The sequence below is a fragment of the Oncorhynchus keta genome, chromosome 23 (assembly GCF_023373465.1).
Source record: "Oncorhynchus keta strain PuntledgeMale-10-30-2019 chromosome 23, Oket_V2, whole genome shotgun sequence".
In the NCBI taxonomy this organism is placed as follows: domain Eukaryota; kingdom Metazoa; phylum Chordata; class Actinopteri; order Salmoniformes; family Salmonidae; genus Oncorhynchus; species Oncorhynchus keta.
The window spans coordinates 41,272,192-41,344,280 of NC_068443.1; the positions used below are offsets into that span (position 1 = coordinate 41,272,192).

At 44.2% G+C, this 72,089-nt stretch overlaps 1 protein-coding gene across 1 annotated transcript; it reads left to right on the forward strand.

Moving 5' to 3' along the window:
• The first annotated feature begins 4,276 nt into the window (after nt 1-4,276).
• ephb3a (eph receptor B3a) lies at nt 4,277-45,758 on the forward strand. The gene is made up of 15 exons (XM_052477231.1): nt 4,277-5,009; nt 14,149-14,213; nt 18,340-19,012; nt 23,854-24,009; nt 25,496-25,831; nt 26,360-26,484; nt 27,099-27,255; nt 28,202-28,310; nt 28,569-28,621; nt 29,450-29,572; nt 32,389-32,636; nt 38,373-38,588; nt 38,982-39,131; nt 41,020-41,213; nt 43,739-45,758. The coding sequence occupies exons 1-15, from the start codon at nt 4,946-4,948 to the stop codon at nt 43,851-43,853; spliced, it is 2,784 nt and encodes a 927-aa protein (XP_052333191.1). The 5' UTR covers nt 4,277-4,945; the 3' UTR covers nt 43,854-45,758.
• The last annotated feature ends 26,331 nt before the right edge of the window (nt 45,759-72,089 follow it).

Here is a 72,089-nt window from a genome sequence, read left to right on the forward strand (position 1 = left end):
GAATACCAACATCACTGAGCAGCACTCTTCACATTTTCAAGCATGGTGGTGGCTGCAACATGTTATATGGGTATGCTTGTCACCTGCAAGGACTAGACAGTTTTTAGGATGAAAAGGATAGGTATAAAGCTAAGCACAGGCAAAGTCCTAGAGGAAAAACCTGGTTCAGTCTGATTTCCAACAGACAGTGGGAGACAAATTCACCTTTCAGCAGGATAATAACCTAACACACAAGGCCAAATATACACTGTGGTTACTTACCAAGACAACATTGAATGTTCCTGAGTGGCCTAGTTACAGTTTTGACATAAATCGTCTTGAAAATCTATGGCAAGACTTGAAAATGGCTGTTTAGGAATAGTCAACAGCCAACATGACGGGGCTTGAAGAATATATATATTTTTTTAAATGGCCAAATATTGTACAATCCAGGTGTGCAAAGCTCTTAGTGACTTACCCAGAAAGACTCACACAGCTCTTAGAGACTTACCCAGAAAGACTCACACAGCTCTTAGAGACTTACCCAGAAAGACTCACACAGCTCTTAGAGACTTACCCAGAAAGACTCACACAGCTCTTAGAGACTTACCCAGAAAGACTCACAGCTGTAATCGCTGCCAATTGGGATTCTAACATGTATTGATTGACTCAGAGGGTTGAACATTCATCTAATGAAAATTGTATTTGTGATTCATTTTCCATCCTCCCCCAAAAATAATTTTGACTTTGGCGTTAGAGAGTATTTTGTTTAGATCGTTGACAACAACAAAAAAGACAAACATCCGTTTTAATCCTGCTTTGTAACACAACAAAATGTGGAAAAAGTCCTGACCTCTAATGAATATACAGAACACTATAGAGCATTCTCTCAGGCCCCAACCTTCTGGAAATAGCAGACAGAATCATGGTGGTATTGATGATAATGTGTTGATGGCAACATGCTAATGATAGTGTGTAAATGATACTGTTGACCAACACGTTCCTAGGAAGAGGAAGTCACAGAATGAGTGAGAGGTTTAGATTTCACACCCGCATAGATGCTGGCAACACTCTTCAGATGACAGTCCTTCCTCTCTTCAGAAGCCCCTCTGTTGTTAAATTCCTGCTATAAGTGGTGGTCTAAAATGCAGTGTTTGCCCTATAACCCACCTAACGCCTTTCATACTTTCCCCCTTGAATTCGGGAAACACTGGTCCTTTGTTAAATGACAGAAATCGATCCTCTCTCTCTCTCACACACACACACACACACACACACACACACACACACACACACACACACACACACACACACACACACACACACACACACACACACACACACACACACACACACACACACACACACACACACACACACACACACACACACACACACACACACACACAGGTATCCAATACACACAGGAAGGGGTATCCAAAACACATAGGGAGGAGAGTGAGAGTGTTACCACCCCTACACACAAATTAAAGTATTTGAAAACCCTCCTCCACAGGCTACTTGATAGACTGGTTACTCTTTGCTTCTCGATAGCACTGACAGTTACAGTTCATTCGTTGTCTTGACATCTGCTAATGAGAAATACACCCTGTATAAAAAAACGGTACACTTTCCATATTCTCAAAATAAAAACACTGTTTTGAGTCTGTCAACTATTAAAGCACCCAATACATCGCTATGCATAAGTTACATCACAACCACACCAATTGATTACACCCCCCCCCCACACACACAAGTATATACAGTATGTATATATGGTGCATTCTTGGAATTTATGTAGAATACCCCCCCCCCCCCTCCTTCATTTTAGTATGATGTCATTGATTCTATGAAAATGCCAGGAAGCAGCGTCATATTTTTGGTTCAGTGTCAATGTAGTGATATGTGGTTTAAAGAGTCCTCCTGTCCATCACTGTTTCAATGGCGGGCCAGACCCAAGCCTGCTGGGAGCTGAACTGTAGATAATAAGACCACAAAGACTGGGGACAAAACAAAAATAGTCGGGAGCTGGGGAGTCTATGTGAGTGGGTGGGTACGGGGGGGGGGTCACATGGGGGGCTAGGGGGAGCTGGTCATGGGGGGGATCAAGCTGGTGAGGGGGCAAAAGGGAGGGGAGAAACAGAGGAGAGAGACAGATGAATTAGGCAGTGTTGAAGGGGAGCCTTGTTTGAACATGGGACTCATGAGGGCCATGCCCTGTAGCCTACACACACACCACTGGGGGCGAGAGACAAAGGAGAAGAGGTGTGGTGTAATGGAGTCTTGATCCTTATGAGTCTAAGTAACATCATTTAAAAAATCCCATCGAAGTCTGTCAATTTAAGGTAGAGATATCAGGTCTTTTTGCATGGGCAGCACTCCAATGCACCGCATCTGCTACAGCGGTGTTTGTCAGACCATGAAACATCCTGATGACCCGGTCTTCCACAATATGGAAAGGGGAGACTCAAATGAACATGATGCTGTTTTGCTCTCTATATATATATATGCCATTTAGCAGACACTTTTATCCAAAGCGACTCATGTGTGCATACATTCTACGTATGGGTGGTCCCGGGAATCGAACCCACTACCCTGGCGTTACAAGCGCCATGCTCTACCAACTGAGCTACAGAAGGACCACCACAAGTGACACGGGACTCATCTGAAGGTAACCCATAGAAACAAATGGAAGTCGTTTTGTGACATCACAAATAAGGGGTTTAATGTGTAAAAAAATATATATATATATTCCCTGAGCTTCCTGAAATCTCCTAGACATAAGACAGACATTTCAAAAACCTTATTCCTTATGATTCTGACTTGTCTTTTTGCCATTTATGAATGTGTTATTCAAGGTGTTTCTATGGGCTATAGTGTTAAAGGCTATAGTAGCCATCGAGTTTGCTGACGGAACGACGGTGGTAGGAACTGATCCCCGATGACGATGAGCCTCCTATGGGCAGTGTTGTGCCAGGACAACAACCTCTCCCTCAACGTCCGCAAGACAAAGGAGTTGATTATGGACTACAGGAAACAGAGGGGGTTGTAGTGGAGCGGTTCTAGAGCTTCAAGGTCATCGGTGTCCACATCACTAAGGAATTAACATGGTCCACACACACCCACACAGTTGTGAAGAGGGTACGACAGCACCTCTTCCACCTCAGGAGGCTGAAAGGATTTGGCATGGCCCCCCGAGATCCTCAAAAAGTTCTACAGTTGCACCATTGAGAGCATCTTGACTGGCTGCATCGTCGCCTGGTACGGCAACTGCAAGGCACCCGACCACAAGATGGTACAGAGGGTGGTGTGTATGGCCCTGCCATCTAGGACCTCTATACCAGGCGGTGTCAGAGGAAGGTCCGAGAAATTGTCAAGACTCCAGCCACCCAAGTCATAAACTATTCTTTCTGCTTCCACACGGCAAGCAGTACCACTGCATCAAGTATGGAACCAACAAGACCCTGAACAGCTTCTACCCCCAAGCCAAGAAAACTGCTAAATAGCTCATCAATGGCTACCCGGACAACTTGCACTGACCAATTTTTCCACTAACTCTCTTGCACTGACTCTATGTCCTCACACTGGACTCTACCCGCACACTCAAACATACTTACACTGACACCCCAAAACACAAATACACACACCACACAAACATAATATGCTCACACATGCATACTGATGCCACACACACTTTCACACTCACCACATACGCTGCTGCTACTGTCTACTATGTTGTTGCCTAGTCAGTTTACTCCTACCTATATGTACATATACACCTAATTAATTCATTACCTCATACCCCAGAACATGGACTCTGTACGGGTACTCCCTGTATATAGCCATGTTATTTTACTCATTATTATTCATTATTCACTGTATTCACTGTACTCATGTTTTTTCTTGGGTTCTCATGTTTTTTCATGGTTTCTCATGGGTTTCTCATGGTTTCTTCATGTTTTTTCATGGTTTCTCATGTCTTATTCAGTTTCTTGTTTTTCTTTGTGCCTTTTGTAAATGAGCAATGAGGTGTCACCATTAGATTGAGGTTATTTTTCTCGTCGTTTTTTTCTAGAATTTCGATTTATTTTTCATTTTTATCTTTAATCAACTCTGCATTGTTGGAAAAGGACCCGTAAGTAAGCATGCCACTGTTAGTCTACACCTGTTGTTTACAAAGCATGTGACAAATAAAATATGATTGGACACTCAATAACCCGCGGGAGGCGCTATCTATCCATTTCAAAACGAGGCGTAGATATCGACATTCGTCATCTATCCACAGTTCGTTTTGTATCGAAAATAGATTGATTCAGACAGGTTAGGATTTGAATGAACAGAACCCAGAGGCCTTTCTCTTGTCTCGGATGCTGGTCCCCAAAGTTCACGACATTCTCTCTGCGTCTCGGGAGGGGGTGTGACTCGCAGAGCAGGGCAGCTGCTCCGCAGCCGACAACCCCCCTCTTCTTACCCCTTCACCCGCACGCCCCAGCCCCCCTCTGTCTCGGCAGTCCCAATTGCCATTCCAACGAACACTCCTTGAGGAGCAACAGCTACATCGGAGTCAGCGAAGTGGATTACTGAGTTTTTCGAAGAAAAAAAAGAGGAAGATTTGCAGTATTTTTGGAGCAATGTGCGAGTGTATAGATGCGCTTTTGGACTACAATTTGGCATCGATAAAGCGCGAGAAAGGCGGAGAGAAAGCGCATTGTAATGCTCCATAGCGTTGCTGTTTCTCCGTGGATTTGGCCGATGATTTGACTGAATAACAAAAATGACTACTTTCGGCGATTGGATGTAGGCTAGTGGAATGGGATGGTTTTTATTTGTTGTATTAATTCAAGACATGAGAATAAAGAGATTTGTAAAAGGTTCTACGTCTCGGGTGGTTTAGGTACTGTGTATTGTGTGGCACCATCTGAAGGGTCCAGGCAAATCGTTTATTAATGTTGCAAGATCCTAGTTTATGACAATGGATTACTTGCTGTGGATATGCAGCTTTGTGCTTCCCGTGGTATTAGCTGTTGAAGGTATGTATGTCAAATCATTTTAATATACTACACTTTTGCTTGAACTTTTCTTATACATGTAGCCCCATTCCGATTAATCGGGTTCTAATACACCATTAATTGGTATATACAGCCTGAAACTAATGACTGCAACATCGTGTAAATATTCCTCACAAGACAGAATGTTGAGTAAATATAAAAATCTGTACTCGGAATTTGAGGCAAAATATCCACAGGATTTTTTTTTTTACCCGACTTTTTAGGGGTCCGGTAGGTACAGTGCCTTGCAAAAGTATTCAGACCCCTTGGATTTCTTCACATGTTATTGTGTTTCAATGTGCTATTCAAATTGATGCAATTGTCATTTTTTGTTAACAATCTACACAACATACTTTCATGTCAAAGTGGACATGGTTTCATATATGTTTTTTATATAGCATATATATATATAAATCTAACAAAAATAGCCGTTGCCGTACGTTTTCCACAAGCCTAATTTGGTGAAAGTGTCAAATTTAGCTTAAGAAATCACATAAGTTACATGGGCTCATTCTGTGAAATAATAGCATTTGACATAATTTTTAAACTTTCATTTTTCCTCTGTCCCTCACCCATCCATACATTACATCTGTAAGTTTGCCTCCCGAAGTGGCGCAGCAGTCTAAGGCACTGCATCTCAGTGCAAGAGGCGTCACTGGTTCAAATTCAGGCTGCATCACATATGGCCGTGATTGGCTGGAGTAGGCCGTCATTGTAAATAAGAATTTGTTCTGAACTGACTTGTCAAGTTAAATAAAAGGTTAACGTTCCCTTTGTCAAGTATTCCATTTCAAGCACAGATTCAACTACTAAGATGAGGGAAAGTTTCAAAAGCCTCATAAAGAAGGGCATTGATTGGTAGGTAGGTAACAATAACTATCTCTTTAAGCATGGTCAAGTTAAGAATTATGCTGTGGATGATGTATTAAACCACACAGACACATCAAAGACACAGTCATCCTGCTGAACTGAGCAGCAGGACAGGAAGAAAACTGCTCAGGGATGTCACCATGAGACCATCTGGGATTTTAAAACAGCCACAAAGTTTAAAAGCTTTGATGGGAGAAAACGGATCAAGAACATTGTACTGACTCAACAATAATGACCTAAATGACAGAGTGAAAAGAAGAACACAAGTATACTAAATCAAAAATATTCTTAAACATGCATCTTTGAGCACTAAAATATTACTGCAAAAAAGGAATACACTTTTTGGCCTAAATGCAAAGTCTTATGTTTGGGGGCAAATCCAACACAACACAACACTGAATAACTGCAGCCGTATTTTCAAGCATCGGCAAATACTGGGGATTTTTTCAGGATAAAAAGAAATGGGATGGAGCTAAACACAGGCAAAATCCTAGTCTGCTTTACACCTGAGACTAGGAGAGGAATTCACCTTTCAGCAGGACAATAACCTACAACAGAAGGCTAAATCTACATTGGAATTGCTTACCAAGAAGATGGTGAATGTACTTGAGTGGTAAAGTTATAGTTTTGACTTAAATCTGCTTGACAATCTATGACATGACTTGAAAATAGCATCTTGTGTAGATTGCTGACAAAAAAAAGACAATTAAATCAAATTTTATAGTACTTGGTATCACAATAAAATGTGAAGAAATTCAAGGGGCTTGAATACTTTTGCAAGGCACTGTATATGTTTGGCACCTAGGTAAAGTGAATTTTATATTGGATCTTCGTTTTTTCTCTCGTCAATGGCTATTGAACCAAGCCTACCATGACACTGAATATTGTATATTCTGAATCAAGGGAGGATGGCGAACAATCAAAACCTTTTTTATTGGGTGGTTTAAAATATATATATTTTATGTAAATCAGAATAAAAAAAACAAATAATGAAATTCACACAAAAAAGGAGTCCGAATATATCATTTTCAATGTCAGGCTCCCGAGTGGTGCAGCGCACTAAGACATTGCATCTCAGTGCTAGAGGTGTTACTATAGACCCTGGTTCAATTCCAGTCTGTATCACAACCGGCTGTAATTGGGAGTCCCATAGGGCAGTCACAATTGGCCCAGTGTCGTTAGGGTTACGCTGGGGTAGGTTGTCATTGTAAATAAGAATTTGTTCTGAATTGACTTACCTATTTAAATAAATAAAATGTCATGGCATGCTTGGTTCAATAGAAATTGACAAGAGAAAAACAAATATCCAATATAAAACACATTTTTACCTTGGTGCTGAACTCAATCAATCAATCCAATTCATTTAAAAAGCCATCAGCAGATGTCACTGAACCATATACCTACAGGCTCTACAGAAAGTCAGGTAAACAATACTTTCCCGTGGAAATGTCGTCTCAAATTTCGAACAGCTTTGAAGGATAAACCGCCCAGACAACCGGTAGAATAAGTTTAGATATAATTGTATTCTGGCTTGTAAGGAACATTTACATAATTTTGCAGGCATTAGTTTCAGGTTGTATTTACCAATGAATTGCGTATTACAGCCTGATTAATCAGACTAGCAGCCTTGATGCTTCCAAAGAATTGTGGGTGTCTGCAAGCCACGATGAACTGCCAAAAATGCGATTATGTTTGAATGTGAATATTACATTGTATAATAAGATGAAGCGCAGCTTTATTTTGCCAATGGCATGGCGTATACAAAAATCTGTTATTTTCATTGCAGGTTTTAAACTGTGATAGGCTTAAAAATAGTTTTTTTTTGTTGTTGTTGTTGCTAAATCGCCTCTGTTGCCACAATTGAAAATGGAGTAGATCGATTGTTTGGGTACAAAGTTACCATTTATGTTCATACTATTCGGGTACGGCCTGTTTTGTATCACACCACTGTATTGTGCAGTGGTTGAGTCACGCATTGGATTTATTCTAGGAAAACGGACTAATGAGAACATACACACAACACACACACACACAGAGACAGTTCCTTGGTATAGCTTTCCCCACAAAGGAAAGCAGGGACGCCCCATGCATTTTCGGTCCTCCACATGTCACCCATATGTGTCACACGTCATTGCAGCTGCATCCCCGTCGCTATTGTCAAGTACCTTTTGCTGCGTTGTCACACCCACTAGTTGAGTATTTCATTAGGTTGGGTTGCTTGACCAAGCCCATGACACAGCTCAATATGACATAAAGGATCCATCCTAAATAAAACACCCACATACTGTATTTTGCTTCTCACAAAGTACACAAGGTACACAAAGTACCACAGCTAGGAGCTAGTTATCAGTGTCTTTGACATTACACTGATGGGGAGGTTATATACTGACTGTTTTCATATATGTTCAAAATAGGTGCCAAACATTACAACATGCTCAGTGTAAAAAACGTTAGCGTCAGTCTATACATTTCCTTCCTGTAGGGAAGCTTTCTCTCTAGCCAGTCAATACCAGTCAATTGTGTGTGTCATTGGACACATACAAAATGACAGGCCAAAGATACATGTAGGCAAGTTGCCTTTAGCTTTGTCTGATCAAGAAGACTGTAATACACAATGTAATTGGTATATACAGCCTAAAATATTGGAGTGCAAAATCATGTGAAATGTCCTTACAAGCCAGACTGTTGAATAGAATTACATTTGAACTAGCTCTACCTGTTGTCTGGGCAGTTTTTCCTTCAGCTGCTTGAAATCTGAGACAAAATATCCACAGACAAGCATTCTCTCAACCAGCTTCACTTCAACCAAGAGTGTGCAAAGCTGTCATCAAGGCAAAGGGGGGCTTTTTTGATTTATCACTTTTTTTGGTTACTACATGATTCCATATTTGTTATTTCATCGTTTTGATGTCTGTTACAATAATAGTAAAAAATAAAGACAAACACTTGAATGAGTAGGTGTGTCCAAACTTTTGACTGGTACTGTACATCAGGAGGGTTGGCAAACCAGGTCCGCGGTTTGTGCTGAGTTCATGGGTTAGTCGACTTGCTAACTGGTTGTATTTCTACTCGTGCTTTGGCCAACTACTGTAGTTTAGCAGGTTGGAAATTTCACAATTTCCTAGTTCCGACTAGCACATGAACGGGGCGTTATCCCCTGTGTTGGGTTATACCAAACTGGTCAAATCCCAGGGAGAGATAAATGTCCCCGGAATTATTTCTGCTTTATGCAGGGTCCTACACTTTTAATTGAAGTCTGTGTATTTATGAATTGTCAATCTGATATATTGAATATGGTTTTTATGCCAATAATTTGTGATTGGTTGTAAATGGTATGGTCCATGTCGAAGTATCCCATGTACCATACTTAAAGAAAACCTAAACCAAGGTAACTTCATTTAGACTCTACCAGCTCCTTTATATATTTCTCTCCAAATTCCGTCACGTTCCCCGCCTGCCTTTCCTTCCCTGAGTAAAATGTGCCTCTCTTGGACGCCAGCCAGTGTTATCGCTCATCAATTATGGTGCCAGCGTCTAAATCAATGCAGCGGCAGCCTCCCGAGCTGGTCTCACAGAGATTTCCATAGGCTGATGATCAGCTACTTTTCCCCACCAACCAACAACTTCACTCACACGTCACTGGGTTGTTAACTAATGTCTGTCCTCTGAGGACGGGGGCAGGTTCGACTAGTTGAAGGGTATTATGGGTTTTAAGGTTGTCGGGGTCGATGCCTCGTTGTCAGTATGGTGGATTCCAAGAGATGTCATTGGAATTTGGTTCTTGAATTGGCAGTTGCCTGTTGGTTTCCGTTACTTTTGTTTTGTCTATTTATTGACTTTTTGTCCTTCAAATTAATCCAATTCATTTGAGTGAGGTACAGTGCCGTTTAGTTCACTCCAATAGATTCATTGGAAGTCTTGAAGTCTTGGTTTCCATTAGGATATGTATTTTTTCAACATCAGTGTATGTCAGTCAAAAAATTTTGTGGATTTGAGTGCAATGTCCAACTGTGTCCTTGGGTCTTGTCCATGAGTTTAGCTAGTGACATAAGCTCGGGCCTCCTAGTCACCCATGCAATGGACATGTGACTCACTGACCCTGTCATCTTCTTTATGACTAACCCCTATAACAGTGATGCTGTGCACTTGTGCTATTTTCAGAGTCGCATGGTATTGGAACGTAGCTGCAATTACGTAATAGCTCAGAAAACCTTAACATCCTACAGAATTAGCTCACTAGGTATGCATGGCTGCAGAAGAACACACTAATATCCAATCATTTCCACACGTATAACTACGGAAGAGCATCTCCATATCGGCGCACGCTTTATTTATCTCTTCTCTGTAGAGCATACAGTAAATACTCATAATTATGAATGGAACCATATGCGCAGATGCAAATAGCCTGAAGGAGAACGTTGAATTGGGGTCGGCTTGAGTTGATTAAAGCGGTTCAACAAGCGTCAAACATAACATCGCTCAATCTTGCAATTGTGTGTAGAGGAAAAGGAAGGCTCACTCACACGCAAACTAGACAGCGAGATAGTCATACAGTAGGCCGCTAAGCACTCTGAATTTGCCACTACGAATTTGCTGTTTACAGTCAAAATACCCATTTGTTGTATGTAGCCGACCATGCACAAAATCAGTGGAGAGATGTTACGCCTTTGAATATTTCATCTGTTTGTGGATGTGGAGTGTGAAATTAATACGGGGAGAGGCTTTCCTTCCATAGCAGCCCATCTCAACAAAGTGAATTAAATATTAGCATGTGTGCTCCCATAGCAGCAGTGAGCATGTTTGCTCCAGTGATCAAAAACAGTATACACCATGGGTGGTGAATGAGATGCTGTAAGGACAACAAGTTCCCGTTTGAGCAGTTTTTTTGGCCCTGGGGGAGTCATCATCACTGCCAGTTTTATGACGGGGGGGGGTGTACATTTGAGTTATAGCATCAAGGGGAGACGTTTAAATGGTACATGTACATGAAGGGCAAATGCGTAGGTAGAGAGCTGTACATTTGGGACGCTGTTCAATCAAAAGCTGTGTCCGGCTTTCAGGTTTCTGTCAAAAACGGTATATACTTAATTTGCGTCTAAAGCGTTTTTTTGGATTTAGTAATGGGCCTACAGTTAATTCTCAATCTGAATTTAACTCATGTGTTAAGCCTGTGGATACAGGATCTCTAATCTACACTGATGTTCTTTGTGTGTTAGTGCGTGGAACTCTTCCCAGGCAAACACATGTTAAGTAATAATGAGCCTCGCTAGGGTCTGTGGAGAGTTCAGTTGGAGTAGAGTTTATGTTGCCTCTTTGCACACAGAGCATTGGATCTAACATAAAAGAATCAACCTGGACCCTTAGATGGGCTTTTTGTCTTGGCTCTTGTTGAATGTGAAGACAGCTAGTCAGTGTTCTTGCTGCCTTAAGAAGCCCATCAAATTGCCAGATTTGAGTTATAGCAGCAAGGGGAGACTTAAACGGTACATGTACATGGAAAGCAAATGCGTAGGTAGAGAGTTGTACACTTGGGATGCTATCCAATCGAAAGCTGTGCCCGGCTTTTAGGTTTCTGTCAAAAACAATGCTTCTAAAGCATGTTTGATTTAGTATTGGGCCTACAGTAAATTCTTCTCAATCTGAATTGAACTAATGTGTTAAGCCTGTGGATACAGGACCTCTAATCTACAATGTTCTTTGTATGTTAGTTCCAAAATCACTAATAGATTTTATTTAACCTTTATTTTGACAGGGAGTCATGCTGAAACCAATGTCTCTTTTGGTCATTTCTATCAAGGCACAAGGCGAGACCCAAATGCAGACACAGGAGGCAGATGGTTGGAGTCTTACAATGTTTATTAATCAAAGGGATAGGCAAGAGAAATGTCGTGGACGGGCAAAAAGGTCAAAACCAGAGCAGAGTCCAGGAGGTACAGAGTGGTAGACAGGCTTGTGCTCAAGGCAGGCAGAATGGTCAGGCAGGCAAGTCCAGAAACAGGCAAGGGTCAAAACCGTGAGGACTAGAAAAAGACGAAGGCAAAGCAGGAGAACGGGAAAACTGCTGGCTGACTTGGAAACATACAAGACAAACTGGCACAGAGAGACAGGAAACACAGGGATAAATACACTGGGGGAAAAGTGACACCTGGAGGAGGTGGAGACAATCACAAGGACAGGTGAAACAGATCAGGGCATGACAATTTCCATGTAAAAGGACGCATGAGCACAAACATGAAGTTCATACAGATGTAGGATCTTAATTTGATCAGAATGATTGATTGAGAATGTTCCTGCTCAGCAGGAAACGTAGCCTGTTTTTTTTAAAGGCTTCTAAAGTTTTTAATTTCACTTTGAAATTATACTTGATTTGCCTTGACAAAAATGTATCAACCCCTACAAAAATGTCCATTAACTGTAATCCACGTAATAAGAGCATATAGAATTTGGTGTAAAATGAAAGCTAAGAGTGTATATTTTTGGGAAATGAAGGCATGGAATTACAACAATACTGAATGAACACTTATTTGAACTTAATATGATACATCAATAAAATCAATTTCGCCTCAAATCATGAAACATGTTCAATTTGGTTTAAATAATGCAAAAACTAAGTGTTGGAGAAGAAAGTAAAACTGCAATATGTGCCATGTCAGAAAGCTAACGTTTAAGTTCCTTGCTCAGAACATGAGAACATGTGAAAGCTGGTGGTTCCTTTTAACATCAGTCTTCAATATTCCCAGGTAAGAAGTTTTAGGTTGTAGTTATTATAGGAATTATAGGACTATTTCTCTCTATACCATTTGTATTTCATATACCTTTGACTATAGGATGTTCTTATAGGCACTTTAGTATTGCCAGTGTAACAGTATAGCTTCCGTACCTCTCCTCGCCCCTACCTGGGCTCGAACCAGGAACACTTCGACAACAGCCACCCTCGAAGCAACGTTAACCATGCAGAGCAAGGGGAACAACCACTCCAAGTCTCAGAGCAAGTGACGTTTGAAACGCTATTAGCGCGCACCCCGCTAACTAGCTAGCCATTTCACTTCGGTTACATTCCATTACAATGTTGGACAGGTAACTAGTAACTGTAATGGATTGCATTTAGAAAGTAACCTACCCAACCCTGATAGTTTTTACCCTTATTTAACTAGGCAAGTCAGTTAAGAATAAATTCTTATTTACAATGATGGCCTACACTGGCCAACGCTGGGCCAATTGTGCGCCACCCTATGGGATTCCCAATCACGGCTGGTTGTGATACAGCCTGGAATCAAACCAAGGTGTTTGTAGTGACACCTCAAGCACTGAGATGTAGTGCCTTCGACCGCTGCGCCACACGGGGGCCCAAGCTCCCATGCTTGAGCTTCTATTCAAAGTAATTGACACAACTGTAAACTGGAGGTGCATTCCAGTAAACAACAAGAAGATAACCTTTTGCAAGCCTTTGGTGTGTTTTGATGACTTCTCTCAACCATCATACAGATTGACAGGTGACAACGAGGTCTATTGATCCTCTTATTTCCTCTTTCTTCCCTGTATTTGTTTAACCTCCTCATCCTTCGATTTTCATACTCCTGACTCTCTCAAAGTGACCTGTATAATACGAGGTCACCACTCTGGAGAATCCACTATGGCTGGGCCGAGTAGTGATTTGTGATTGATTGTGATATCACTTAGTAATAAAGCTTTGAAATTCGATCGAGATGATTTCTCCCTCCTAGAGGAAGGGATGTTTTCTCAAATTTCTACATTTTCAGTGATATCAAAGGCAGACAGGTTTTTTCTTCCATCGTCATCTTTTTATTTAGAGCTTTATGAGGATTTAACAGTTTTCTCATGACAGACTTTCTGTGTACCCAGTTTTGTATGTATCCGTGTGGAATTGATGCCGATAGAATTACTGTCGTCTTATTAGAAGAATAGACAAAAATAATAAATAAGGTAAATAATAGACTTCTGCTTTTAGGACTATAATTTTTATTTCCAACCACCAATTAATAGTTATTGCAGCGTTTCCCAAACTCGGGTCCTCAGGACCCCGAGGGGGTTTTGGTTTTTGCCCTAGCCCTACACAGCTGATTCAAATGATGAAAACCTGATGATTAGTTGATTATTTGAATCAGCTGTGTAGTGCTACTGCTAAAACGAAAGCGCGCACCCCTTGGGGCCTCGGGTTTGGGAAACCCTGAGTTATTGTTTGTTACAATAGCTTCTTGGTTTAACTAACTCTCCTGTTCTTGATTTATAGAAACACTAATGGACAGCAAGTGGGCGACCACAGAACTGGCCTGGACCACATTTCCGGAGAGTGGGGTGAGTGTGTTGTTATTCCACAGCATTTGCTACATTTGCTACATAGTACAGCTCCCCCTGACTTAAACGACACACCTCCCACTGTTTTATACCTCTCTTTGAAAAGTTTATTTTCTTTTCTTCGTTGCTAAAAACAAATGAGAAACATACACCTTTAAGTTGAACTTTTAAGCAAAGTTTTTCTTAAATGAAGATCCCCAAACCGCCAAAATAGTCCAAAACACAAATCTCCAATATAGTAAAAAAAAATACTAAACTCTGCCACATACTCATATTTAGTACACATGGACCCAAAATGGCAACAAACACGGCTGCAGCAACACTAGCTGAAGAATTTGGAAATACAGTACCAGTCAAAAGTTTGGACACACCTACTCATTCCAGGGGTTTTCTTTGTTTACTATTTTCTACATTGTAGATTAATAGAGAATACATAACAACTATGAAATAACACATTGAATCATGTAGTAAGCAAAAAAGTGTTTAAACAAATCAAAATATTTTTTGGATTTGAAAAATCTCAAAGTAGCCACTAAATGCCTTGATGACAGCTTTGCACACTCTTGGCATTCTCTCAACCAGCTTCTTGAGGTAGTCACCTGGAATGCATTTCAATTAACAGGTGCGCCTTGTTCAGTTAATTTGTGGAATTTCTTTCCTTCTTAATACGTTTGAGCCAATCAGTTGGGTTTGTGACAAGGGAGGGGTGGTATACAGAACATTGCCCTATTTGGTAAAAGACCAAGTCCATATTATGGCAAGAACAACTCAAATAGGCAAGAGAAATGACAGTCCATCATTACTTGAAGACATGAAGGTCAGTCAATCCGGAAAATGTCTATATCTTTGAAAGTTTCTTTAAGTGCAGTCGCAAAAACCATCAAGCACTATGATGAAACTGGCTCTCATGAGGACTGCCACAGGAAAAGAAGACCCAGTTACCGCGGCTGCAGAGGATAAGTTCATTATAGTTAATTGAACCTCAGGTTGCAGCCCAAATAAATGCTTCACAGAGTTCAAATAACAGACACATCTCAACATCCACTGTTCAGAGGAGACTGTGTGAATCAGCCCTTCATGGTCGAAACCACTACTAAAGGACACCAATAAGAAGAAGATAATTTCTTGGGCCCAGAAACACGAGCAAAGGATATTAGACCAGTGGAAATCTGTCCTTTGGTCTGATGAGTCCAAATTTGAGATATTTGGTTCAAACCGCCGTGTCTTTGTGAGACGCAGAGTAGTTTAACGGATGATCTCCACATGTGTAGTTCCCACCGTGAAGCATGGAGGAGGAGGTGTGATAGTGTGGGGGTTCTTTGCTGGTGATACTGTTGGTGATTTATTTAGAATTCAAGGCACATTTGACCAGCATGGCTACCACAGCATTCTGCAGCAATATGCCATCCCATCTGGTTTGCTCTTAGTGGGGCTATCATTTTGTTTTTCAACAGAACAATGACCCAACATACCTCCAGGCTGTGTAAGGGTTATTTGACCAATAAGAAGATTGATAGAGTGCTGAATCAGATGACTTGGCCTCCACAATCTCCGACCTCAACCTATTTGAAATGGTTTGGGATGAGTCGGACCGCAAAGTGAAGGAAAAGCAGCCAACAAGTGCTCAGCGTATGTGTAAACTCCTTCAAGACGGTTGGAAAAGCATTCCAGGTGAAGTTGGTCGAGAGAATGCCAAGATTGTGCAAAGCTGTCATCAAGGCAAAGGGTGGCTACTTTCAATCATCTCAAATATAACATATTTAGATTTGTTTAACACTTTTGTGGTTACTGCATGATTCCATATGTGTTATGTCACAGTTTTGATGTCTTCACTATTATTCTACAATGTAGAAAATAGTAAAAAAATTATGAAAAACCCTTGAATGAGTACATCTGTCCAAACTTTTGACTTGTACTGTATTTCTCTTAAAGTGGAAGAAGCCAATAGGCAAATTCCAGCTGGGAATGAATATTTCAGCTGATGATATCCCCCATAGAAATGGTGAGAAAGTAAAACAACATATATTTGACCCCTAGGCTAACAGCTTGACAGACCTTCCCCACTCCCGGGCAGTGTAATTTGTCTTTTGTACGTGAGCGCAAAGTCAGTCGATGAAACCGATGGGTTACCATGGCAACAATCTTCGGCAGTCCATTCTTTTCAGGCCTTTCTGCAGACTCACACCGAATGTCTTTGCACCCCAAGAAGTCATATGTCATTAGGGCAAGGCGGCCCTCTCAAAATGCTTGACAAGCCCATACGTTCTGTCCGGGTGCAATTATCATATTTGTGAGGTATTGCTGCTGAGACGTGTTGCACTTGATTTATGGTGTAGGACGCTGACTCCTGGACTCATCGTTTTGGAATAAATTGCATGCGTGTGTGCTCTGCCAAATATGGAATTATGCATTCTGTTCCTCTTGTTGAATTGATCAATGTTTGGAGCCCTCATTAAGAATGGAAATGAATTATTCAGGTTGAGTTGTTAGAATCAAAAGATTAACTTCTTGGAAAAGGTGATTTATTCCTTGGGCAAAAATATGTTAATAACCCAGTTAATCATGGATCATGGTTAATCGTGGATTTAATCCTGTAATAGATAGCTCTTTGAATATTTCCTATAGGTACTCATGCCTATATTGTAGAATATATTTGGTGTAGAATATCTGGGGATATGAACTGGTGTAAATGGTTTATTTGCTGACTGTAGAGAACCATTTCATCGTTTGACCGTTGTTGAAGCTAAGTGCTGTGAAATAATTAATTGACTGCTTCACTCGATGAGGTATACTGACCACGTTTCATAGCATGCAAAAAATACTTCTCACGGCTTTGAAGAGTAGGCTTGGAAATGTTCCACTTGAAATATACCACTTGAATCGTAAAGTACCGTAAAACTTCAATTAAACGCCGAGTCTCAAATAGCCGCCTGTCCCTTTTAATAGCCGAGCAACGGCACACATTTCAACACACAAACACCTGTTTCAAATAAACACCGGGTCTAAATGAATTTTTTATGCGGTAATCATGAATTACCATGAATTGTTTACGAGTTGTATAACGTTTGATTTGTTGCATGAAATAATTCAGTAACGTCTCGAAAAAATTCTGTCAATCATCCGTTTTCATCACACGTAAGAAACTGCTAGCCATTGGTTGCGAACAGCTGAGAACTTCTAGCTAACGGGCAAGCATAAAAACAGTCAACAACTTTGGGGAGTACACACCCCCAGAAATCGTCCGATCGCCCTCTAATGGCAAAAGTAAGAACTGCCGAAAATGTATGGTCAAACACGAAAACAATTGCTCTGTGAAAGAAACATTTTGGGGGTTGAAATAGAGGCATACTAAGACATGACACAGTGTGTAAATGATAACACATTATTGAAGGAAATTAAGAAATGTATTAAAATGCTGGAAGTGAATGCTGGAACTAAACAATTAACTATTCAAATGAGCAAAAGCTGTGCGCATTAGGGAAATAGACGCCTGGCTCAAATAGAAGCCGGTCTCTAATAAGCTCCTGTTGTGTTCAGTGATTTGAGCAAATAAACAGCCAGTCTATTAATTCAAGTATTACACTATACACCATAACACCTCCATGATGCAACCAGAAAGAGGACATTGCAATTGAATTGCCCCTTTAGTAAATAATGCACTGTTTGCATTATACACGATTTGACATTACAAATGGCAGAACTCATTAAAAATAGGCCCTATAATATTTTTCAATAACAGCACCTACTAAATTACTGTAGCATTTGGAGAACCAACATTTCCTAGGAAGGACATTCTGATTGCTACATTTCCTGTGCAATTATACTATGATTATATGAAGACCTATGTTCAATTAGTATTTGTTTTCTTTCAAAGGCTTGCTTGAGCCAATGCAATAGTGCCAAAAATGCAAACCCTACTAATCTGGCACTCCAGACAGGCATGTTAGAGCCTGTCTGGAGTGCCAGATTAGTAGGGTTTGCATTTTTGGCACTATTGCATTGGCTCAAGCAAGCTCAACCAAACGCAGCTAAACTATTTGAAATAAAATAAATACTATTTGAACCCAGGTCTGATGATATCTACATTTCTCTTCACTAGTAACATTGTTTGTCTGTTTTCCTGCAGTGGGAGGAGGTGAGCGGCTACGACGATTCAATGAGCCCTATCAGGACATACCAGGTGTGCAATGTGCGCGAACCCAACCAGAACAATTGGCTGAGGACGGACTTCATCCCCCGTAAGGGCGTGCTGCGCGTCTACGTGGAGCTCAAGTTCTCCGTCCGTGACTGTGCCAGTATTCCCAACATCCCCGGCTCCTGCAAGGAGACCTTTAACCTCTTCTACTACGAGTCTGATGGCGATACCGCTACGGAAAGTAGTCCCTTGTGGAGGGAGACCCCTTATGTCAAAGTTGACACCATTGCCCCTGATGAGAGTTTTTCCTTGCTCGAGGCAGGCAGGATCAACACCAAAGTGAGAAGCTTTGGCCCTATTTCCAAGGCCGGATTCTACCTGGCCTTTCAGGACCTGGGGGCTTGTATGTCCTTGATATCCGTGCGGGTTTTCTTCAAGAAGTGCTCGACGACCATCGCAAACTTCGCCGTCTTCCCCGAGACGGCCACAGGGGCCGAGGCCACCTCCTTGGTCATCGCCCCGGGGGCGTGTGTGTCTAACGCGCAGGAGTTGTCCGTCCCTCTTAAGCTATACTGCAACGGGGATGGGGAGTGGATGGTTCCCGTGGGGTCTTGTACCTGCATGCCGGGGTTTGAGCCTGCTATGGCTGACACACAGTGCCAGGGTGAGTTTTTAGTTTATAGGTGCCTGTTTTTACTTTGAACTAAAGCCTGGTTTTTAATGTTTAACTAAAGCCTGTTTTTTAATGTTGATATCCCTTTAAATGGGCAATAGGGATGCATAACAACAGAGAGGTTTCAAAAACAGTGTCACTTCCTGATTGGATTTTCCTCAGGTTTTAGCCTGCAAAATCAGTTCTGTTTAACTCAGTTTTGGAAACTTTAGAGTGTTTTCTATCCTAATATGTCAATTATATGCTTATTCTAGCATCTGGTCCTGAGAAATAGGCCGTTTACTTTGCGAACGTTATTTTTCCAAACATAAAAATAGTGCCCCCTCGCTTCAAGAGCTTAACTAAAGCCTGGTTTTTAATGCTTAACTAAAGCCTGGTTTTTAATGGTTAACCAAAGCCTGGTTTTTAATGCTTAACTAAAGCCTGTTTTTTAATGGTTAACCAAAGCCTGGTTTTTAATGCTTAACTAAAGCCTGTTTTTTAATGCTTAACTAAAGCCTGGTTTTTAATGCTTAACTAAAGCCTGGTTTTTAATGATTAACTAAAATTAACTGATCACTCGACAAAACAATAAGTACACTTTGCATCAGGTAACTTGGTCACAAAAATCAGAAAAGCAATCCAATTAATCGTTTACCTTTGATGATCTTCGGATGTTTTCACTCACGAGACTCCCAGTTAGACAACAAATGTTCCTTTTGTTCCATAAAGATATTTTTTATATCCAAATACCTCTGTTAGTTTGGTGCGTTATGCCCCGGAATCCACCGGAAAGAGCGGTCACGACAACACAGACAAAAATTCCAAATGATATCCATAATGTCCACAGAAAAATGTCAAACGTTTTTTATAATCAATCCTCAGGGTTTTTTTCATATATATATATTCGATAATATATCAACCGGGACAGTTGGCTTTTCACTAGGACCGGGAGTAACAATGGCCGCCTTTCTCTTTTGCGCACAACTCACTCTGAGAGCCCCCACCTCTCCACTTATGCAATGTGGTCGTTCACACTCATTCTTCAAAATAAAAGCCTGAAACTATGTCTAAAGGCTGTTGACACCTTAGGGAAGCCATAGAAAAAGGAATCTGGTTGATATCCCTTTAAATGGGCAATGGGCATAACAACAGAGAGGTTTCAAAAACAGGGGCACTTCCTGATTAGATTTTCCTCGTGTTTTAGCCTGCAAAATCAGTTCTGTTTAACTCACAGACAACATTTTGACAGTTTTGGAAACTTCAGAGTGTTTTCTATCCTAATATATCAATTATATGCTTATTCTAGCGTCTGGTCCTGAGAAATAGGCTGTTTACTTTGGGAACATTATTTTTCCAAACATAAAAATAGTGCCCCCTTCAAGGGCTTAACTAAAGCATGGTTTTTAATGCTTAACTACAGCCTGGTTTTTAATGCTTATCCAAAGCCTGGTTTTTAATGCTTAACTAAAGCCTGTTTTTAATGCTTAACTAAATCCTGTTTTTTAATGCTTAGCCAAAGCCTGGTTTTTAATGCTGAAGCCTGGTTTTTAATGCTTAACTAAAGCCTGGTTTTTAATGCTTAGCCAAAGCCTGGGTTTTTAATGCTCAATTCAAGTCACACAGTCTACTCCACCCTCTGTATGTATTGTGTGGCGCATGAATGAAGGGTGAAGGAGGGTGGAGAGTTTGCATTAATGAGCTGTTGCGGAGAGCAGCAGCATACAAATATTGAGAGAGGGGGGGGGATCAGAGGGAGAGGGAGAATGAGATAGTGAAAGGGAAAAAGATAGTGGGAGAGAGAATATTGTGTGAGGGAGAGACAGAGATTGTAAAGGAGAAAGAGATATTGAGGTGGAGAGAGATATATTGTGAGACGGAGAAGGAGAGATAAAGCGAGAGACAGACAGAGGGAGAGAGAGAGAGAAGGACAATGAGATTGAGCTGTGAATTGCTGATTGCCCATGCCAAAATGAGGAACGGTCAGAGAAAGAAAGAGAAGCTTCCTCGTCTCTCTCCTCTCTTCACCTGGGCGTGAGAAACGGTGAATAACACGCGCCAGAGAGCTCATTTATGGCCATTTGGCGGCTCAAGGTTAAAAGCCTGTTGTCGACGCCTGATAAAAGGCTCTCCAGAGGCTTCAGGCGTGGCAGAGGCGGGCGGTGGCGAGGAGGAGGAAGTGTAATTTCCTGTATGGTCTCCCCACCGTTAGTTCATCTACAGGCGGCTGCACTCATTACCACCGCTCAGACCACCGTGAGCCAACACTGCCACCGCTCACCATTAATCACAGGGACGTTACCTCAGTCGAGAGAGAGAGGTGGAATGAAGAGAAGGGGGGGGTTGTAAGAGAGGGAGGGATGGAGAGGAAAGGGGTTAGAGAGAGAGGGGAGGAGAGAGGGAGTGGTGGTGGAGAGGGAGGGTGTGTGGGGGAAGAGGCAGGGTGGGTGGGGGGAAGAGGCAGGGTGGGTGGGAGGAGAGGGAGGGTGAGCGGGAGGTGGGGTAGAGAGGGAGAGGCCAGTGAGGGCACAGAACTTTCCGGTGTTGGAGAGAGAAAGACAAATGGGCATTCCCTCCAAGGTTAATGGATTAAAGCGGAGGATTCAAGTGATTGTCCTCGAGAAACAAAACAAACAAACAAAAGAAAACGATGGTGCAATATATAATAAGACAAACATAAATCAGATTACTGTTTCAAGAGTGTATCTGGGTCTGAGGTCTTAGTCGAGTTACGAGAGCCAAAACACATTTTCATGTTATCTTAACCAAACTATTTTTTACATGTTTTTTTTAGCTAGAATGCGGAACTTTAAAGTTCGCTAAATTCACACGAAGTGGCATTCCCGGGGAATTAGGACCTAGCTTAAAATCAAACTGGATAACCACTTAGCCCGACTAGTTAATCACAAACTCTTGCCAGAAAGGTTTTTACGAGCACCCGTGCTGATAAGACAGATGTTAGGCCAGAGCCACGGTTTTACACCACACTTAAGGAATGTGAGAAAGGTGAAAGTAGAGTCTAGTTTCTAAGTGATATTTACAACCTCTTAGTGTAAACCTCCTTAACCCAACTTTTAGTGCAAATCTTAACCCCGTTTGAGGTTGAGACGTTTTTTTGGTTTATCTTGACACTTTTGTCAATGACGTTGGCGATTGAATTGATAGAGGATGGGCCCCGACAAAGAGAAGCAAAACAGCATCCCTATAGTTGCATATGATTGATGGTCAAGCTGCTTTGTATGTGTTCGGACCCACGTTTTTGAATTGTGTTCTTCTAAGCCCCAGATAGACACCTGAGTGATGGATTCGGGCGTATGCTTACTTTCAATTGTATCCTCCACCCTTGTTAGCCAGACCGGAACAATCTACTGTAATCCGTCCATCTTCATCTTTCGCTCTCAATTTACCTGTCATCCATAGTCCTCTCTGGGATAGATTGAAATCCCTCATATGTTATGATGAAAATGAGAGGGTATGAAGGATTTGCACAGACTAGCTAGAAGTTTCTAACGGCTTCCTGACATATTTCCACCTCACACGGACTGAGGTAGTCGAGTGTGACGATATGACATGGAGGTCTTTGACAGACTAGCTAGAGGCATGTGACAAATGAGGAGAGAGAAAAAAATCTTAGCGTTTAATTTTTTTTGTATTGGTTTTCCGTTAAAACGATAAGAAATGTTAATAAATTCCGTGTGATTTCAAAGTGCGTCCATTTCAGATAGTTAAGCATTGCACCTGTATTACCATTACTGTACCTCAGTTCCACCTCGCAAATGTTGCATTTTACCGCCTTCTCACTTAACTTCGCAAAGCATTGCCATGTAGGACTTCACTGATGTCGCTTGCCTTTCTCTGCCCTTTTTCCCCAACCGTTAACAGCAATGACGTGGTGGGGGAGAGTCGTCTCCAAAATAATCGACTCCTTGCACGTCGACTCCTGGTGTCGACTCCCATTTCTTAGTGCCAAGATTAGAATCCGCAAGGAATCGACTCCTAAAATTTGGATACTTTTGGAACGGAGGAAACAGATTAGTTGGTGTACCTCTGTGTAAAAAAAACACACACACATTTGCGTCTTCCAAAGCAAGTCTGCTAAATGACTTAAATGTAATGTAAATGCAAGGGAGAAAGAGGGGACGGGCACAGTACAGGCAGGTCGGCCACTAGGTAGACAGAGTCAGAATCGTGCACTAGGCCTATCTATCGGCAATCAAAAGCTGAATCTCACAATGGAATGCTTTATCTTGCAAACTTCAGTAAAGCAGGGCCTATCATTAAGGAATATGCTAGTATACTCTACACGCACCAGACCGAAGACTGAACACACACTTGCATCATTAGCGAAGAGAAAGAGCAGACGAGCCGGCACGAGGCAGAGAGAGGAGGGGGCAGGCAGAAAGAACCGTGTGGATATGTCATGGTAATCTGTATCTCGCAATGTCTTGTCTTGCAAATTTGCCAAGTAGCCTAAAGTTCACCTCTATCTCTCTGGTTTTATTTAAATTACCCAACTTTCCCCAGGCCTTTATAGCCTATCGTCTAGTTAGGCTATAACACGGGAAAGAATATGTTTCGTGATAACTGCACTGTGATTTTAATTTTGTGGGAGGGGGAAAGAAAATGTTTTTCTCTTCATTGTTTACGATCGCAATTGTGAAAGATTTGGACAGAGTAGCTCTCTCAAACTCAACGAGAACGGCCCTAATATCAATAGTTAGGCCTTTCTAACATTCTTGACCCCCAGCCGGACTGAGATTTGTAGTATGTGTGCCGGCCTTGGTTTGGTGTTGTTCTTTATTGACTTTGACAGTGTTCTGACTGTCCCTTTCGCTTTTGTCTTCCCAATATAGCGTGCGCCCCTGGGTCATTCAAGTACAAGCAGGGGGAGGGCTCGTGTTACCCCTGCCCCCCCAACAGTCGCACAAGCTCCAGGGGTGCCAGCATCTGCCTATGCCAGAATGGCTTCTACCGTGCCGACAGTGACCCTCCGGACTCAGCCTGCACCAGTAAGTCAAGCTCACCGTTTTTCGTTAGCATTCGTCATTGGCTGTAGATATTCGATGAAGATTCTCCGTTGAGCATTGGGAGATTCTCCGTGCGACTTAGTGTAGAACTAGGCTTAACCTTTGTCTGAGGAACTGGCCCAGAGAGTTTTCGAAAACCGCCATGGTGCAAGTGTCTGTGAAGGCAACTGCGGTTGTTTCCACAGACACCTTTATCAGAGAAATCCCCCTTTTTCTCAGAGATATCACAATATGTGTGTGATAGACATACACTGCTTTGACATTGTGACATAGCCTAACACCAAAGGCCTTTTTTTCCCCTCTGGCATAACATACATTAACTGTGACTGAGCCCCTATGACTCGTGCACACTCTCCTTGTTGAGAAAATTCGGACTGTGTCGCTGTGTCCAAATCTTTTCAAACCACTGTGCCACTATCGTCGCAGACCATTCGGACTCCATTACATCCCGTACAGCCTGTCAGAGCGTGTGCCAGGCCTGGCAGACAATGTTTAGCAAGGGGTCGAGGGTGTTGTACTCAAAAGCTCAGCTCGGGGCTCACGTCGGGAGCCCAGCATTTCAGACTTTGTGCCCAATTAGATGAGGCCACATTCTAAACTGTGCCAGTCTAATTGGATAGGACAGAGCATGTGGGGGGGGGGGACTAGCTCCACTTAGGACGAACAGGCAGAGGAGCTGAACTGAGTTGGTTGAGATGCGTGAACTGACACTCTGAAAGCATTACCTCGCCATGTGCTGCTGCCGTAGTAGGTGTTGTCTGAGTCGGCTTTGAGGGGGGTTTGGGTTTAGAATCCCCCCCCCCCAGCCTCTGTAACTGGATGAAAGAAACATTCTGCTTGCTGCTCCAGTTGTCCCCTGTAGCATTTATCACACGTTACCCCGGTTTCATACCGTTCTTATTTAAAGAACTCGTCTCCATTGAGTAACACTGTTCCATAGGTATACACCACCGCTGTGCAATGGATCATTTAAGTTCAGATCATCGCTATTTTATGGGTAATGAATCACGTTTCATGAATAGTGATGTTTAAGTCAAGCGTGGCTTGGATATGGTTTATATTCGCTGTATGAATCCTGCTATTTATTTCATCATGTATATAGCAGAACATATTTCTACTTTATGGAATGAACTCCCATTGCTATTTAATGGGTAATGATTTATTAAGTTCCATGAATTATAATGTTGAAGTCATGCATGGAATGAACATGGTATATATAAAATAAATGAAGACTTCTGTTCAATTCATTATGTGCTGGAGATCATATTTCTCCACCAGAAAGTGGACACTTGTATGAACTGTATGGACCCAGGAAAATAAGCCCTAATTGGTATCTTTAGTAAGCAAATCATAAATGCTTAGAGTGGGGTTCGAAGACTATGGTTTTAACAGTGAGGTTCTACAATATTAGCCTCTATAAGCGGTGTTCAGAGGACATCACTAACCCGTATGTGGTATTTCTGTCCAGCCGTGCCCTCGCCACCTCAGAACGTCATCTCCACGGTGAACGAGACCTCGATCGCCCTGGAGTGGGAGGAGCCGCTGGACGTCGGCGGGCGGGACGACGTCATCTACAACGTGGTGTGTAAGAAGTGTCAGCGCGACCAGAGCCCGTGCTCGCGCTGCGACGACAACATGGACATGTCGCCGCGCCGACTCGGCCTGACCCAGAAGAAGGTGGTGGTGAGGAACCTGCAGGCGCACACCCGCTACAGCTTTGAGGTCCAGGCGGTCAACGGCGTCTCTGGGAAGAGCCCCGGCGCACCTCGATACGCCACCGTCAACATCACCACCAACCAGGCCGGTTAGTATCGTCGTAACGCTTTGTCAGCGCTTAACGTTAGCAGCACTCAACATGAATAATTGATATCGGGCACTCACTCTCACCTCACCACACGACAACACACCACTCAAGGTCACCACTGTAAGTAAAGTAGCTACCTACCACTTAACATCGCCTCTCTGACTACACAACGACACACCACTCAATGGCACCAACTTTACCACTCAACTCAGGTTAGCAGCAACAAAGTCATCTACTTTCTACCGTCTCATCTTGTTCTCAGGAACTGATGCTTTGTGTGAGTTTATGGCCTCAGTATGTGTCATTTCAGCTTAGTACCAAATCAATAAACTGAAATGTCATGGAGAATGGTCAGATAAATGTCATGGTAAGAAGTCAGATAATCGTAAACAATGCTAGACGAAGAGCTTGTACACGTTGCGAATTTCATTTAGACAGTGGAACAAAAATGCTCTTAACATATTCAACATGAAAGCTTGCATTTCTTTTGACTTATTTACATCACCCTCTTTTGTTGTCCAATCACAGCACCGTCAGCAATACCCACAGTGCACCTGATGAGGTCAACGTCAGACACCCTCAGCCTGTCCTGGCTTCCCCCAGAGAAACCCAACGGGGTCATCCTGGATTACGAGATAAAGTACTACGAAAGGGTAAGACACTGTTTTATAGCCTGGTCCCAGATCTGTTTGTGCTGTATAGCCAACTTGTAGGTGTTGACTATACAGCACAAACGCATCTGGGACCAGGCTCACTGTTCTCTGATTCAACCATGATTTACATTAGAAACATTTACTCTGTACTTTAAGTTTGAAGAGTCACTGGAAAGAAAACAATTGTACAAAATATGTTAGAAAAGTAAATATTGCATCTTTTGTCTGATGTATCTGGGTTGTTTTTGGCATTTCACAGGTTAGCGCTCACTTGATGCAGATGTGTATTGTTTTCTTCAGCAGCATCAGCATCATGTGTCCGATGGACATAGACATGCTGCTCATATAGAAAAGACTATGAACCAAATTAACTCAACTACATCAAGTGAATGCTGTCCCTTTTTTCAAAAAGAAAAATAATTTAGCTTTTTTTTTTCGATTCCAATCCATGTGTTGTCGGGGTTCCTCAAGGTTTTCTTGCTTCTAGGGAGTTTTCCTTGTCAGTCTGCCTCTGATTTCCGTCTAAGCTGTGTTACTGTCAAATCATGTGACAGCTGCTGATGTTAAAAGGGTTTCATAAGTACATTTGTTCGATTGATTGATGTGTTCCATAGGGCCAGGCCATGTCACACACGGTGACGGCCCAGCACAGCTCAACCCGTGTGGAGGGACTGAGGGCTGCCACTCCCTACGTTGTCCAGGTCCGGGCTCGCACTGTGGCTGGCTACGGACACTACAGTATCCCTATGGACTTCAGCACCTCCATACACAGTAAGCATTTTTCTCTCTCTCTCTCTCTCTCTCTCTCTCTCTCTCTCTCTCTCTCTCTCTCCTCCTGTGCTCCTTCGTTGTCTCATTCTTTCTCTCTGTGCTCTGTGTCGAGCTCTTCCTCCCCATCTGTCTCTGTGCCTCTTACTTTCCCTCTGTCTCTCTTCCTTTTCTGCCTTCACGAGTTCATTGTCTTTTTCTCCTCCTCTTTCTGTCTCTCTCTCTCTCTCCCTTCACTGTTTTTCAGTATCCTCCACCATCGCTAACGCCTTTCATGTTTGTTTTTCACCGGCGTTTCAAAGCTTTTCTATGTTCACTTTAATCCACCCAAGTAGTGAAAGAACACTGAAGAAGTTGTCTGTTTAAAAAATATATATATTTGCTCTTAATGGCTGTGTGATATTTCTACAGTCTATTACGGAAGCAGATTAATGCAGGATTAATACATGTAAAAACATTGAAATAAAATGTCTTGTTTTTCAATATGCGTGTTTTCTTTTTTACCAGAGTGCATTGCTTTTTGGAATAAGTAAGTAGCCTTGCGTAAGGCTTGGCTTCTAGGAGCAGCAGCCAGTCTCCTGTTTCTGTAGCGTGAGGCAGCTTGATGTGCAGGACGCTAGTCTATCGCAAGGCCTTAACCCCAATCTAATTCAATGCTGAGTGCCAAGCAGAGACGCACTGGCCGGGGATCGAACTCCCAACCTTCCAATCGCAGGGTTGGACACTAACCACAAGGCCACTAACTTGGCTTTTTTAGTTTTTATAAAGCGCTTTTTTTTATTGTGTCTAAATGAAAAACTAAAAACAGATTGGAATATAATTCACATCCCATTTATTTTGTTTTGGCATGAATCCGTTTGCACATTTCACTAGCTGTTTCTTTTAAGAATCCCTCAGTGACATTTCAGGTGATTATTGTTTGTTTATCATTGTTTATGTTATTTCTCAGGTGACCCTCAGAAATCGGTGCAGGACCAGCTGCCGCTCATCGTGGGCTCGGCGTCGGCCGGTCTAGTGGTCATTGTTGCCATTGTGGTCATGGCCATAGTTTGCTCTAGGTAAGTTGTGTTTTTTTTATATGTATCTAGGCCTTTTTGGTCATTATTTGGCAACTTATTTGGCAACTTCTTGAATCCTCAAAAAAGACTTAGAAAGGCTTAAGCCAACCTTAGCATTGTTCCATTCCTCCAATCCCGACTGTCTGAATACAATCTGTTATCTTCCGCTTGTTATATGAAAGCACCCTGTGGAGTGCCAGCCAGGAATGAGGATTGATCATACGAATGAGATTGTGCGTGTGTGGTCCTTGTTTGCAGGAAGCAACACAGCGGTTCGGAGCTGGAGTACACAGAGAAGCTGCAGCAGTACGGTGAGCACTGGGGGAGAGTGTGTGGGTAATGGGGGAGCGGGTTGTAAATTTTATTTTACCTTTATTTTACTAGGCAAGTCAGTTAAGAACAAATTCTTATTTTCAATGACGGCCTAGTGGGTTAACTGCCTGTTCAGGGGCAGAACGACAGATTTGTACCTTGTCAGCTCGGGGGCTTGAACCTTTCGGTTACTAGTCCAACGCTCTAACCACTAGGCTACCCTGCCGCCCTGTGTGTGTCTTTGGGGCAGGGGGTTGTGCTTTTGTGAGTGTGTGTTTGGGGAGGGTGTTGTGTGTTTGTGCAGCAGCGGTACGGTGAGCACTGGGGGAGGGGGCGTGTGTTGGGGGCAGGAGGTTGTGTGTGTGTGTTGGGGGAAGCGGGTTGTGTGTGTTGGGGGCAGGGGGTTGTGTGTGTTGGGGGGGGGGTTGTGTATTTGTGTGTGTGTTTGGGGAGGAGGTTGTGTGTGTGTGCCTGTGTCTGTGTGTGTGTGCATACTATACAACTCTAATCCTGAAGAGCTGCAGCTTCTGTGGTCCTTTGTTCAAACCAAGACGGTAAACCACCTGATTGAATGAATTATTCAGTCATCTGACCAAGGCAGGAAACTGCATTTGCTCACACAAAACCAGGATTATCTAGATCAGGTTTATCAAACCCTCCCCCCGCTCTTCAAGACTCCCGAGCTGTGTGATAGATATGCTCATATGCTGTTCATGCTTCCAATTTGAGACCAGTCATGACTGTATTATAGTCACTCAGTGTGTGTGTTCAAGACCTGGCGAAAAACATCTGATGCAATCCTCCCTTCATTCATTTCATCTCTCTAGTTTCCCCGGGGGTGAAAGTATACATTGACCCGTTCACTTATGAGGACCCCAACGAGGCCATCCACGAGTTTGCCAAGGAGATAGACATCTCGTGCGTGAAGATCGAGGAGGTCATTGGTGCAGGTAACCAATATAGCTATATAGCTATATTTTTTCAGGGGGTAGATCAGCTTTAATATTGCAGATAGTTTGCGGCTTCCATCAATGTAATTGTCTACATAATTTCCAATCCCCATATTTTTTGTATAAATATAGAATATATATGCTTTCATTATTTTCCCCTAACCCTACCATCCCTCCCCTAATTGGAGTAAACTAATGGACACCAACACTTAGGCTTCTACTTCCAGCTTATTCATACTATATACATTTTACGGACACCAAACATTTTACAAAATGTATCTTTTGTTTGTTTTTAGTCCCAGCCTTCAGCTCCACTCAACCCCTCCCATCTATCTCTGAACACCATCCAGTCCCAGCCTTCAGCTCCACTCAACCCCTCCCATCTATCTCTGAACACCATACAGTCCCAGCCTTCAGCTCCACTCAACCCCTCCCATCTATCTCTGAACACCATCCAGTCCCAGCCTTTAGCTCCACTCAACCCCTCCCATCTATCTCTGAACACCATCCAGTCCCAGCCTTTAGCTACCCTCAACCCCTCCCATCTATCTCTGAACACCATCCAGTCCCAGCCTTCAGCTCCACTCAACCCCTCCCATCTATCTCTGAACACCATCCAGTCCCAGCCTTTAGCTACCCTCAACCCCTCCCATCTATCTCTGAACACCATCCAGTCCCAGCCTTCAGCTCCACTCAACCCCTCCCATCTATCTCTGAACACCATCCAGTCCCAGCCTTCAGCTCCACTCAACCCCTCCCATCTATCTCTGAACACCATCCAGTCCCAGCCTTCAGCTCCACTCAACCCCTCCCATCTATCTCTGAACACCATCCAGTCCCAGCCTTTAGCTACCCTCAACCCCTCCCATCTATCTCTGAACACCATCCAGTCCCAGCCTTTAGCTCCACTCAACCCCTCCCATCTATCTCTGAACACCATCCAGTCCCAGCCTTCAGCTCCACTCAACCCCTCCCATCTATCTCTGAACACCATACAGTCCCAGCCTTCAGCTCCACTCAACCCCTCCCATCTATCTCTGAACACCATCCAGTCCCAGCCTTTAGCTCCACTCAACCCCTCCCATCTATCTCTGAACACCATCCAGTCCCAGCCTTTAGCTACCCTCAACCCCTCCCATCTATCTCTGAACACCATCCAGTCCCAGCCTTCAGCTCCACTCAACCCCTCCCATCTATCTCTGAACACCATCCAGTCCCAGCCTTTAGCTACCCTCAACCCCTCCCATCTATCTCTGAACACCATCCAGTCCCAGCCTTCAGCTCCACTCAACCCCTCCCATCTATCTCTGAACACCATCCAGTCCCAGCCTTCAGCTCCACTCAACCCCTCCCATCTATCTCTGAACACCATCCAGTCCCAGCCTTCAGCTCCACTCAACCCCTCCCATCTATCTCTGAACACCATCCAGTCCCAGCCTTCAGCTCCACTCAACCCCTCCCATCTATCTCTGAACACCATCCAGTCCCAGCCTTTAGCTACCCTCAACCCCTCCCATCTATCTCTGAACACCATCCAGTTTTGATTTCTATTTGCCACATATTTTTCGACTGTGCTGTGATGCTTCACAAAAGTTCTGAACTTTAGATTCTACATATTGTAAATTAAAGCTAACATTTTTTTGCTAGAGTATTATGATGTTATTGATCGATTGACTATGCCTTTTTAAAATCACCCAGCAGTTGCTATTTGCAGAGTTAGCTCCAGGTAAATTGTTGCAATTCTTCTGCCATTCCTGAACCTGTGACCAAAAACAAGCTACGTATGGACAGTACCAAAACAAATGATCTAATGATTCTGTCTCCTCGCAGCAAAATCTGCTGGTTGTATCCCCCATAATATATAACATTCTATTGGTTGCAATAATTTTGTACAACATTTTAATTTAAAAACTTGAGTTTTGAATCCATGGTTGTTTTGTGTATCAGTTCATAAACCATGTGCCATGGAATTTTTTAATTTATCACCATTTTCCTTAGACAATTTTGGTCTTTAATGCAGGGTCGACAGACAAGTTCCTTACTTCTCCCCCTTCCACTTTCCTCTTCCATTTTTGCATTAATGCTGCAATTAGTTGGTTGTAATTTTAAGTAGAGCAGACATTTCCATATATTTTTGTTAGCTGCATGTGTGACATAACTATAATTTTCAAAGATTATACCTTTTTTAGTGCGGCCTTTTTGAAATGTGGATTTTAAGGGGTAGGCTTTTTTGGAGTCGATTGTGTTTTGGGGAGTGGTCAATGCTGAGGGGGGGGGTTGGTTGAACAGGATTTGTGCTGGGTGGGCAGTGTGTGTGTTCAGAGGATGGGCAGCGGTTGTTGAGAGGGTATGCGTGTATTGGAGGGGGAGTTTGGAGTGTCTGCTTCTGTCATCCACCAAGTCTGCTGTTTCTTCTCTAAGAGCATGTCTTTCTATCTCCCAACTTCAACCTTGAATGCCTCCTTTGCTTTTCTCTTTTTCTCTTCTTTTCCTTTTTAAACACACAACTTTTTACCAAGGCACCAAAACCCCCAAGCTCCTCATCCGTCCCCTCTCCCCCTACACCGGTCCCAGGCACCACTCCCGGTCGCAGGTTGATCTTTCCGTCCCTCAATCCCTCCCCAACCTCTCAGACCCCTGAGCTCTCGCTCTCTTTTCCTCCCCTCCTCACAAACTCCATCCCTTCCATCTCTTCCTCCTCGTCTTCCTCTTCTTCCTCCTCAGTTCAAACCAGTAATGCTCCCTCTCCCTTACTCCCCCCTCCCCAATCCACACTCCCTCCTCCGCTCCTTCCACTCACTCCCTTCCCCACCCAGGTGAGTTCGGGGAGGTGTGCCGCGGGCGCCTGAAGCAGGCCAGCCGCCGTGAGGGGGTGGTGGCCATCAAAACACTGAAGGCGGGTTACACAGAGCGCCAGAGGCGGGATTTCCTGGGGGAAGCGTCAATCATGGGCCAGTTCGACCACCCCAATGTGATCCGGCTGGAGGGCGTGCTGACCCGCAGCTGCCCCGTGCTCATCATCACCGAGTTCATGGAGAACGGAGCGTTGGACTCCTTCCTCAGGGTGAGTGAGGCTGACACAAGTTGTGGCGACATGAGGAATTGTACATGACAACTCTGGTTGATATTGATAGCCTAGGAGTTGTATACTGTTTAAAATCCCAAGGCTCATGGAGAATGGAGCGCGGGGCTCCTTCCTCGGGGGAACACTGACTGAGTTGTGACGATGCATGGAATCATACAGGACACATTCACTCCCCGATATCGAGTCTACCCTACCGAATCAAATCCTGGAGTCACGCATTATCACACGTACTGTGCGACCACCGACTCACCAGTGGAGGCTTTGAGTCGTACCGAACACACACCAGTTATGACAATCCGTGGAACCGTTCCTGACCCCTCTGATGAATATTGATAGCGGCTGTGCTGAAGATCCTAAGACCTGCATAGTTATACACGATACAGCTGACGGATAGGGATTCTCCTGCACAAAACCATTGATGGAGCTACTCTTTGACTGTGCTACGTAAAAGCCTGGGGACGAGCACAATTGCACATAGCACCTCCTACACATCAGTGGATGCTGAACAAATCCGCGGGGGGAGTAGAGAACTTCTGCAACTTTCCAGAGTTCTATTACATGACACCTACTGTAATGACAGTGGGTGGTGTACACACACAGCAATGCTCCCTGACTCAGTTGGAGCTCGTTTTGAGTTTGTTTTTCTTTAACCCATATATTACCAGGTAAGTTGACTGAGACGACGTTCTCATTTACAGCAACGACCTGGGGATTAGTTAAAGGGAAGCGGAAAGGGACGACTAGGTGGCCGTGTTGGTATGAGGGCCAGATTGGGAATTTAGCCAGGACACCGGGGTTAACACCAGTGCCATGGGATCGTGTAGTGACCACAGAGAGTCAGGACACCCGTTTAGCGTCCCACCCGAAAGACGGCACCCTACACAGGGCAATGTCCCCAATCACTGCTCTGGGGCATTGGGATCTTTTTTTTAGACCAGAGGAAAGAAAGAGTGCCTCCTACTGGCCCCCACCCCAACACCACTTCCAACCAGGACCAACCATGCTTAGCTTCAGAGGCAAGCCAGCAGTGGAATGCAGGGTGGTATGCTGCATGCTTACATAAAGTGTAGCTCCTTTCCTTTAAGAGTACACCAAGATCCCGCCTCCGAATCAAAAAAACAACAACCCAGATTTAACCTTGAACCAGGAAAGACCCTAGAGCTTACAGACAAGGTTAACGTAGTCATTCACAAATGATCTCTCTCAGAGGACAGTGAGGAAACTTAAGACCATGCACCACAGTGCAACCTCCATAGCCCTCCTTGTCTTATCTCATCTTGTGACTGAAGAGCAGCTTCTCACTCCTTCTCACGCACTCCTCTCAGTCAGATGTCCATCTAACCGTGTGTGTGTGTGTGTGAATCATGGATACACTCTGCCGTGATCTAGTGATGGCCCGCCAAACTATTGTGCCTGACTATGGGATGCAGGCAGAACAACACACACACAACACATGCATAACAAGAACAAACATGTTTGCACGTAAGGACAAACACACACACACACACACACACACACACACACACACACACACACACACACACACACACACACACACACACACACACACACACACACACACACACACACACACACAGCATATGTTTTACTATCCTTGTGGGGACCTAAAATGCATTTCCATTCAAAATCATGTTTTCCCTAACCTTTAACCCTAAACCTAACCCCTAACCCTAATCTAACCCCTAAACCTAACCATAAAACCTAACCCTAATTGTAACCCTAACCCTAAACTCTAATCCTAAAATAGCCTTTGTCCTTGTGGGAACCTGGGAAATGTCTCCATGAGGAATAATTTGACTTGTTTTTTCTTTTTGGGGGCTTTTGGGGATTTTCGGTACCCACGAGAATAGTAATACAAGCCCCCTAACAGACCTAACCATCTATGCCTGTTATGAAGCATTTTGTTTACATATCCATCCAAAACTTGTTTTCCTGTCAAACTAAATCTGAGTGTAGAGTACAAAACAGAATGTTTACATATCCATCCAAACTTGTTTTCCTGTCAAACTAAATCTGAGTGTAGAGTACAAAACAGAATGTTTACACATTTGGCATGTTTAGAATGTTTCCCTCTTGAGTTGTTGAGAAACAAACCTTAATTTCCAGGCTCCCTCGTGAGACTGTATGGCATCAAATTAAATCAAACTTTATTAGTCACAAATGCTTACTTTACCAACAATGCAGTTTAAGAAAGAGTTCCAAATCAAATCCAATTTTATTGGTCACATACACATGGTTAGCAGATGTTAATGCGAGTGTAGCGAAATGCTTGTGCTTCTCCGACAATGCAGTAATATCAAACAAGTAATCTAACAAATTCACAACAGCTACTTTATACACACAAATGTGAAGGGGTGAATAAGAATATGTACATATAAATATTTAAACGAGCGATGGCCGTGAGGCATAGGCAAGATGAGTAATGCATAGACATATGAGATGAGTAATGTACTGTTAGGAAAATATTTACCAAATAAACTAAAGTAAAAAGTAACACAATAAAATAACAATACCAAGGCTTTATACAGGGGGTACCAGTACCGAGTTAATGTGAGGGGGTACAGGTTAGTCGAGGTAATTTGTAGATTGAGGTAGGGGTAAAGTGACTATGCAAAGATAATAAACAACTAGTGGCAGCAGTGTAAAAACAAATGGGGGGGTCAATGTAAATAGTCTTGGTGGCCATTTGATTAATTGTTCAGCAGTCTATTGGCTTGGGGGTAGAAGCTGTTAAGGAGCCTTTTGGTCCTAGACTTGGCGCATCGGTACCGCTTGCCGTGCGGTAGCAGAGAAAACAGTCTATAACTTGTTATATACTTATAACCTGGAGTCTTTGACCATTTTTGAGGCTTTCCTCTGACACTGCTTAGTATATAGGTCCTGGATGGCAGGAAGCTTGGCCCCAGTGATGTACTGGGCCGTACGCACTACCTTCTGTAGCGCCTTACAGTCAGATGCCGAGCAGTTTCCATACCAGACAGTGATGCAACCAATCAGGATGCTCTCGATGGTGCAGTTGTATAATTTTTGAGGATCTGGGGACCCAGACAAATCTTTTCAGGCACTTGAGGGGGAAAAGGTGTTGTCATGCCCTCTTCACAACTACATGTATCTTGGTGTGTTTGGACCATGATAGTTTGTTGGTGATGTGGACACCAAGGAACTTGAAACTCTCTACTCGCTCCACCACAGCCCCATCGATGTTAATGGGGGCCTGTTCGGCCCACCTTTTCCTGTAGTCCAAGATCAGCTCCTTTGTCTTGCTCACATTGAGGGAGAGGCTGTTGTCCTGGCACCACATAGCCAGGTCTCTGACCTCCTCCGACTATAGGCGGTCTCATTGTTGTCGGTAATCAGACCTACCAGTAATGATGGTGTTGGAGTTGTGTTTGGCCACACAGTCGTGGGTGAACCGGAAGTACAGGAGGGGACTAAGCACGCACCCCTGAGGGGCCCTAGTGTTGAGGATCAGCATGGCAGATGTGTTGTTGCCTACCCTTACCTCCTGGTGGTGGCCCATAAGGAAGTCCAGGATCCAGTTGCAGAGGGAGGTGTTTAGTCCCAGGGTCCTTAGCTTAGTGATGAGCTTTGTGGGCACTATCGTGTTGAACGCTGAGCTGTAGGCAATGAAGAGCATTCTCACATAGGTGTTCCTTTTGTCCAGGTGGGAAAGGGCATTGTGGAGTGCGACTGAGATTGCTCATCTGTGGATCTGTTGGAGCGGTATGCGAATTGGAGTGGGTCTAGGGTATTCAGGATGATGCTGTTGATGTGAACCATGACTCGCCTTTCAAAGCACTTACCGGCTACCGACTACCGAGTGCTACAGGGCAGTAATCATTTAAGCAGGTTACCTTCGCTTCCTTGGGCACAGGGACTATGGTGTTCTGCTTGAAATATATAGGTATTACAGACACTGTCAGGGAGAGGTTGAAAATCTCAGTGAAGACACTTGCCAGTTGGTCCACGCATGCTTTGAGTACACGTCCTGGTAATCTGTCTGGACCCGCGGTTTTGGGAATGTTGACCTGTGTAAAAGTCACGCTCACATCGGCTACCAAGAGAGATATCACGCAGTCGTCCGGAACGGCTGGTGCTCTCATGCATGAACAATACTAATAAGAAATGGGACTGATTATGTATTGGAGCTGGTAATAGAAATATAATTTCTAGAACAAAAATGCCCATTCAAGTCATGGAGCCATGATTTTCCATTCTAGTTATTCTAATTCTGTGGAGCTGTAGTGAGGGTAAGCATGGTTAGCATGGCACCATCAATGTAACGCTCATTTCCTTTCAGTCAAGACTGGATTACGCAGAAAAAGGTTGAACCTCTTGTCGTTCTGTGAAAGGACAATTGAATTCTAACTGTAACTAGTTGACAGCGTACTTTCCTATTCACTTTCACGCTGTTTCATCTGTAGTTACACACAGAAACACACATACACACAGCACAACACATGGAATTTAGTTATTAAATATTCATTTAAATTATTCATCTTATTAGATTGGGTCAGACAGCTTGAAAAAATGTGTCTGTTGCAGACTGACAGAACCAGTCATGGATGGTTATGGCATATGTCATGATTATGTTTGTGTAAGCTTAGGGACTGACTGACTTCATCTACCGATTCCCTCTCTCTCTCCCTCCCCTCTTACCTTTTCCTCACCCATCTCCCCCTTCTCTTTCTCCCTCCTCTTACTTTTTTTCTCACCCATCCCCCCTTCCCTCTCTCTCCCTCTTTTCTTACTTTCCTCGCCCATCCTCCTTCTCTCTCTCCCTCCTTTCTTACTTTTTCCTCACCCATCCCCCCTTCTCTCTCTCCCTCCTTTCTCACTTTCCTCACCCATCCCCCCTTCCCTCTCTCTCCCTCCTTTCTTACTTTCCTCACCCATCCTCCTTCTCTCTCTCCCTCCTTTCTTACTTTTTCCTCACCATCCCCCTTCTCTCTCTCCCTCCTTTCTTACTTTCCTCACCCATCCTCCTTCTCTCTCTCCCTCCTTTCTTACTTTTTCCTCACCATCCCCCTTCTCTCTCTCCCTCCTTTCTTACTTTTTCCTCACCCATCTCCCCCTTCCCTCTCTCTCCCTCCTTTCTTACTTTTTCCTCACCCATCTCCCCCTTCCCTCTCTCTCCCTCCTTTCTTACTTTTTCCTCACCCATCTCCCCCTTCTCTCTCTCTCCCTCCTTTCTTACTTTTTCCTCACCCATCTCCCCCTTCCCTCTCTCTCCCTCCTTTCTTACTTTTTCCTCACCCATCTCCCCCTTCCCTCTCTCTCCCCTCCTTTCTTACTTTTTCCTCACCCATCCCCCCTTCTCTCTCTCCCTCCTTTCTTACTTTTTCCTCACCCATCCCCCTTCTCTCTCTCCCTCCTTTCTTACTTTTTCCTCACCCATCCCCCTTCTCTCTCTCCCTCCTTTCTTACTTTTTCCTCACCCATCCCCCCTTCTCTCTCTCCCTCCTTTCTTACTTTTTCCTCACCCATCCCCCCTTCTCTCTCTCTCCCTCCTTTCTTACTTTTTCCTCACCCATTTCCCCCTTCTCTCTCCTCTCCCTTCTGTCTCTCTTTCCTTCTTCTTCCTTCTGTATTTTTCTCCCTTTCACATTCCCCTCTATCTACACCCCTCCCTGTCTGCATTACTCCTCTATTTCACTACCTCACTCACCCCCATTCCCCACCCATACCTCACAGCTGAATGATGGGCGCTTCACGGTGACCCAGCTGGTGGGCATGCTGCGTGGCATCGCGTCTGGCATGAAGTACCTCTCGGACATGAACTACGTCCACCGGGACCTCGCCGCCCGCAACATCCTGGTCAACAGCAACCTGGTGTGTAAGGTGTCCGACTTCGGTCTGTCCCGTTTCCTGGACGACTCATCAGTCGATCCTACCTACACCAGCTCTCTGGTGAGTGGTGTGGGAGGGAGAGTGTGAGTTGTGGGAGGATCTGCTTGTTGGCTTGATCTGTGTTTATTTGGTATGTCTATGTTTGTCTGTGTGATTGCTTGTTTGTTTGTTTATCTTTGTTTGTTTGCAATTTTGTGTGTAAGTGTGTGTGTGTGCTCACCATTTTTTTTGTCTCTCTGCAGTCTGTATATGAGAGTATGCCTGGGTGCATGTCTGCCTGTGTGTGAATGCGTCTCTGCCTGTGTGTGGGTGCATCTCTGCCTGTGTGTGGGTGCGTCTCTGCCTGTGTGTGGGTGCGTCTCTGCCTGTGTGTGGGTGCTTCTCTGACTGTGTTTACTCCATCGCACAGCATGCTCCAATGTAGCAACCCTGCCTCTCCCTGTGTCTCTGCAGGGAGGTAAGATTCCCATCCGCTGGACCGCCCCCGAGGCCATCGCCTTCAGGAAGTTCACCTCGGCCAGTGACGCGTGGAGTTACGGAATCGTCATGTGGGAGGTGGTATCCTACGGAGAAAGGCCCTACTGGGACATGAGCAACCAGGATGTGAGTTAGTTATACGCACTGAACAAAAATATAAACGCAACATGTAAAGTGTTGGTCCCATGTTTCATAAGCTGAAATGAAATGAAAGGTCCCAGAAATGTTCCATAATTAGAAAAGGCTTATGTCTCTCAAATGTTGTGCACAAATTTGTTTAAATCCCTGATAGTGAGCATTTCTCCTTTGCCAATATAATCCATCCACTTGACAGGTGTGGCATATCAAGAAGCTGATTAAACAGCATGATTTATCACAGGTGCACCTTGTGCTGGGGGGGCAATAAAAGTCCACTCAAAAATGTGCAGTTTTGTCACGCAACACAATGCCACAGATGTCTCAAGTTGTGAAGGAGTGTGCAATTGGCCTGCTGACTGCAGGAACGTCCACCAGAGCTGTTGCCAGACAATTGATTGTTTAATTCTCCTACCACAAGCGTCGTTTTAGAGAATTTGGCAGTACGTCCAACTGGCCTCACAACCGCAGACCCACGTGTATGGCGTTGTGTTGTCAAGCGGTTTGCCAATGTCAACGACGTGAACAGAGTGCTCCATGGTTGCGGTACGAACCCGCCTAGTGGGCCACCCATATCCATAGTTTAGGGCCAATTCGTTGATTTCAATGAACTGATTTCCTCATATGAACAATAACTCAGCGAAGTCTGTGAAGTTGTTGCATGTTTCGTTGAATATCTTTGGGTTATACTCTCTGCCTACTCTTTCGATAGAGTCTTCCACAACACTCGCATGCTCCTTATTTATGTATTCCATTATGTATTCATGGTATTGATTTGATAGGGACAGTGCACACGAATCGAACCGTTTTCAGGGTGAAAGTCAATGTCAAAGAACCGGAGTTAGCGACAAAGCTCATTTTAGTCCCTGTAATAAACAACCTAAAATGAAGTGTTGGTAATGTATTAACCGCCTGTTTAATTTCAGGACGGCTCGTTTACATTTTGCCAGTGACATTGCAGCCTCGATCTTTTAGCTTGAGCTTGACAGTTATGCTTAAGTGTGTTTTTATCTTCACTGTGCAGGTGGTCAGTGCGGCTGTGTGCCTGGGTTGGCGTTTTTTGACATTTTACTTGACTTTATTGCCTCCTGCCACCCCTATCTACACCTGCATCTTCACCCCACAAGATATTTACTACGGCAGAGTAGTAAACACACACACACACACACACACACACACACACACACACACACACACACACACACACACACACTCTCTATCCCCGCAACACATCTTACCATCTCACTGGGCTTCGACCTTATTAATAAATAGAGAACAATGATGCTCGTCCCAGCGTGTTGCGTTTTACTACTGCAGCTAGTTTCAATAGAGCAGCACAGAAAAGTGGGAATAGTAATAGGAGAGATTTTGTATGATACCCGGAGGCTCATTACCATTACAGGGAGATGCCATTCAAATACATACAGACAGCATATGGATATGAATAGCTTCCCCGTACAGAGACACGTCATAACAAATCAATGAGAAAACAAAAAGGGATGTTGTGGAGTGCAGTAGAGAGATTCATTATCATGATCAAAGAAACACAACTGCTTCGTAGCAAGCAGTTGAAAATGCGTACGCAAAGTGAAGGTATGAAAATGAGTCAAGGGGAACAGCTTTATTTTATTCCACCGTGAATTATAAATGTAACATTCTCCTTTTGAATTGCCAGATTTTTTTTTTTGGGGGAATATTGTATTATATCACAACATATTCTATCGCGTTGTAGAGTGTCATATTGTGCCGTAGAGTATCGTATCGAAATTGTATTGTATTTTGTTGTGACATAATCGTATCATATTGCATTGCATCGCAAGATATATGGTGTTGCATTGTGCCGTACTGTATATCATATTAACTCTTTTACTTTCTGTAGGTGATGACTGCTGTGGAGCAGGACTACCGCTTGCCCCCTCCCATGGACTGCCCCATGGTGCTGCACCAGCTCATGCTGGAGTGCTGGGTAAAGGAGAGGAACCTGAGGCCAAAGTTCTGCCAAATCGTCAGCACCCTGGACAAGCTTCTCCGCAACGCCGCCACCCTCAAGGTGGTCACCAGCACATACTCGGGGTGAGTGGAGGGGACTGGAAAGCGTTATTTTTGACTTGCACAACAAGACCGGTGTTAAGACAAAGTAACAAGGCAACAGTTTCAAAATAAGTATATATATATATACACGAGTGTGCAGGAGAGATCAGAAACATAAGAGATTATACAATCTTTATTGTTGGTTTGATTTGTTGTTTTGGGGTGCGATCAACAATATCGACCGTGGTTAGTTGGCCCTAAAATGTACACTGAGTGTACAAAACATTAGGAACACCTACTCTTTCCATGACATAGACTGACCAGGTGAATCCAGGTGATCCCTTATTGATGTCACCTGTTAAATCCACAGGAAGAGACATGATAAAGAAGGATTTCTAAGCTTTGAGACGTGTGTGTGTGTGTGTGTGTGTGTGTGTGTGTGTGTGTGTGTGTGTGTGTGTGTGTGTGTGTGTGTGTGTGTGTGCGATTGAGGGTGAATAGGCAAGTGCCTTTGAAAGGAGTATGGTAGTAGGTGCCAGGTGCACCGGTTTGAGTGTGTCAAGAACTGAAATGCTGCTGGGTTTTTCAAGCTCAACCGTGTCCTGTGTGATTCAAGAATGGTCCACCACCCAGCCAATTTGACACAACTGTGGGAAACATTGAAGTCAACCTGGGCCAGCATCCCTGTGGAACGCTTCCGACACCTTGTGGAGTCCGTGCTTGGACGAATTGAGGCTGTTCTGAGGACAAAAGTGGGTGCAACTCAGTATTAGGAAGGTGTTCCTGATGCTTTGTACACTCAGTGTATGTTTAATGCATCAACTGCTATGTGGCTAAGCTCTGGATCAGCTCTGTTTACCAAACAAAAACCGCAAAATGATCATGTTCCCTCACTTAACAGCTCCTCTCTTGAGCTTCAATAGAGAGCAATAGTAATGATGTCTTTTTGTAGGCACTAACTCCACCATGGCTCATTGGTCAAAGCCTGTGGGGAAACTAATGTTTTCTTTGGAAAGACGTCAAAAGTAAGGTCCGTGGTAAACACAGGCTTAGGAGACCTTATATATAGAAATCTATGAGATAATCTTCATTAGCTAACGTCACTTAGCATTTATGTTGTCCAAACAAACACACAAATCACATAAAGGCTTCATAATTCATATAAGGTCATGTTCACTGACCAAAATTATCTCAAAACGTATAAGATCTCCTAAGCCCTTCCCCCAAACTCCATTCTTTCCCCATTCATTCCCTCCATAGGAACGGCTGGACGAACCAGAGGTTACTCATCATCATCTATGTCTTCGTTTCCGCGTTTCACTGTCGCAGCATTACTCCACGGACGATTCCCATTGCAAGGAGTGGGCCTAATTTCGTGTGGAAACATAATGACTGACCTAGGTTTAATCCCCTGTGCTCTTGGCTGTCTCTTAAATGTAGGTGATAGGACAGAGACAGAGCCGGGGCTGCCGATGCGGAAACAAACTACCGGAGGGCCGAGGTGATGGAGTGTGTGTAATAAGGCAGATTCAGGAGAAGCTAAAAGAGAGGAATGTGTTTAATTAGGTTGCTAATTAGCTTTTTTTTTTTTATGCTCCGAGGGAGGCCAAGCCATTGCTTTGATGGGTCGAATGGGGAGTTCTATGTATGTGTGTGTCAGTGTGTCTGGCATGTGTTATGCTACATCGCCAGGGTAGTGGGTTCGATTCCCGGGACCACCCATACGTAGAATGTATGCACACATGACTGTAAGTCGCTTTGGATAAAAGCGTCTGCTAAATGGCATATATTATTATTATTATTATTATTATTATATTACTGTATGCAGATGGCATGCGGATGATTCATTTATGGCCTCGTCTGTATGTGACAGCCACAGAGGGAGAGTGAGAGACCCCTATCAAAGGTAGTGCACTATTACAGGGAATAGGGTCCCGTTTGGGATGCAAAAAAAGACAATGTAGCATCCTCAGAAGGTAGATGAAGGAGATACTAGTTTTATTACAAGCCCAGAATGGTGAATTGATTCTGCTCAGAGGTTAAATTGGATTTTGTAATTGGTGGAACTGGCTTCTAAAATAGGTTGTCTTTTCCATGATCGGGATCAACACATATGTGATCGATTCTCACTGCGTGCTGCCTCCCATCCTCAATGTTGTTGCCAGCGTAATACTATACCTAAACACAGCAGCATTCTTCAATCCTGGTCCTGGAGAGTCGTCACGGTACGCAGGCTTTTACCAGATGATTATTGTAAATACAAATTTGTACTTAACTGACTTGCCTGCTTAAATAAAGTATTTTTTTATTAACCTTTTAATTAACCACGGTTAAAATATATATATTTTAAAAAGTAACATTTTAAAAAGTAACAAGCCTAATTCAACAAATCAAGGGCTTGATGATTTGTTGATAAGTTGAATGCAATGCGCTACCCTGGGTTGGAACAAAACCCTGCACCCCCTATGGGTCTCCACTCCAAGACCAGGAATTTAATAAGGCTGGTCTAACAATTTGTACTCTTGAAAGATCCACCTGTGACTGATCTTTGCCTTTCTTGTTGACAGGGATCTTTTGCGGATCGGGGGGACACTGCCTGGCCACCACAGGAAGAGTCTAGACAGCAGTCAGAATGATATAGTTCGACAACAGATGAGCACGACTCTCCCCATCAGGGTCTAAGGTTTGGGTCTGGACCAACAAACCAACAAAACAACCAAACCAGAGACAGCATGGGAAACTGGACCCACTAGAAACTACCTAGGAACTCTACTTGCAGAGCCCAATGGATGAATGAATGACCCTACCTAGACAAAACAAACCTTGTCTACTGTAACTAGACAAAACATTGTCCACAGTAGACAAAAACGTCTACTCTACCTAGACGAAACTAACATGGAAAAGGAAGTATCGACTTTGGACAGCTTCAGTAGGGCACCATAGAAAATAGACTTGAGAAGCTTGTGGATAACCCATCATTGATGTTGAATTTGTGAACCGTCCATTGACAGAAAGCCAAACTCCCCCTCAGGTTGTGTTTGCATGTCTGCATGTGCTTTCTGGGATGTGTTCTTTTCCCAAAATGATTTCCATGCCTCCTCTGCCATTATCGTTGACTTTGACCATGGATGGGAATGGGAATGGGAATGGGAATGGGCATGGATACTGTGGACTTCGACGTCTGGAAAGGAACGAGGGCAATGGTGATGCAAAAAAGGCTTGTTCACACATGGGACTTTAAGGATGGGTTCTATGGATTCTAAATGAATGTGGGCACCTGAAAGATTGTATCCCAGTGCCCATTGCCAGAGAAGCTGATTTTAGACGTCTATAACAATTGCTGTTTTTTTTTTAAATCTGGTTTCATCCACTTTCTTTTAAATGTGGTCTTCCATGTTACTGGGAGGTTTTGGTTTCATGGTGCTGTATGTGTTGTTGTGTGTCCTCATCACCTACTCTGGATAAAGTAGGTGACTGAGAAGGATTGGTCTGACTGTACAGGACACACCGTCGTGTGCAATGCCATGCCAAAGTGGAACTGTTGTGGATGAACACCATGGAAACAAGAGACGACGGTTCCGCATCTCTGTTACTCTACAGACATATGCCATATTTTCATACTCTTATTTTATTCAACTATGCCTTGTTTTGGATGCTAAGTTATTACTTATTGTTGAAAAATATATATATATAATATTCACACATTAAACTCAATACACGAAACAGTGAATTTAATGATTAAACAAGAATCAAATATTTTACCGAGGCTGTTGCTCGTAGGAAAGGGTTAATTGTGAACAATAGCTATTTCTAGTCACCAGTTCTGGCTCACATTTTCAACGTGTCAGTACAGTTGTCAATTCCATTATTCTGGACTAGCTGCTGATATCTTAGCCTGGGGCTCCAGTCCCTTTGTGCCTCAACCAACTCCTCTCTGTGTTCATCCATTGTCATGCCTAACATGTTTGTCCTGACAACGGTAGTCAGGGGAGTTGGCTAAAGCACATACAGTACGGAACCAGACTGTTGCTGTGTCAGATCTATTCTTTAGTCAAATGTGTCAAGGATCAATGCAAATGAAAAAGGTCACCAATTGAGATAATAACTATGTGACCGTAACATCAACCTGACCCACAAAATGTTAATGCAGTTTGAATTATTCAGTTAATTACTCTTGTTTTTTAGTTTTTTTTTTAAGTACGACCAGCTGTCAGCATCAATCTCTCACATTAACACTGCCACTGTGCTACAGTTATTATATGATCCCCATCCGTACTACACCAATCCGCTCAGAGTTCATCTTCATTTCACCCTCTGGCCTCCGTGTGAACCCTTGTTTGGATTTTGGTTGCTGGTGAGAGGCAACATCAAAAGGAAAATGACTGTTTAAAGGGGCCATGTACCAGGGAAAAAAAGAAAATCTATGTGAAAGAAGAAAAATACGAAAATGTATGTCCGTCAGTGCAGACTTCTTTCTGTAAGAGTAAGATGTATGGAATTGTAAAAAAAAAAAAAAAAAAAATGAACAAAATACACATTTCTCTTTGAGTATTTTTACGATAATCATATGCAAATAAATTATTAAAGTGATCTATGGTATTCTCTTTGATTTCTCCGCGGGTCCAGCAGAAAGTAATTCCAGGTCTTCTCTTCTTCCAGTTGTAGGACGAACAGAGGAAATAGCAAGTACGTTCAGCTTTTAGGAATATCATATTAGTTATAGAACCCATTCACTTTTAAACTGAATCAAAGACCAGTCCATACAGCTGATTAGTGAGAAAGCAGGACTATAGATTTGCCCTCCGTCGTTGGAGAAGCTTCAAAGAAGCAAGATACACTGGCATCACTCTAAAGCTGGTACTGAATCTTTCTGCATTTGTTGGCAACCTGTACACAATCGCATCATGTCACATCGGTTTTCTCTTGTCAATATTGATGAGCGGAGCTGTCACCCGGCAACACGCTAGCTGCGGAGACTGATGTTATGTTCTTATTGACTGCGTTGAAACGGATCCTCACGGAGGGTTCTGAAGCCCTATGCATATTTAGGGATTTCTTTGGACTCAATGTTGAGCCAGCAGGCATATGATAATCTCCCTGAGGAGAGATCAATGGTGACTTGTCCGTCCTCCTCCGATATGTCCTTGAGAGGGGAGACATACTGTATTTTTACTAGGCCCATCAAGGGAGACATACCATATAGAAACCATATAGAATTGTTAGAGAACTTGCTACTGTGTCCCAGTTCATAAACAACATGGGGATCGTCATTGAGATATATGGGTCAGCTCTGGCATGAATTCCATCTTGTATATAATTGGTATCAGTATATCTGTAATATAGTGTGGCTTGTGGGGAAGATATGCTTCTTCTACTATAGCCCACAGTAAGTTGCATGGTGACGGACAGCACTATTGTAATGGCTTTCTTCCTGGGAAGGAGAGGTGGACAAAAACGCAGCGTGGTTATAGTTCATGGTCATTTAATAAGGTAACTCAAACATGAACAGGAATACAAAACAATGAACGTGAAAACCGAAACAGCCCTATCTGGTACAGAAAACACAAAGACAGGAAACAACCACCCACAAAACCCAACACAAAACAGGCTACCTAAATATGGTTCCCAATCAGAGACAATGACTAACACCTGCCTCTGATTGAGAACCATATCAGGCCAAACATAGAAATAGACAAACCAGACACACAACATAGAATGCCCACCCAGCTCACATCCTGACCAACACTAAAACAAGGAAAACACAAAAGAACTATGGTCAGAACGTGACAGTACCCCACCCCCCCCCCACCCCCCCACGTGGACCCCACTCCATCATTGCCTTAGTCCACCTACTTAGCGTCCTTTGAGTGGCGACCCTCGCCACCGACCTTGGCCTAAGAACCCTAACAGAGGGCCCCACTGGACTGAGGGGCAGCTCAGGACTGAGGGGCAGCTCCGGACTGAGGGTCAGCTCGGGACTGAGGTAGCTCAGGACTGAGGGGCAGCTCAGGACTGAGAGGTAGCTCAGGCTGGTTGACGGCTCTGGCAGCTTCTGGCTGAATGGCGGCTCTGGCGGATCCTGGCTGACTGGCGTCTCTGGCGGATCCTGGCTGACTGGCGACTCAGGTGGATCCGGGCTGACTGCCGGCTCTGGCGGATCCGGGCTGACTGGCGGCCCTGGCGGATCCTGGCTGACTGGCGGCTCTGGCTGACTGGCTGACTGGCGGCTCTGGAATATCCTGACTGACTGGCGGCTCTGGAAGATCCTGGCGGGAGACGGGAGACTCTGGCGGCTCATGACAGACGGGAGACTCTAGCAGCTCTGGACAGACGGGAGACTCTAGCTGCGCTGGGGAGACGGGAGACTAGCAGCTCTGGAAAGGAGGAAGGCTCTGACAGTGCTGGACAGGCGGAGACTCCGACTGCGCTGGAGAGGAGGAAGGCTCTGGCTGCGCTGGACAGGCGAGGCGCACTGTAGGCCTGGTGCACCGGGCTATGCACCCGCACTGGGGACACCGTGGCCTCCACAGCATAACACGGTGCCTGGCCGGTCTCTCTCGCCCCCTGGTAAGCACAGGAAGTTGTGCTACCTGGCTTCGCCATACTCCCTCTGTGCCTCCCCCTAAGACATTTTTGGGGCTGACTCTCGGGCTTCCATCCACGCCGCCGTGCTGCCTCCTCATACGAGCGCCTCTCCGCCTTCGCTGCTTCCAGCTCTTCTTTGGGGCGGCGATATTTTCCTGGCTGTGCCCAGGGTCCTTTACCGTCCAATTCGTCCTCCCATGTCCATTCCTCCTTGCGCTGCTCCTGCTGCCGCTTCTCCTGCTGCACCTTGGGGCGGCTCCCCTCCCCTGGCTTTGCCCAGGGTCCTCTCCCGTCAAGGATTTCCTCCCATGTCCAAGAGTCTTGTGTCTTTGGCCGCTGTTGCTGTTGCCTGTCACCACGCTGCTTGGTACTGTTTTGGTGGGTGGTTCTGTAGTTATTTTGTGTTTTCTGCACCAAATAGGGCTGTTTCGGTTTTCACGTTTATTGTTTTGTATCTTGTTCATGTTTGAGTTACCTTATTAAATTACCATGAACTATAACCACGCTGCGTTTTGGTCCGCCTCTCCTTCCCAGGAAGAAAGCTGTTGCAGAAACAGGATTTGAACGTTTAGTCCATAATGTTGCTTGATCTGTGGTTAAAACATTTGCTTGTCCAAAATTAGGCTACATGAAAAGAAGGGATTGGAACTGAAATTGTTAAGCTCTGAACCGAACTGTAATGATTTTTTGTTCCTTTCCCCTATTCCTATCTGCAAAATAACTTCCGAACCAATTGAAACCCCCTTCAAAGTGCAGGTTTACATAGTTATTTTCTGTTTCTACATCTAAATTTAGATGTCATAAGGTGAATGCACCAATTTGTAAGTCGCTCTGGATAAGAGCGTCTGCTAAATGACTTAAATGTAAATGTAAATGTTTTTATATTATCTCGACATGAAATAACTTCGCAATCAGTGAGGATAGAGCAGTTTGCTATGGAGCGGACAAGCAGTAGTTGTTTTAGCCTAGGCAGTGCATGGGTGGTATCAGCTGCCTAGGCTTGGGTTGTATACATACACGATGGACAGCCAGTGTAGTGCGTGAGGCGCGACTGAAATTTGTGTAGGTGGGGAGAGAGGGTGGAGGAGGACGCTTGGCGTGAAGAGCTGGTTATGACATGCATTATCTGAATTAGGCTCACAGAATTATACCTATGGAGGAACTTTGAACGTCTTCGAACTTCCATTCTCTACCGTGCTTGACTTGGGATGGAATACGTGCAGGAGCTCTTTTTCCAAGTCCGTCCATTAGACTATGTTCACCAAATTTCACACATTACATTATGCTATCGAGACCTCTGATTATTCCCTGTCAAGAGTTTATACACATTTTCCATGACTTCTCCATGACTTTTAACCAAATGTCCATGTTTATTATTATAGCCTACATGAAAATGTAAGCATTACTGACACTGGAAAGCTGTTGTTTCTGATCCCATGTCGACCGACCACCTCCTGCCATTGTGCCCTTGATCAAGGCACTTAGCCCCACACATAGAACTGCACTGTTGTCAACCCTCCAACACTGAAACACCCAAGTCTGCTTATCAAGGTCCTGTTGATCAGCTGATGTTTAGGCTACAATGTGGTTAGACCAGGGCTTGAACAAAAGCCTGCACACCCAGTAGCTATCCTGGAGGATGGTAGCCACTCTTGTCTGAAAATATTGTAACATTACAGCCAAATACTTTTGAATTTATAAAATGAGTCCCTCCTTCAATAAATCAGGGATCAAATGGATAAGGTAGGCTATTGCAAAGCAAGGTGAATGAATAAGGTAGGCTACTGCAAAGCAAGGCGAATGGATAAGGTAGGCTACTGCAAAGCAAGGTGAATGGATAAGGTAGGCTACTGCAAGGCAAGGTGAATGGATAAGGTAGGCTACTGCAAAGCAAGGTGAATGGATAAGGTAGGCTACTGCAAAGCAAGGTGAATGGATAAGGTAGGCTACTGCAAAGCAAGGTGAATGGATAAGGTAGGCTACTGCAAAGCAAGGTGAATGGATAAGGTAGGCTACTGCAAAGCAAGGTGAATGAATAAGGTAGACTACTGCAAAGCAAGGTGAATGGATAAGGTAGGCTACTGCAAAGCAAGGTGAATGGATAAGGTAGGCTACTGCAAAGCAAGGTGAATGGATAAGGTAGGCTACTGCAAAGCAAGGTAAATGGATAAGGTAGGCTACTGCAAAGCAAGGTGAATGGATAAGGTAGGCCACTGCAAAGCAAGGTAAATGGATAAGGTAGGCTACTGCAAAGCAAGGTGAATGGATAAGGTAGGCCACTTCAAAGCAAGGTAAATGGATAAGGTAGGCTACTGCAAAGCAAGGTGAATGGATAAGGTAGGCTAGTGGAAAAAAGAAAGGTGAATGGATAAGGTAGGCTACTGCAAAGCAAGGTGAATGGATAAGGTAGGCTACTGTAAAGCAAGGCGAATGGATAAGGTAGGCTACTGCAACGCAAGGCAAATGGATAAGGTAGGCTACTGCAAAGCAAGGTGAATGGATAAGGTAGGTACTGCAAAGCAACTGCAAAGCAAGGAATGAATGGATAAGGTAGGCTACTGCAAAGCAAGGCGAATGGATAAGGTAGGCTACTGCAAAGCAAGGCGAATGGATAAGGTAGGCTACTGCAAAGCAAGGTGAATGGATAAGGTCGGCTACTGCAAAGCAAGGCGAATGGATAAGGTAGGCTACTGCAAAGCAAGGTGAATGGATAAGGTAGGCTACTGCAAAGCAAGGTGAATGGATAAGGTAGGCTACTGCAAAGCAAGGTGAATGGATAAGGTAGGCTACTGCAAAACAAGGTGAATGGATAAGGTAGGCCACTGCAAAGCAAGGCGAATGGATAAGGTAGGCTACTGCAAAGCAAGGTGAATGGATAAGGTAGGCTACTGTAAAGCAAGGTGAATGGATGAGGTAGGCTACTGCAAAGCAAGTTGAATGGATAAGGTAGGCTACTGCAAAGCAAGGTGAATGGATAAGGTAGGCTACTGCAAAGCAAGGTGAATGGATAAGGTAGACTGCTGCAAAGCAAGGTGAATGGACAAGGTAGGCTACTGCAAAGCAAGGTGAATGGATAAGGTAGACTGCTGCAAAGCAAGGTGAATGGACAAGGTAGGCTACTGCAAAGCAAGGTGAATGGATAAGGTAGGCTACTGCAAAGCAAGGTGAATGGATAAGGTAGGCTACTGCAAAGCAAGGCGAATGGATAAGGTAGGCTACTGCAAAGCAAGGCGAATGGATAAGGTAGGCTACTGCAAAGCAAGGCGAATGGATAAGGTAGGCTACTGCAAAGCAAGGTGAATGGATGAGGTAGGCTACTGCAAAGCAAGGTGAATGGATAAGGTAGGCTACTGCAAAGCAAGGTGAATGGATAAGGTAGACTGCTGCAAAGCAAGGTGAATGGACAAGGTAGGCTACTGCAAAGCAAGGTGAATGGATAAGGTAGGCTACTGCAAAGCAAGGTGAATGGATAAGGTAGGCTACTGCAAAGCAAGGCGAATGGATAAGGTAGGCTACTGCAAAGCAAGGCGAATGGATAAGGTAGGCTACTGCAAAGCAAGGCGAATGGATAAGGTAGGCTACTGCAAAGCAAGGCGAATGGATAAGGTAGGCTACTGCAAAACAAGGTGAATGGATAAGGTAGGCCACTGCAAAGCAAGGTGAATGGATAAGGTAGACTACTGCAAAGCAAGGCGAATGGATAAGGTAGGCTACTGCAAAGCAAGGTGAATGGATAAGGTAGGCTACTGTAAAGCAAGGTGAATGGATGAGGTAGGCTACTGCAAAGCAAGGTGAATGGATAAGGTAGGCTACTGCAAAGCAAGGTGAATGGATAAGGTAGACTGCTGCAAAGCAAGGTGAATGGACAAGGTAGGCTACTGCAAAGCAAGGTGAATGGATAAGGTAGACTACTGCAAAGCAAGGTGAATGGACAAGGTAGGCTACTGCAAAGCAAGGTGAATGGATAAGGTAGGCTACTGAAAAGCAAGGTGAATGAATAAGGTAGGCTACTGCAAAGCAAGGTGAATGGATAAGGTAGGCTACTGCAAAGCAAGGTGAATGGATAAGGTAGGCTACTGCAAAGCAAGGTGAATGGATAAGGTAGGCTACTGCAAAGCAAGGTGAATGAATAAGGTAGGCTACTGTAAAGCAAGGTGAATGAATAAGGTAGACTACTGCAAAGCAAGGTGAATGGATAAGGTAGGCTACTGCAAAGCAAGGTGAATGGATAAGGTAGGCTACTGCAAAGCAAGGTAAATGGATAAGGTAGGCTACTGCAAAGCAAGGTGAATGGATAAGGTAGGCCACTTCAAAGCAAGGTAAATGGATAAGGTAGGCTACTGCAAAGCAAGGTGAATGGATAAGGTAGGCTACTGCAAAGCAAGGTGAATGGATAAGGTAGGCTACTGCAAAGCAAGGTGAATGGATAAGGTAGGCTACTGCAAAGCAAGGTGAATGGATAAGGTAGATTACTGCAAAGCAAGGTGAATGGATAAGGTAGACTGCTGCAAAGCAAGGTGAATGGACAAGGTAGGCTACTGCAAATGCAAGGCAAAGAATGGATAAGGTAGGCTACTGCAAAGCAAGGTGAATGGATAAGGTAGGCTACTGCAAAGCAAGGTGAATGGATAAGGTAGGCTACTGCAAAGCAAGGTGAATGAATAAGGTAGGCTACTGTAAAGCAAGGTGAATGAATAAGGTAGACTACTGCAAAGCAAGGTGAATGGATAAGGTAGGCTACTGCAAAGCAAGGTGAATGGATAAGGTAGGCTACTGCAAAGCAAGGTGAATGGATAAGGTAGGCTACTGCAAAGCTAGGTGAATGAATAAGGTAGACTACTGCAAAGCAAGGTGAATGGATAAGGTAGGCTACTGCAAAGCAAGGTGAATGGATAAGGTAGGCTACTGCAAAGCAAGGTGAATGGATAAGGTAGGCTACTGCAAAGCAAGGTAAATGGATAAGGTAGGCTACTGCAAAGCAAGGCGAATGGATAAGGTAGGCCACTGCAAAGCAAGGTAAATGGATAAGGTAGGCTACTGCAAAGCAAGGTGAATGGATAAGGTAGGCCACTTCAAAGCAAGGTAAATGGATAAGGTAGGCTACTGCAAAGCAAGGTGAATGGATAAGGTAGGCTAGTGGAAAAAAGAAAGGTGAATGGATAAGGTAGGCTACTGCAAAGCAAGGTGAATGGATAAGGTAGGCTACTGCAAAGCAAGGCGAATGGATAAGGTAGGCTACTGCAACGCAAGGCAAATGGATAAGGTAGGCTGCTGCAAAGCAAGGTGAATGGATAAGGTAGGCTACTGCAAAGCAAGGTGAATGGATAAGGTAGGCTACTGCAAAGCAAGGCGAATGGATAAGGTAGGCTACTGCAAAGCAAGGCGAATGGATAAGGTAGGCTACTGCAAAGCAAGGTGAATGGATAAGGTAGGCTACTGCAAAGCAAGGCGAATGGATAAGGTAGGCTACTGCAAAGCAAGGTGAATGGATAAGGTAGGCTACTGCAAAGTAAGGCGAATGGATAAGGTAGGCTACTGCAAAGCAAGGCGAATGGATAAGGTAGGCTACTGCAAAGCAAGGTGAATGGATAAGGTAGGCTACTGCAAAGCAAGGTGAATGGATAAGGTAGGCTACTGCAAAGCAAGGTGAATGGATGAGGTAGGCTACTGCAAAGCAAGGTGAATGGATAAGGTAGGCTACTGCAAAGCAAGGTGAATGGATAAGGTAGGCTACTGCAAAGCAAGGTGAATGGATAAGGTAGGCTACTGCAAAGCAAGGTGAATGGATAAGGTAGGCTACTGCAAAGTAAGGCGAATGGATAAGGTCGGCTACTGCAAAGCAAAGCGAATGGATAAGGTAGGCTACTGCAAAGCAAGGTGAATGGATAAGGTAGACTGCTGCAAAGCAAGGTGAATGGACAAGGTAGGCTACTGCAAAGCAAGGTGAATGGATAAGGTAGACTGCTGCAAAGCAAGGTGAATGGACAAGGTAGGCTACTGCAAAGCAAGGTGAATGGATAAGGTAGGCTACTGCAAAGCAAGGTGAATGGATAAGGTAGGCTACTGCAAATCAAGGTGAATGGATAAGGTAGGCTACTGCAAAGCAAGGTGAATGGATAAGGTAGGCCACTGCAAAGCAAGGTGAATGGATAAGGTAGGCTACTTCAAAGCAAGGTGACTGGATAAGGTAGGCTACTGCAAAGCAAGGTGAATGGATAAGGTAGGCCACTTCAAAGCAAGGTGAATGGATAAGGTAGGCCACTGCAAAGCAAGGTAAATGGATAAGGTAGGCTACTGTAAAGCAAGGTGAATGGATAAGGTAGACTACTGCAAAGCAAGGTATCTAACTACACATGTCTATACAGTATATAAGGGTCAAATATTCATGTTTCAGGGGAGATCTATGGACAACAAAATTAATGCTTAGTTGGCTATAGTTAACTAGCGAGACAACTGCTACAAGTTATGTGTTGAATTGGTGATCTAGTTAGTCTGTCATTACTTCATAGTACCTGCTGCTGAAATGTTGCGGTCTCTCCTCGGGCAATGGCCCGCTTGCAATGGCCCGCTTGCAATGGCCCGCTTGCAATGGCCCGCTTGCAATGGCCCACATGCAATGGCCCACATGCAATGGCCCGCTTGCAATGGCCCACATGCCAGGGGGGTCATTCTGATAATGGCTGACATGTCGTTTCTTTTTTATCGATTGAACATATTTAAAAGTGATCTTTCATGAATTACATTAACAAAAATCATGAAACTAATAAAAATGACATTTCATGGCCTTACAAACCTTCATTTGACAACTTGCATCATTAGGGCTGTGGTGGTCATGACATTTTGTCAGCCAGTGATTGTCAAGCAAATAACTGCCGGTCTCACGGTAATTGACCTTTTGGAACATCTACATTTTACAAAGTCTAATAAATCCATGTAATATAGCCTACACCATCACAATAAATCCATTATTTATTTTAGACAGGTCTAAAGATACATGACAGGAAGAAAATGTAGTCTATTTCAGAAGAACAGAATAGCATTCTCTGAGCTGACTATATGACTGTGGTGTACACTAGTTCATTTAGATTTGCTTAGAATTTCGTGGCATTATTTTATATGATTTTATTGTATGAAGAATACAATTGAATATAGCTGAATAAAATAGAAAGGATATTTTCTCCAAGCGATTTGAGGGAGTGCGCACATGCAGCTATTCTGTGTTGAGGGGCTAACAAAGAAACAGGTACTCCTATTTGCTTAATGTAGAGTTATTTATGCAACTTTAGTTGTGATAGAAACGTTGGGCTATATATTTTCATTTTGAATACAGTACATTATAAGGCTGCAAGATGCGACTCCAATTATGATTTGAAAAAGGTTGCATGAAAGGCATGAGCTCCGCTTTGTTATTTGCACAGGCTGCACACACTTCATCAGTCTCTCATTCACAATTTGACAAGCACTTGATAATGCCTAGAATTTCCCGGCAGCATGTCCTTTGTGTGTCCGTAATGCCCCCCCAAAAAATCCATGTCTTTTGCGGCCAGTGGTTGTGGTGCCCTTGGGCTAAATATACTAATTATTATTCCCTTCACATGGCTCTCTCATATAGCTTTATTCTTGTTACATTTGCAGAAGTATTCGGACCCTTTGACGTGAGACTCGTGGGAAAGAAGAAGACTACTAGTACTGTAGCTGTTGCTTCATATAGGCTCTTCAGGGCACTAGCCCTTCAAAGGAGAGGGCATTGACTTGCTATTGGCTTCAGACATTGTGTATGCTTGATATTGACTAAGACCATTGTCACGTGGTGCCAGTAGTGGGATTTCGCATTCTATTTCTTCTATAATCTCTCAGGGCCACTGTGGACTAGAAATCTTCAATCTTCAATCTTCCATCGCTCACTTAATCTCACTGGGAGTGTCTCGGAACTCATTTTTTATTCTCCAATTTAATGCGAGATGACACCAAGCTCACAGGAAAAGATGCAACACCATCCCCATATTACAGGCTATTAGGTAATGAGAAATCAACTGAGACAGTTCATCCATAGATTTTAATGAGTGTGCTTGATGGAGTAAAAATGGAGGACGCGGCACATAGATGACAGTCAATTTCAGGGCAATTTATTTCCTGCTTACTTGTCGTATGCTCATCGATGGCCAGACACTCGTGCAGTAAAACGTCAAATCCCCACATCACCAGTGTGATCCTATGATAAATGTGAGATTAACAACTGACAAGCTCTTGTATTTAATACTGTGTGTACATGAGACTGCGTGTGGGGGAAGGATAATCATCCACACACATGCCAGCATGTACCCACGCTCAAACATGTATCCAAACGCAGACAAATACATACATGCACACTTGCTTGCCTATGCACACACAACACACACACTCCCTTCCCCCCACACACAGCCACACACACACACACATAAAGCACACATGCCATCCCTCCCACACACACCCACCCTATTCCACTCCCCACTCCCCACACACACAGATACATCCCCCAACCCCGGCCCCCACATACGACCAATGGATTGGCAGTGACTTCTCGACTTCCCCCTCTCTCACGTATCACCTTCTGATTTCACCGGTACGGTTTCTGCCTAAGCTCAAAGCACTCATTTGCCATTCTGTCCAAAGCAAATGTAATGTCTCCAATTACAGGAGGCTCTGCAAGCAGGCAGATTTGGGGCGAGGTCAGAGCCAGAGTTTGCTACGCATCAGGGCATTTTAACAGAGTAGCGATTTTCTGCGGGTGGGGCAGATGATGGTGTCTGTACGGCCCCATCAGTGGAAAACTACCCCCTTTATGTAGAAAACGAAAGGTTGCTTGGCTGAAAACTGCTGGGATAGTCACAAAAAGATCTGCCTTTCAACTGTGCCTGCTATCTCTCTATCGGAGGAAACCTCAACACAGCAGATGAAAGGTTGTATCAAGGAGGACGGGGAAAACTTGACAGGCGAAGTTGTTGGGAAATTGCTAAATGTTGCAGTATGAATAAGGCCCATACACTTTTATTATAGTGATCGCATCACGCACAGAAACATTGTTGAGGTAAACCTTCAAACCGCTAACGAACATAGGGATCAATTTCAAATCTTATCGCAGAAGGTCAGAGTTATAGCTCGATTGAATTGTAATAATTGTAATAATTCTTAAAATTGTATAATTGTGACAAACAAAAATAACCTAAGCAATGCTGCCAAAAATGTCCCTGTTTTCCTGTCTTGAAGTCAACTCAGCAACTCTCAGCAGCCTTTGTCATTAACATCCTTAGTTTCCAATGTTTTCGCATTAGCATGACAGTGCACTTTGTGTTCGGCCGGTGAGGCTGAGGAGGCATGAAGCATGTGTGCCAGTGTTGTGATCTGCTAAGAGGCCACCTAAGCCTACCATTGATCCAATTGGTGTCAATGCTCCAGAGGGCCTGAGTCTGATGGACAGGGTGCCGGATGCGCATCAGAATGTGCCTGGGGGGGTGAAGGGGGTCATCAGAAACAGAAAAGAGAGAGGAGGATGAAGTGGTCTTGTGGTAGAAGTAAAAGTAGATACATTTTGATCATTGGTCTCTTAATATAACTGAACCTATGTGGTTTGTTATTTGACGGTTGCTCATCATGGCTCGAGGGATGACACTAATTCACTGATCTACACATCATGTGAGATGATGAGATGATGAGATGATCATTGAGATGATTGAATCTGGCGTCATTCAACGAGAATGTGCCCTATAATTGGAATCACACGAGCTCAAAGACCTCAAAGCAGAGATTTAAGCCATTGGCGAGAGTCAAAAAATACTGTAAGTAAAGTGTTACCCAATTGCATTGTGGGAAAGAAGGCCTGATCACTGACTTGTGGTCAGTGATCAAATCACAGTGATGGACACTGGTTGAAGAGAAGAGCCTACCGAGACAATTAGCTTGCATGTGAATGGGTGAAGGAGAAAGGGCAGATTTGGCCTGATTTATGCGTCCGTGTGTTTGCTGATGGGATTGGAAGGTCCCACAAACCTCCGACTTGCATTTGCAAACCACACCAGGGAAGGGGAAAAGAGGGATAGATGGGTAACATAGGCCTTTGAGCAAACTTACTGGAGTTTGTTTGATACTGGGGGCGATGAGGGCTCTGAACAGATGGGAAGAAAGAGAGAAAGTGAAAGGGGTTGCTGGATCTAAAGCTTGGAATTCCTCACCAAAAAAAGCTGTATCTGTGCAATGTAGCCATAGCAGGCAGTTGTAGTTCTAAAATATTATTTCAAGAATGGCCTTGTTTTGGCCCTAGGGCATGTTGACACTGGAGTGAGAACAGCTTTGGGGACCATTTCAACAGGATTTATATCTGAAACGATAAGGAGAGACAGGCAAACTGATTTCCTCAACCAACACAAAAGTCTTGATCTTGAGATGCGTTTACCATAGCAACAAAGCCACCTCCGATGACTAACAAACACAAAGGCATACCGTGGCAGATTCTTATTATCTGAAACTACCTGGTATATGTGAAATGAATGAGCCTGTTGAGCGTTTGATGGGCTGGCTTGCAATCTCACATGCTCATGCTCCCTTGTCTTGCTTTCAAGTCATCATCCCCATGGAAACGCCCGACATCGACAATTTATCACACACCCCATAATACTCCAGTCTAGTCCATAAAGCTCCAGCTAGCACATGCTTAACCCCTGTTTTAACTTTTACAACCCTCAGCTGACAAATGTCTATACGGGAGTAAAAGATGAACGGCTTAGTCCAATCAATTTGGCGTATGCCACTGCGTGTGATGCGTCCTTTGTTATTGACGGACATGATAGGTTATACATTTATGTCCCAGGTGGCATGTGATGAAGTTTACAAAAGGTCAATCAGTAAGGCTTTTTCATTCATCCAGTAAACCCGTATAATTCACATCGCTTCCTATCTCACTCGTCAGAATAGCAGGTGTTTATAGGTAGGGTCTATAATGTTACCTCGTCATCATAGCAGGTGTTTACAGGTAGTGTTAATAATGTTACCTCGTCAGCATAGCAGGTGTTTATAGGGAGTGTTAATAATGTTACCTCGTCAGCATAGCAGGTGTTTATAGGTAGGGTCTATAATGTTACCTCGTCAGCATAGCAGGTGTTTACAGGTAGTGTTAATAATGTTACCTCGTCAGCATAGCAGGTGTTTATAGGGAGTGTTAATAATGTTACCTCGTCAGCATAGCAGGTGTTTATAGGTAGGGTCTATAATGTTACCTCGTCAGCATAGCAGGTGTTTACAGGTAGTGTTAATAATGTTACCTCGTCAGCATAGCAGGTGTTTATAGGGAGTGTTAATAATGTTACCTCGTCAGCATAGCAGGTGTTTACAGGTAGTGTTAATAATGTTACCTCGTCAGCATAGCAGGTGTTTATAGGGAGTGTTAATAATGTTACCTCGTCAGCATAGCAGGTGTTTATAGGTAGGGTCTATAATGTTACCTCGTCAGCATAGCAGGTGTTTGTTTATAGGTAGTGTTAATAATGTTACCTCGTCAGCATAGCAGGTGTTTATAGGTAGGGTCTATAATGTTACCTCGTCAGCATAGCAGGTGTTTACAGGTAGTGTTAATAATGTTACCTTGTCAGCATAGCAGGTGTTTATAGGTAGGGTCTATAATGTTACCTCGTCAGCATAGCAGGTGTTTACAGGTAGTGTTAATAATGTTACCTCGTCAGCATAGCAGGTGTTTATAGGGAGTGTTAATAATGTTACCTCGTCAGCATAGCAGGTGTTTACAGGTAGTGTTAATAATGTTACCTCGTCAGCATAGCAGGTGTTTATAGGGAGTGTTAATAATGTTACCTCGTCAGCATAGCAGGTGTTTATAGGTAGGGTCTATAATGTTACCTCGTCAGCATAGCAGGTGTTTGTTTATAGGTAGTGTTAATAATGTTACCTCGTCAGCATAGCAGGTGTTTATAGGTAGGGTCTATAATGTTACCTCGTCAGCATAGCAGGTGTTTACAGGTAGTGTTAATAATGTTACCTCGTCAGCATAGCAGGTGTTTATAGGGAGTGTCTATAATGTTACCTCGTCAGCATAGCAGGTGTTTACAGGTAGTGTTAATAATGTTACCTTGTCAGCATAGCAGGTGTTTATAGGTAGTGTCTATAATGTTACCTCGTCAGCATAGCAGGTGTTTACAGGTAGTGTTAATAATGTTACCTCGTCAGCATAGCAGGTGTTTACAGGTAGTGTTAATAATGTTACCTCGTCAGCATAGCAGGTGTTTATAGGTAGTGTCTATAATGTTACCTCGTCAGCATAGCAGGTGTTTACAGGTAGTGTTAATAATGTTACCCCGTCAGCATAGCAGGTGTTTACAGGTAGTGTCTATAATGTTACCTCGTCAGCATAGCAGGTGTTTATAGGTAGGGTCTATAATGTTACCTCGTCAGCATAGCAGGTATTTACAGGTAGTGTCTATAATGTTACCTCGTCAGCATAACAGGAATTTGTAGGTAGTGTCTATAACGTTACCTCATCAGCATAACAGGTATTTGTAGGGAGTGTCTATAATGTTACCTCGTCAGCATAGCAGGTATTTGTAGGTAGTGTCTATAATGTTACCTCATCAGCATAGCAGGTATTTACAGGTAGTGTTAATAATATTACCTCATCAGCATAGCAGGTATTTACAGGTAGTGTCTATCGTGTTACCTCGTCAGCATAGCAGGTGTTTATAGGTAGTGTTAATAATGTTACCTCGTCAGCATAGCAGGTGTTTACAGGTAGTGTCTATAATGTTACCTCGTCAGCATAGCAGGTGTTTATAGGTAGGGTCTATAATGTTACCTCGTCAGCATAGCAGGTATTTACAGGTAGTGTCTATAATGTTACCTCGTCAGCATAACAGGAATTTGTAGGTAGTGTCTATAACGTTACCTCATCAGGATAACAGGTATTTGTAGGTAGTGTCTATAATGTTACCTCGTCAGCATAGCAGGTATTTGTAGGTAGTGTCTATAATGTTACCTCGTCAGCATAACAGGAATTTGTAGGTAGTGTCTATAACGTTACCTCATCAGCATAACAGGTATTTATAGGAAGTGTCATAATGCTACCTCATCAGTATAGCGTCACTTCTCTACTCCTCCTTTACTATTAGCACGTGTGTGGAATGTCATTCACATACTGTATTAACTTCAGTCTATGAGCATGTCACACTAGGGAAATTACACCACGGTTGCTGATTAACCTGTAGGCTCACTGGTGCAGTAACCACTTTCCTTTCTTTCAACCAATGGGCTTGAATCTAGGGGAGTATTTATATGTCAACTCCAACCTTGTGTCTTCCACTTGCTGTTTTTTTTCAGTAACGGTCTTCCAATGACCTTTCACACCCCCACTACCACCAACTGAAGCCCCGTCATCGGATCCCCAGGGGGGTTCGATGCCAGCTGCCCAGCATAGGGCAACCTGTCAGCAGCATCTGACTCTGAGGAGCATTCCTTGGAGACGAGGCCTACACCGAACTTTTCAGTAAAATTCCATATTGTAGTCTGCCTCTGTTGTCATTCAGTTAAGCCTGTACTTGATTGAAATAATCATTATTACCAATGACAACCTTTTAGTACTGTTGTCAGTTTTGAACTACATTGTTTCTTGCTGCTGACCTCTGTAATTGAATGGAACCCGTTGTATGTGAGTAAGAGTAGTAGCGGTGAGCAGTGCACAATGCTCTCTCACAGACCTCTGCAGAGTTCTGTGTGTGTGTGTGTGTGTGTGTGTGTGTGTGTGTGCGTGCGTGCGTGCGTGCGTGTGTGTGCGTAACGATCTGTCAGTGATGTCGATGTTTCCCTAGTATAGTCATCCTGCCATTGGGCCAGGGATAGAAACATCCTCATGGTGAAGTCATCCAGTTGTCTCTTCTATTCTTCACACTCTTTGACCTATAAAAAAAATTCATCAAGGTGTACTATGAGTGACCTTTTACCTTTTGTTGAGTCTAAATGAGCTTTGTTCCTTCCCACCTAGCATACCAAAGTAAAAGTGATGTCATACTGTACATGCTATACATTCCATAATGTATTTCATACGTTAGATCGTCCCAGAGTGTAAGATATTAAACTCCCGGATGAGCCCTTAAAAATGTGTTCCAGGTCTCAGGTGAAAGAAATATATAACTTCCAAAAATGCATATGGAAGGACCCATTCACAAATTGTGGAAAATTTGGGAATAATAACCATTGGATGTAGACCTACCTAAAACATTCTGAGCTGAATACCTCAGCTGCTCTAACTGTACAGTAGGTTGTGAGGTACACCCTTCTCTCCTACAAGTTGAATGTCTCCATCAAAGGAGGATGAAAAGACGGGATTTAGCCCTACATAACAGAGGATAGGAGTTATTTTTCCACTGAACTCCAGTGGGTTTCTCATTCCCTCGTCCCCGGCGAATGGTAGCCATGGCAACAGCTAGATGGAGAGAAGCGTGCCGATGATAAGGGATGAGAGAATGGGATGAAAGGGTCGGCAGATCGTTTGGAGAAGCCTGACCCTTCTGCCAAGGATCTGTCTCGTCTGGTGAATTAATAGCGTACGCAGTTGGAGTATAGAGATTGACAGTATGGGCCCCCAAACTCTCTTGGGGGGCAATTTAACACATATCATGAGACAAGAGTGACACAGACACTTCTGAGGCGATTTTCACAAATTTCTAGATGGATCTTTCTCACTTTACTCATTTAAAGTGAAGTTGCCACTACTTTATTTTTCACTCACTATTAGAAACACACTTTGAAAGCCAGCCTACTTTATGAGACGACTTATTTGTCAAGGTATAATTGCAGTCATAAACAGTAACAACAACAAAAACAGTGAGGTGAATTTGGGTACAGCAAATACCTTTTTACTCAAAATCAAAGCTACCTTGGCTTAGAAGCTACTGGAATTGAAATAGATGCTTAATTCCTTTCCTTAGAGTCTTCACACTGCCGAAGAAGCTGCTTGTGTGCTTCAGTATGTCAGGCCTAAAGGCTGCCTCGGAGGCAGCTAGACAGATGTGGGGTGGGATTGGACACACAACATTTGTTTTCTCAGCAATGAATTGGGCTGAGTGTACCTAATTAGGCAAAATGGCCACTAATTGAGCCCCAGCTGTATGTAAAGAGATGTGAATCTACTTCCACACACCCAACATCGCTTCAAGCTCCGAGACTCTCATCCTCTATTCCTCTATTCCTGTTCCTCGCCCCGAGCTCCCTTTGTTCATTCACAGCAGAACATAGCACAGTGAAAGATTTGTCAGAATAACGAGTACTGGGAGATAGACTGGAGTACAGTAGGGAGGGTTGCTGTACTTTGGGGCTCACTATTAGCTAGTACAACATGTAGTTCTGCAAGTATATTTGAAAACTTCAATTTTAAGAAAATAGTTATAGAAATGAAGGATTTTCAAAACAATGCACGTAGGCTATATTAAATATACATATTTCAATAGCATACTTAAGATAACTTTCATGTTTGCAAAAGGCCAAGATGATTAGATGCTTTGTATTACTCGTGGGTTGAACTTGAGGAAACTAAACTATGAATGATTCAGTGCATCGTTTTCAAAGGATCCATCTGCACAGCTTCTTAGGGCTGACTGAAGACAACATGAGTTTCTCCCAGACTTCACAGAAAACAGATTTAAAAACTGACATTTCCGCTGAACTAAACCCCAATGACTTAAATCAGTTGGCATTGGACTTCTTGGAAGATGAGATTTTCTTTGCAGCTCTTGTATCTTGGTCATCAAAGTGTTTGGCATGCCACCAAACTGTGAATTCTCACTAATCTGATTTTGTCGTTAAGAGCCGCAGTGAAGCCTTTGCGGGAGCTAGTGCAAACAAAGCCCTCGAGAGTAAAGGAGAAGCTGAGGCTGCGTCACAAATGGCACTCTACTCCCTATACAGTGGTCAAAATGAGTGCACTATGTAGGAAATAGGGTGCCATTTGGCTCGACAGCCCGAGAGTCAGGCCAGGGAGGGGTTTGAGGCTGAGAGGCAGGTGGAGATGGATTTTTACGAGGACCCTTTATCTTAAATTCATGAACAGTGAGTCATTTGATGAGATGGGCGCTGCAGAAAGTAATGATAGATGCACATATTGTAACGTTTTTCGTCGGGAGATAGAGAGGAGGACCAAAGTGCAGCGTGGTAAGTGTTCATGATGATTTTAATTAAAGAAGGCACTGAACACTGAATCAAGACAATAAACGATGACGTGAATTTACGAAACCGAAAGAGTACCGTGTGGCCCAAACACTCACACGGAAACAAACACCCACAAACCAAAAGTGAAACCCAGGCTACCTAAGTATGATTCTCAATCAGAGACAACTAACGACACCTGCCTCTGATTGAGAACCATACCAGGCCGAACACAGAAACCAACAGAGAAAAACAAACAGACTGCCCACCCCAACTCACGCCCTGACCATACTAACACAAACAGACTGCCCACCCCAACCCACGCCCTGACCATACTAACACAAACAGACTGCCCACCCCAACCCACGCCCTGACCATACTAACACAAACAGACTGCCCACCCCAACCCACGCCCTGACCATACTAACACAAACAGACTGCCCACCCCAACTCACGCCCTGACCATACTAACACAAACAGACTGCCCACCCCAACTCACGCCCTGACCATACTAACACAAACAGACTGCCCACCCCAACTCACGCCCTGACCATACTAACACAAACAGACTGCCCACCCCAACTCACGCCCTGACCATACTAACACAAACAGACTGCCCACCCCAACTCACGCCCTGACCATACTAACACAAACAGACTGCCCACCCCAACTCACGCCCTGACCATACTAACACAAACAGACTGCCCACCCCATCTCACGCCCTGACCATACAAACACAAACAGACTGCCCACCCCAACTCAAGCCCTGAACATACTAACACAAACAGACTGCCCACCCCAACTCACGCCCTGACCATACTAACACAAACAGACTGCCCACCCCAACTCACGCCCTGACCATACTAACACAAACAGACTGCCCACCCCAACTCACGCCCTGACCATACTAACACAAACAGACTGCCCACCCCAACTCAAGCCCTGACCATACTAACACAAACAGACTGCCCACCCCAACTCAAGCCCTGACCATACTAACACAAACAGACTGCCCACCCCAACTCACGCCCTGACCATACTAACACAAACAGACTGCCCACCCCAACTCACGCCCTGACCATACTAACACAAACAGACTGCCCACCCCAACTCACGCCCTGACCATACTAACACAAACAGACTGCCCACCCCAACTCACGCCCTGACCATACTAACACAAACAGACTGCCCACCCCATCTCACGCCCTGACCATACAAACACAAACAGACTGCCCACCCCAACTCAAGCCCTGACCATACTAACACAAACAGACTGCCCACCCCAACTCACGCCCTGACCATACTAACACAAACAGACTGCCCACCCCAACTCACGCCCTGACCATACTAACACAAACAGACTGCCCACCCCAACTCACGCCCTGACCATACTAACACAAACAGACTGCCCACCCCAACTCACGCCCTGACCATACTAACACAAACAGACTGCCCACCCCAACTCACGCCCTGACCATACTAACACAAACAGACTGCCCACCCCAACTCACGCCCTGACCATACTAACACAAACAGACTGCCCACCCCAACTCACACCCTGACCATACTAACACAAACAGACTGCCCACCCCATCTCACGCCCTGACCATACAAACACAAACAGACTGCCCACCCCAACTCAAGCCCTGACCATACTAACACAAACAGACTGCCCACCCCAACTCACGCCCTGACCATACTAACACAAACAGACTGCCCACCCCAACTCACGCCCTGACCATACTAACACAAACAGACTGCCCACCCCAACTCACGCCCTGACCATACTAACACAAACAGACTGCCCACCCCAACTCACGCCCTGACCATACTAACACAAACAGACTGCCCACCCCAACTCACGCCCTGACCATACTAACACAAACAGACTGCCCACCCCAACTCACGCCCTGACCATACTAACACAAACAGACTGCCCACCCCAACTCACGCCCTGACCATACTAACACAAACAGACTGCCCACCCCAACTCACGCCCTGACCATACTAACACAAACAGACTGCCCACCCCAACTCACGCCCTGACCATACTAACACAAACAGACTGCCCACCCCAACTCACGCCCTGACCATACTAACACAAACAGACTGCCCACCCCAACTCACGCCCTGACCATACTAACACAAACAGACTGCCCACCCCATCTCACGCCCTGACCATACTAACACAAACAGACTGCCCACCCCATCTCACGCCCTGACCATACTAACACAAACAGACTGCCCACCCCAACTCACGCCCTGACCATACTAACACAAACAGACTGCCCACCCCATCTCACGCCCTGACCATACTAACACAAACAGACTGCCCACCCCAACTCACGCCCTGACCATACTAACACAAACAGACTGCCCACCCCAACTCACGCCCTGACCATACTAACACAAACAGACTGCCCACCCCAACTCACGCCCTGACCATACTAACACAAACAGACTGCCCACCCCATACTCACGCCCTGACCATACTAACACAAACAGACTGCCCACCCCAACTCACGCCCTGACCATACTAACACAAACAGACTGCCCACCCCATCTCACGCCCTGACCATACTAACACAAACAGACTGCCCACCCCAACTCACGCCCTGACCATACTAACACAAACAGACTGCCCACCCCAACTCACGCCCTGACCATACTAACACAAACAGACTGCCCACCCCAACTCACGCCCTGACCATACTAACACAAACAGACTGCCCACCCCAACTCACGCCCTGACCATACTAACACAAACAGACTGCCCACCCCATCTCACGCCCTGACCATACTAACACAAACAGACTGCCCACCCCAACTCACGCCCTGACCATACTAACACAAACAGACTGCCCACCCCCCAACTCACGCCCTGACCATACTAACACAAACAGACTGCCCACCCCAACTCACGCCCTGACCATACTAACAGACAAACAGACTGCCCACCCCAACTCACGCCCTGACCATACTAACACAAACAGACTGCCCACCCCAACTCAAGCCCTGACCATACTAACACAAACAGACTGCCCACCCCAACTCACGCCCTGACCATACTAACACAAACAGACTGCCCACCCCAACTCACGCCCTGACCATACTAACACAAACAGACTGCCCACCCCAACTCACGCCCTGACCATACTAACACAAACAGACTGCCCACCCCATCTCACGCCCTGACCATACTAACACAAACAGACTGCCCACCCCATCTCACGCCCTGACCATACTAACACAAACAGACTGCCCACCCCAACTCACGCCCTGACCATACTAACACAAACAGACTGCCCACCCCAACTCACGCCCTGACCATACTAACACAAACAGACTGCCCACCCCAACTCACGCCCTGACCATACTAACACAAACAGACTGCCCACCCCAACTCACGCCCTGACCATACTAACACAAACAGACTGCCCACCCCAACTCACGCCCTGACCATACTAACACAAACAGACTGCCCACCCCAACTCACGCCCTGACCATACTAACACAAACAGACTGCCCACCCCAACTCACGCCCTGACCATACTAACACAAACAGACTGCCCACCCCAACTCACGCCCTGACCATACTAACACAAACAGACTGCCCACCCCAACTCACGCCCTGACCATACTAACACAAACAGACTGCCCACCCCAACTCACGCCCTGACCATACTAACACAAACAGACTGCCCACCCCAACTCAAGCCCTGACCATACTAACACAAACAGACTGCCCACCCCAACTCACGCCCTGACCATACTAACACAAACAGACTGCCCACCCCAACTCACGCCCTGACCATACTAACACAAACAGACTGCCCACCCCAACTCACGCCCTGACCATACTAACACAAACAGACTGCCCACCCCATCTCACGCCCTGACCATACTAACACAAACAGACTGCCCACCCCATCTCACGCCCTGACCATACTAACACAAACAGACTGCCCACCCCAACTCACGCCCTGACCATACTAACACAAACAGACTGCCCACCCCAACTCACGCCCTGACCATACTAACACAAACAGACTGCCCACCCCAACTCACGCCCTGACCATACTAACACAAACACAAACAGACTGCCCACCCCAACTCACGCCCTGACCATACTAACACAAACAGACTGCCCACCCCAACTCACGACTGCCCACCCCCTGACCATACTAACACAAACAGACTGCCCACCCCAACTCAAGCCCTGACCATACTAACACAAACAGACTGCCCACCCCAACTCACGCCCTGACCATACTAACACAAACAGACTGCCCACCCCAACTCACGCCCTGACCATACTAACACAAACAGACTGCCCACCCCAACTCACGCCCTGACCATACTAACACAAACAGACTGCCCACCCCATCTCACGCCCTGACCATACTAACACAAACAGACTGCCCACCCCATCTCACGCCCTGACCATACTAACACAAACAGACTGCCCACCCCAACTCACGCCCTGACCATACTAACACAAACAGACTGCCCACCCCAACTCACGCCCTGACCATACTAACACAAACAGACTGCCCACCCCAACTCACGCCCTGACCATACTAACACAAACAGACTGCCCACCCCAACTCACGCCCTGACCATACTAACACAAACAGACTGCCCACCCCAACTCACGCCCTGACCATACTAACACAAACAGACTGCCCACCCCAACTCACGCCCTGACCATACTAACACAAACAGACTGCCCACCCCAACTCACGCCCTGACCATACTAACACAAACAGACTGCCCACCCCAACTCACGCCCTGACCATACTAACACAAACAGACTGCCCACCCCAACTCACGCCCTGACCATACTAACACAAACAGACTGCCCACCCCAACTCACGCCCTGACCATACTAACACAAACAGACTGCCCACCCCAACTCATGCCCTGACCATACTAACACAAATAGACTGCCCACCCCAACTCACGCCCTGACCATACTAACACAAACAGACTGCCCACTCAACTCACGCCCTGACCATACTAACACAAACAGACTGCCCACCCCAACTCACGCCCTGACCATACTAACACAAACAGACTGCCCACCCCAACTCACGCCCTGACCATACTAACACAAACAGACTGCCCACCCCAACTCACGCCCTGACCATACTAACACAAACAGACTGCCCACCCCAACTCACGCCCTGACCATACTAACACAAACAGACTGCCCACCCCAACTCACGCCCTGACCATACTAACACAAACAGACTGCCCACCCCAACTCACGCCCTGACCATACTAACACAAAGATACAATAACAAAACTATGGTCAGAACGTGACACATTTGGTTTAACTGTAAAAAAGAAGACTGACTGTGTTTACTATGGTAACTTTGATGAATCTTTGATACTGGGCTCCCGAGTGGCACAGCGGTCTAAGGCATTGCATCTCAGTGATACAGACCCTGGTTCGATTCCTGTATCACAAACGGCCGTGATTGAGAGTCCCATAGGGCGGCGCACAATTTGTCCAGCGTCGTCCGGGTTTGGCCGTGGTAGGCTGTCATCGTAAATGAGAATTTCTTCTTTACTGACTTGCCTCGTCAAATAAAGGTTCAATCTAATAAATAAATAAAAGGTCTATTCACTGCTTTGAACCACATAAGTTATCATTACTAGATGGAGCTAGATGATTAACTGACACATTGAGGCCCACTCAGAACAGGTAGCAAATAGAGTACGTTGCTTCCTCTTTTTTTTCCCTCTCGTTCTCATTCATACTGGCAATACTGCTTTAGTAGGTGAATGAATACAATGGGTATTAGTTTCTTGGTAATGCTGCACCTTTTTTAGTATTTTGATTTAAAAAAAAACAATTGCATTGCTATTATGTAAAGTAGCACCCTCATAAGAGATACTCCTGCACATTTGTCTTCTTAAAAAATCTAAAACCCTGACATTTTTAAGTGAAGAAATTGCTGACCTTTGCCTGCCAGTCTAACACATAACCACGTGATTTTTGCCCCAATGAATCTAATGTCAAGATTTTATCATCCTTTAAATGCATAAATAACTAGGACAGTGCAAAATAGTGTCATTGACTTCTTCTAAGCCTTTTCTATAGTGTAGGTTAAGCTAAGTCAAGTACCCAGCAGCAGACAACTTCTGTAACTTACATTATTGTAAATTAGCCTTCTGAGGGGAGGAGTCAATATGTTGTTCAAGGTCATAAACCTCGGGACCGTCTGTGTTTATCCCCCTGCAGAAACTGTTTTCAAAATTGGAGTAGTGTGCTTTCCAGTAGCCCTTTCCTGCAGTCAATGACCAAAAGCGCCTTGTTGGCCTCATGGATGGAATGTTGTTAATATTTTGCATAATTTCATAATTTAATTTAAAAAAAAATAATAATAATAACCTGGCAAATCTGGTCTTTCTATGTCAAACAGTTTTGTTGTATTTCAGTCTTCTGTGATGTTTATAAGTGTAATATTGGAATATTGGGATGCAAACTCAAAATCGAATACATTTCAACTCTATATCTGACAAATCCCCTAACCATGTATGTGAGGTGTTTACTTTTGTTTCAAAGTCTATTTGTTTAAGACTACCAAGAAACACTCTGTGTAACCCTGATTTAGCCCACTGCAGTAAAAGGTTAAAGGGAAAATCCACTCAAAAACAACTGTATCCAAAATGTTTTGCATATCAGCAGTCAAGTTTTCAAGTGAATGGACTTTCATGATGATGTTCCTAGTGACACTTTGCTTCTTGAAATTGCAATATCTTGATAACATGACTGCTGACATGTAAAACATTTTGGGACTGTATCAACAGTGGAATAATGTTGCACGCCCAATTTTTCAGTTTTTGATTTGTTAAAAAAGTTTGAAATATCCAATAAATGTCGTTCCACTTCATGATTGTGTCCCACTTGTTGTTGATTCTTCACAAAAAAATACAGTTTTATATCTTTATGTTTGAAGCCTGAAATGTGGCAAAAGGTCGCAAAGTTCAAGGGGGCCGAATACTTTCGCAAGGCACTGTATATAAAAAGTTTTTTAGTGGATTTTCCTTTAAGGCGGTTAACCAGCTGATGGATACTGTAAGGCCTGGGATTTAATTTCATTCCGGCAGTCTCATTTCAGGGTTTATTTTTCAAACCTCAGCCTAGTCACAGCGCTGTGTCCATTAGCGGACAACGCTGAGCATTCAATGAGCAAACATGAAAATTGAGTTACTTCGGAATTGAGTTGCTTGGGAATTCAATATACATTCCTAATTTCAACATATTACAAAGCTACAGTCCTCAGTTATCAGAGGGATAACATGTTAATAAACTTCATGGAATATCATACGTGTAAACAGTTTTTCATTCCTACAACAACATAGTGTATCAGCAAGGCCATCTTGAACACATTTGTAAATAGATGTTAAACATTGGAATTACGTTTGCAATGAATATACCATGAGCTATACGCCTCCATCCCAAAAGGCAAAGAAACATAAAAGCATTTACTTTGGGCTGATAATATACTACCATTTCAACATCTCTGTCTCCAATTACCTGAGCTCACATGGCCTTCCTAGTAGGTCCACGATAGCAAACGTTGTTTATCTCAAAGTAATGAGAGAATTTATAATCAGGTACTACGGGTAGGAGTTAAAGTAAGGACAAGTTTAGTATGCTATTTTAAATATGTGCAACATACATGCTTTTGAAAACAATTGCTTCCAAGTTACAAGTTCATTAAGAGTTTAAACGAGATACAATCAACGCACGTCTCAGAATTTCTTCTCTTTGAAGTGCTAGCCTAGCTAGGTACCACCCTGCTTTGACTTGTCCTTTTATGGCTTTGTTAAATGCAGACACAGTGAAGCACCAAATGGAACAGTTCCCTCTCTCTCTCTCTTCTCTCTCTCTCCCTCTCTCTCTTTCTCTCTCCCTCTCTCTCTTTCTCTCTCTTTCTCTCTCTTCTCTCTCCCTTCTCTCTCTCTCTCTCTCTCTCTCTCTTCTCTCTTCTCTCTCTCCATTGCCTAAACAAAAGTGAAATAAAAAGTGAACAGTAAATATGATACTCACACAAGTTCCAAAATAATACATTTCTCTCGCTCTCTCTTAATTCAATTTCAATTTAAGGGGCTTTATTGGCATGGGAAACACATGTAAACATTGCC

Bases quoted from the DNA above. Each gene is read 5' to 3' on its own strand.
- ephb3a (XM_052477231.1), top strand. From the start codon at position 4,946: ATGACAATGGATTACTTGCTGTGGATATGCAGCTTTGTGCTTCCCGTG. The intron at 29,573-32,388 runs GTAACCAATATA...TTCCCCACCCAG, and splicing joins CGAGGAGGTCATTGGTGCAG to GTGAGTTCGGGGAGGTGTGC. The intron at 39,132-41,019 runs GTGAGTTAGTTA...TACTTTCTGTAG, and splicing joins GGGACATGAGCAACCAGGAT to GTGATGACTGCTGTGGAGCA.